The 72,089-nt window shown below is 40.4% G+C and overlaps 1 protein-coding gene and 1 long non-coding RNA gene across 3 annotated transcripts; one reads left to right on the forward strand and one right to left on the reverse strand.

Moving 5' to 3' along the window:
- Positions 1-2,344: 2,344 nt before the first annotated feature.
- On the forward strand, positions 2,345-59,084 carry LOC134350447 (solute carrier family 66 member 2). Of its 2 annotated transcripts, XM_063055650.1 has the most exons (7): positions 2,345-2,426; positions 2,782-2,972; positions 6,915-7,372; positions 18,128-18,261; positions 22,944-22,988; positions 48,243-48,459; positions 55,028-59,084. In XM_063055650.1, the coding sequence occupies exons 3-7, from the start codon at positions 7,164-7,166 to the stop codon at positions 55,233-55,235; spliced, it is 813 nt and encodes a 270-aa protein (XP_062911720.1). In that variant the 5' UTR covers positions 2,345-2,426; positions 2,782-2,972; positions 6,915-7,163; the 3' UTR covers positions 55,236-59,084. The 2 variants fall into 2 exon arrangements, with proteins under 2 accessions (XP_062911720.1, XP_062911729.1); XM_063055659.1 differs by lacking the exon at positions 22,944-22,988.
- Positions 6,081-41,570, reverse strand: LOC134350455 (uncharacterized). The gene is made up of 3 exons (XR_010018893.1): positions 41,540-41,570; positions 41,014-41,098; positions 6,081-6,201 (listed from the first exon to the last, which is right to left on the reverse strand). It is a non-coding gene; the product is annotated as an uncharacterized LOC134350455 (long non-coding RNA).
- Positions 59,085-72,089: the final 13,005 nt, after the last annotated feature.

Raw genomic sequence — 72,089 nt, forward strand, 5'->3', positions numbered from 1 at the left:
ATTACCCTTGGTTCTAGAACTCAGTCTGAGGGAAAATCAACTCCAATTTATCTTGTTAGGTTCTGTTTCAATAAGATCATCTCTCCTTCTATAATCGAAGGAATCTGTGAACCTTCGCTGCACTGCTTCCTTCAATGTTGCTTCTAGGGTGGGGAGACCTGACCTGTACATAGTATTCCGGATATAATCTCTACATAATTGTAGCAAGACACGCTTGAGCTCAAATATTGAAATAAAGAAATATGTACGGTTTGCCTTCCCAGTTGTTTTCATGTTAACTTTCTGTGTTTCATGTATGAGAATATTCAGACCCCTCTGAACACCAATACGTGTACTTTTCGATCATTCACTCTTCAAAAAATACTCCAACCTTTTGTATTTATTCTCCAAAACTGACTAATTTATATTTTCACATTATACTCCATCTGCCTGCCCTTGCCAATTCACTTAGCTTCTCTGTATCTCCCTCCAGCCTCTCTGCATCCTCCATATAGCCTACCTTACCATCTAATTTTGTTTCATAAACAAACTTAGATAAATTACACTTGATCCTTAATACAGAACTTTGATATAGATTGTGAACATCCGGCAATCAATAACTTGGCTCCGTTAGCACTGTTATTCATAGGATCTCAACCCAAACATGAATTATTTATTCCTATTGCAACACCTGTAATGACAGTAGCTCAGCAGTTGGCAATATCTACGAATGGAAATGGGTGCGTCAGGTTGAGGTCTTTCAACTGGATAATCCTTCTCTCTGTTTACTGTCCCATAAGCAACCTTTATTCATACCAGTGTATTGTCGCTAACACTATGCACTCCAGTTTTTCATTTAAAGACATATAAAACTTATAAGACATCTGTGTCATGGTGTTGTTGGGTCTTCTCCGGTTTCTGTTCTGCAGGTGGAAATGGATCAGATGCCATTGTATTTGCAAAGACTGCAGATGGCTATGAATGGTTGGGCACACTTCTGTGGTCATGAGGATAATCATCCAACTAAGAATATATTGAAAGATTGTTGGAACATCAAGAGTACTTTCCTTTACCTAGGGTAGATTTGACTCTTCGGTCGAACATGCCCAGAGGTAGTGATGACTCTATTATGCATCATCAATATCATGGAATGGTTCCAGCATTTACAGATGGTTCTAAAGACCCAGTGTCTCATAACGCCAGTGTAGCAGTCTATGACCCAGAGCTTCAGGTGTCAATTAGAAAAAGGTTATCTAATAAACTTTCAGTTTATACTATTGAAATGGTGGCAATCCTTCTTGCATTGCCATGGATAGGGGATGTACAGCCTAACCGTGTTGTCTGTTCTGATTCTTTCTCCGTATTGTGTAGTCTTAAGGTGGGTGTGTCTTGTAATCGTCCAGACATCTTGTGGAAAGATAGACAAACATTATTACAGCTGCAGTATTTAGGAGCGTATGTCTGCTTTTTGTGGATCCCAGCTCATGTAGGGGTGGAAGAAAATGAAGTAGTCAAAAGGCTGGCTCAACAATCTATGAAGGCAAGTGCTGTTGATACTGATATTCCACTAAGTAAGGGGGAGGCAAAGGTTTTAACTAAGGACCATGTTCTCTCAATCTGGCAGGGACTGTGGGATACACAATTGAAGGGGAAACGGTTAAGTGGAATACAGGAAAAGGTTACTCCACTTTGGAGGAGAGGAAGACCCAGAAGGGAAGTAATGAGAACTACTGGACCATACTGGTTTAAATGCCATAAGGTTCAGACTTGGTCAACATAGTTCAGGTGAAAGTAGACAGTGTCAACTTTCAGAGAAAGTCCCACATGTATTATTGGAATGTAGGGCATGTGAGTGGGTGAGAAAGCACACCTGGGAAGCAATATTGTTACTTTGGATAGCTTGGTGGGTTTATGGCAGGAGAGAAGTATGAGCAAGTATATAAATCTGTAAAACTTGTTGGGTAGTTTTATACAATTTAAGTCAATAGCATTGGGGTTTATATTTATAAGTCTTATCCTTATTAATGGTGTCATTTCTTCTTGGGGGTGGTGTTGGTGGTAGGTGTTACGGCCACTCTCCTGAATCCTCCTCACACTTCCGTTCAGTAGGTGGCGGTAATGCACTTTTTCAAAAACACTAGAAAATCTGCAGAAAACGCACACAAAATGCTGGAGGAACTCAACAGATGGGGTCCTGCTTGAAGAAGGGTTTCGGCCCGAAACGTCAAGCGTTTTCCCTTTTCCATAGATGCTGCCTGGCCTGCTGAGTTCCTCCAGCGTTTTGTGGATGCGCCTCGTTAGCTGGTCTGACGATAAAAAGCAACAAGAAGGTGGGGAATCCGACGGCGCTGGGACCCAGCGGAGCAGCCGCTGTAGGGTCGCATGCGCAGTAGGGAGATCTGCTGGCTGCCTGGCAGATGAACGCGGGCGGTAGGAAATGGGCCCGGGTAAGTGGGGAAGGAAGGGGAGGGGTGGTAGGAGGGTCTGGGGGCAGTTAAATCCGTGGGGCGGGGTGGCTATAGCAAAGTTGGTGGGCTGAGGAAAGAGAGTGAGGCAGGGGTCGAGGGAAATGTGAGGACTGCAGACTGGGGAGGCGAGGTTAGAGGTTTGGTAGGGTAGTGAAGAAACCGGGTGTATTTGGAGGATGTGAGGGATGGGGAGAATAAGAAAAAAGGTGCGAGTATAGTGGAAAGCAGGTTGGGTGGGAGAAGGAAAGAAGCGGGGATTTGTGCCATTAGAATACACCTCTAATTGATTTTAAGATTTCTTTGAGAAAATACACGTTCATGTGTCAACTTGCAGGTCCACACGGGACATCTGGACCCCACACCATGGTTCCATCTCATGACCCACTTGTGACAGATTATTAGAGGCTGCTGACACACGAGCAACTATTAAGAACTTCATTACAAAACGCGGCAACTCAGGAGAGACCTTCAGCGAAAATTTGAAATACTTTCATACCGACTGTAATTTTTTCGAATATGATTCAGGTAGTATGTAGGGATATGTTTTATTTGTATCTATTAAATAGAAAAACAGAAAATGGCATCACAGTGTTAAGAATGACAGCGTTTACACAGTACATTGTGGGGGGCGGGGGGAGACTTTTCATTGATCCATGGCTGAAATAATTACTTATCAAGGATGGTACAGTAGTATAGACATTTAGACCTTCGGCATCATCACTGACCTCTCCATTAAAAGGTCAGAAGTGAGGATGTGTTTTTGATTTTACCAATGTTCAATTTCACTTCACAACTGTGGGTAATTACATAGTCTATACCTGCATGCAGTAAAATCTAGATGAGATACAAGCAGTTAATAATTCCAATAATGTTCAATGGCATTACTAACGTTGAACTCTTCCCATCTGACATTCTGAAGGAGCAGAAGATTAACTGGAATAGTCACAAAGGTTATGCCTGCTAAACCAGGTTAGAGGCTGTGTGTATTGCAGTTACTCTCCAGGTGTGCTAATGTCTTTCCATTATCTGTATGTTGAGACTACTCTTGACATTCTCGAATGAATGCAGCAGCAGCAAACATAGAGCTCTACACCATTTGGGAGAAAACGGCTTGCTTGAGTGGCAGCCATTACTTCACGCTAAACACTACTTTCTCCCTCTTGGCACACTGAGGGTTTGGTGAATACCATCAACAGCAGTCTCAGTGCTTCCCAAATCCTCCCAATTTCTACCACCCAGGTGAATGAGAACTCTACCACAAGCAATTTCCTCTTTAAATTCTGGCACTGATCATTTTCTCACTCTAGTGTTCAACTGCTGGAACAGTCTATCCGTATGGGGTGCAGACTTAGCAATTTACCACCACCTTATCAAGGTTAATTAAACATGTGCAATAATTATTTGCAATGCCCACATCTGGTGAATGAATTTATTAAAAGAAAGCAACTGAAGACAAGCTGTGACTTTAATCACTGAAAATTGAAAATGTATAATCAGATTTATTTTCATGAATTTTTTGTTTTGTAGCATCAGTACAAAGCAGAGACATAAAATTAATACAAATTACAGAAGTAACTGCTGTAAAATAGAATAATGAAGCTTGTGGGTTCATGGACCACTGAAACTGCTTCTGAATTGTTGCGTGCGAGTCTTTGTTCCATTGCTCAAAACTGGAGGAGTAGACATTCTGAAGTGTTGCTGGGCTACAGAAAGTTAACACAAGATTCTGCAGATGCTGGAAATCTAGAGCAACACACACAAATACTGGAAGAGCCCTGCACCTCCTTCCTCTTCTCCACCACCTTATTCTAGCTTCTGCCCCCTTCCTTTCCAGTCCTGGTGAAGAGACTCGGCCTGAAACATCAATTGTTTATTCCCATTCAGATGCAGCCTGATTTACCAGCTTCCTCCAGAATTTTGTGTGTGTTGGTCTAGAGGAAGTTACAATTAGGGATGACTGAGATTTGGAATGATCTTAACAGTTTTACATTCCTAGTATTTTATAAGAACAGGAGGAGGAGGAGAAGACTCTACAGCTCAGCATGCCTATTCAGCCAATCAATAAAACCCAGTTTTTGCTGTTTGGATCTTTGGCCTTCAATGAGTGTGATAAATAAATGTGAGGTAGGATGCAGTCTGTAGAGAAAAATGGTGGCGCACTCATGCTATGGGTAGTGTACTGACAGAGGTATATTTCTGATCTCAACTACATGGAGTTAGCACAATGCCCTGCCACATAGAACCATAGAAACTACAGCACAGAAACAGGCCTTTTGGCCCTTCTTGGCATCCCAAAGACAAGATGGCTATTAGGCTAATTGGTCTCTGTTGATTGTCCTTTGGGTAGATCACTACTGGGAGAATCATGGGGATGTTAATAGGCATATGAAAGAGAAAATATTACAGAGAAATAAGGGGGAAATGGGATTGCTGTGGGAGCTGGCATAGATTTGATGGGCTGAATGGTTTGTGTCATAAGGAAATATGAAGATGTATTACTTTATAGAAGGCTGTTCTGAATTTTGGACTTTCTACTTGTTCTGCTACACATTTTCATTTTTCTTAAGTGAAGAACATTTGGTGTGGTTGTATGGAAAGCAAAACATGCTATAGGTACCGTGTGGTGTTAATATTGAGCGCCATTAATTTCATGGAGGGCTGTAATCGTAACTGAAGTCTTAATTGCTCTGATATATCCAATGTAAAATGGTACATATGCGATAGTTAATTACGTGGTTTGAATTATGTTTTGCCAAATGATGTACTATTGTATCTAATAGGGCAAAGATTATCTTGTGACAGGCTTTGATTACAGGGAAACTTAGTAATTAACCAGGAGCTCTGTGCCATTGGTGTAAACTATATTGTTGATTCTGTTCTGCATACTTGTAGCCAAGGTGAATGACAAACTCACTAGATAGCTTTAAAACAGAAATGGACCCTGGGGAAATGGGGCACAAGACACTGATGTGCTATTAGGTGTTAGGTACATTAGCTGCTTTACTTTAAGCCAAACACACAATTGGAAATAAATAAACTAACAATCCTGTAAATTCATTTTCTTTCAGATTTATAGCTAGAATTGCCTTATTTTTCTCTTACTCCCCCTTCCCTCCTGACTTTAATTTCCTCGAGCATATAATTGTTGCAAGTTTCAGTGTATTTTTGGGCTGTAGAGGACCTAATCACATGATAATGAAACTAATAAAGTCTACTATCATTACAGCAGGGCTTCCCAACCTCTTTAATGCTGTGGACCCCCATCATTAACTGAGGGGTTTGTGGACTCCAGGTTGGGAACTGCTGCATTACACTGAAATTGATGGCAACAATAATTTAGAAATATTCCCTTAAAATCCTTCCTGGTTTACTGCCTAATAATTCTTCAACATTCGTAGTTGATTGCATGTCAACCTTCTTGATGATGCCATAGATCCCTTAAAATGGCTGCCTGGTGACAACTCCATGACTTGCATCATTAGATCTTTGATAGCTTTCCTCATCACCAGCAAGCACCATTATTCTGGCCTTTGTAGTCCATCCTCACCAAGGTGTACCAAGCACACATTTTCAGTAGAAGTCACTGATTTTTCCTTTCCTGATCCTGGAGATATAGCATTGCCTTACACTAGGGAAATTGTATGGCCATCAGAAATCGTACCGAGTTCTACTTCCAAGTTCTGAATTGATCAGGCTGGGGTTAAACCGGTGGGTTGCTGGAAGGGCCAAGAAGGGTCTATTCCACCCTGTTTCCCTAAATAACAAAAAATACATGCTTAGACTGCAGGAATAATGAAGTGGCAAATCTCAAGGCAGGAACAATAATTGCACATGCATTCTGATTAGTTTTGCCTAGAACAATGCAAGGTCTTTATACCGTTGGTTAGTGGGAGGATAGAGAGATAACCTGTTGAAACAATCAGTTATAAATTTAAACTGTTCAAGGTCGTTTACTGGTGGTAACGTCAGCTGTAACATTACACTGCCGCTTATTAATTGGGGGAATAGGGACTTAATTCAGGAGAACAATGAGTGTGTAAGAGAGACGAGTCTTTCTTGAAAAGACGAATGTTTTCATTTTGTATCAGTGAGAGATAAGAACCTTATTGCTCAAACTTTCCTTCTAGTATCAACATTTTATTGTTTCCTATCTTGCTCATTTTAATGATCTTTTAAGGCTTATCTAGGAAAAGAGGAACGTAACTTTCACAAACCCGTAACTCAGTGTCGAAATGCAATCGAAGGTTTTAACCATAAATAAATGCTTCGTCCCAGTTTCCCGCGGGATCAATAAAGTATGACTATGTCTTAGAAATACGTACTTTCCAGTGAGACATCATGTGGATGGCTTACAATCAATAAAACGTAATCTGTTTTAACTCATCCTTTTCCTTACAGTGGGAATAAAATGATGTTTTTTATTGGGTTTTTTTTTCGAAACAAAAATCACGCTTTTTACTATTTCAGTTGTTGGCGTGGCATTGAGGAAATCCGGATGTTTAAATGACATCGCGAGAAATTTTAAGGACGTGTTGGTCTCTCCGCGGCGCTCATTTCAACACTGCAATTACCCTACACTTTCGAGACGCCCGCGGGACCTTTTGCAAGGCTACGAACGCAATGCACCAGCCGGTTGACGATTGGAGATTTGGTGCCTGAAAGGGGTCGACTATCTCTCTCGGAACGTTTGTTTGGAATCGGGGTGTGAAATAGAAAATGGAAGAGCATCTCGGCTCTCTACAGCTGTTCGCCCTACCTGTCAGCAAGCTGGCTTCTTGGATAGCAGCAGTAGCAATGATTTTTGGCGGTGTGTTGCCTTACATTCCTCAATATAGGGACATTAAACGGACCCAGAATTCAGAGGGATTCTCCATCTACGTTTGCCTGGTGTTACTTGTGGCTAATATATTAAGGATATTGTTTTGGTAAGTGTACACGAAACTTTACCAAACTTTCTTACACTCGAGTTAATCGCACGAATCCCCTATTTTAACCCTTTACTCTAACACTGCGCATGTTTAATTTGATGACTGTGGTTTTGGATACCGATGAATACGGCAATTTAACCTTAGAATCGTGAAGTGTGATGTCCTAGTGACTTTAATTGATAAAGAATTTACCTGTGCTTTCAGGAAGTTAGTGTGTACGTTTCACAATGCCGCCTAGGCCAAGGGGATTGTGATTTATTGTACACGTGTGAACATTATTTTGTCTGGATTATACATGGATCATAATTGGATTATACGTTGTAGTTTCATAGATGTGGGTGCGCAAAGTAATAACGAGTTATTCAGCACCACAGTACAGAAAAGGGCCCTTCGGCCCGTCTAGACCATGCAGAAATATTTTGCCTAGTCCCATTGACCCACACCTGGACCATAGCCCTCCTTACCCCTCCCATCTATGTACTTAGCCAAACTTCTGTTAAATGTTGCAATCAACCACTTCCACTGGCAGCTTGTTCCACATTCGCACCACCCTCTGAGTGGGGAGGTTCCCCCTCGGGTTCCCCAAGTATTCCACATTTCACCCTTAACCTATGACCTCTAGTTCAAGTTTCACCCAACCTCAATGAAAAAAGCCTCCTTTCATTAACCCTCTCTGTACTGCTCATAATTATATATACCTCTATCAAATCCTGTGCTACAGGGTCGGGGTGGGAGATTCCCTGCCTATTTGGCCTTCCCCTATAACATACAGTATATCCTCAACATCATTGTATTTTTTTCTGTCCGCTTTTAATCTTATTGATACCTTTCCTGTAGGTAGATGACCAGAATACAACACAATACTCCAGATTTGTCCTCACCAATACCTTATACAAGTTCAATATAACGTCCCATCTCCTGTACTTAATACATTGATTATGAAGGGCAATATGCCAAAAAATCTCTTTACAACCCTATCTACCTGTAACGCCGCTTTGAAGGATTTATGGATCCATATTTCCAGATCCTTTTGTTCTACCACACTCCTCAATGCTTTACCATTCATTGTGTAAGTACTATCATAGTTTGTCCTCCCAAGGTGCATCACCTCACACAAGTCTGCATTAAATTTCATCTAACCATTTATCAGCCCATTTTTCCAGCTGGTCCAGATTGCACTGATAGACTTTGTCATTGTCCACTACACCGGCTGTCTTTGATGTCATCTGCTGATCCAGTGTACCAGATTATGATCCAGATATAGATGACAAACAACAATGGACCCAGTATCAATCGCGGTGGCACACGACTAGTCACAGGCCACCAGTCAGAGAGGCTACCATTTACCATCATTCTCCTGCTCCTCCTGTGAAGCCAATGTCTAATCCAATTTACTGCCTCATCTTTGCTTTTCTTTTGCTCTCTATATGTCTGTAGAAACTTTTGGGATCCTTCTTTAACTTTGTCTGCCAGAGCAACCTCATGCCTTTTAGTCTCCTGTTTTCCTTAAGTGTTTTCTTATATTTCTTGTACTCATTTGTTCCTTGCTGCCTATATTTTATATTCACATTTTTATTTGTTTTTGCACTATTAATTTAACATGCGTATACTGTATATTTATTTTAATTTTTTTCTGTATTTATCATGTATTGCATTGTACTGCTGCTGCTAAGTTAACAAATTTCACAACATATACCCGTGATATTAAACCTGATTCTGTTAAACTGCTTCTTAACCAGGGCCTCAATATCCCTCGAATCCAAGGTTCCCTAAACCTGCTAGACTTGTCTTTTAAGCAACACACATCAAAGTTGCTGGTGAACGCAGCAGGCCAGGCAGCATCTGTAGGAAGAGGTGCAGTCGACGTTTCAGGCCGAGACCCAAACGTCGACTGCACCTCTTCCTAGAGATGCTGCCTGGCCTGCTGCGTTCACCAGCAACTTTGATGTGTGTTGCTTGAATTTCCAGCATCTGCAGAATTCCTGTTGTTTGAGACTTGTCTTTTATTCTGTCGGCAACATGCAGACAAATCAAAATCCCACTTTTGAAGGCCACTCATTTTCCAAGCTTTGCCTGACAAAAGACCTATCCCAATCCACACCTGCCTGGCCCGAAATGTCGACTGTACCTCCTCCTATAGATGCTGCCTGGCCTGCTGCGTTCACCGGCATTTTTTGTGTGTGCTGCCAAAGTTGGCCTCGGATGGTTATGCGCAAAATGTAGACAAATGGACTAGTTCGGGAAGACATACTGGTTGACATAGCTGAGTTGGGCCTAAGAGACTGCTTCTGTGCTGTAAACTCTTTGACTTTATTTTCTTAAATAGCATGTAAAATGAGTTAGATCGCAGATTACCCATGATGCGATTGAATGGTAAAACAGATTTGGGTTAAAGGCTCTTCCTGTTTCTTTAAAATGAACATGATAAAATAAGTGGCCAATATTTTACTACCATGATAATCTTGCTGATAAATACCATAAATTTAAGCTGTTCTATTCGTCAATTTTTCACTATGGGTTCTCATCAGTCTGCTAAAAATGCCCCAGAATTTTCTGAATGTTCCTTGAGGGGGTGGCACTTGGCACTGAGGGTCTAGGCCCAGTGTTGCAGAATCAGCAATTTTTGCAGTATGTATAGCCACAGACATTACGCAGAACGCATGCGTAAGATCCCTACTTACAGTTAACATTTTTTGTAGCTTGAGAAATTCAAAAGCAGTAAGTATCTGGTACATTCAAAACTAGAAAATTGAAGTATGTGTTAGTCTTGGAATCAGAATGATGATTTTTAGGTTACTTACAAGTTAAACAGAGCCACTGCATCACACCTGCAGTGACCCAGATTCTATTCTATTCTGTTCTGTCTGTGTGGAGTTTGCACATGCTCTCTGTGACCATGTGGTTTTCTCCTGGGCTCTCCAGTTTTCTCTCACAATCCAAAGGCACATTGTTTAATAGGTTAATTGAACACTATAAATTGCCCCTGGTATAGGTAGGTCTGTGGAAGGAGAATTAAGGTTGAATTGATCCACACATGAGTGGAAGTGGGTTGCAGAGAACCAAGTGGGTGAATGTGTTTAATGGGATCGCTCTGATAGCTAGTGTATACTTGATAGGCCAAATGGCTCCCTCCTATTTCATGTGAAATGTGAGGTAAATTGAAGTAACTCTGAGGTAAAATGAGGCAAATATGAAATTCTTAGTGCTGATGACCTGATATAAAAAAAATATTTCCTGGTTCTGGATGTGACTGGCCACCCCTAGTTTCCTTTTAAAGGTGGAAGTGGACTGTGCAATCCTTCTGGTTAAAGTTATTCCTATGATGCTGTTGGACCTCATCCACTGGGCTGTTTTCCCATTGATTTAAGTTTTGTAGTTCTTCGATGCTACAGCCAGACAAATGCTAACGGAAGGTTACTCACTCTTGCCTCACCTCTAGAATTCATGTTTGGATCAAAGAAGTAGTGAGGTCTGAAGTTAATGAGCAGTTTATTGGTGAGTCAGTAAGAAGTATGACCAGTATCCATGGAAGAAGGCTGGTTTCCTAGATGTGCTGAGCTGTACCTACAACTCTGCCGTCATGGGCAAAACAGTTTCCATACCAAGCCATGCTGCATCCAGACAGGATGCTTCCTATGGTACATCAATTAAAAATTGGTGAGGGTTGACAGGGATGTGGCAAATTTCTTTAGCTTCCTGAGGAAGTAGAGATATTGGTGAGGTTTTTTGGCCGTGGTATCTATGGGTGGACCAAGACAGGCTATTAGTGATGTAAATTCCCTGGAACTTGAAGCTCTCAACCTTGGCACCATTGATATGGATGAGCGTGTGCACTGCCCAACCTCTTTCTCCCCCCAAAGGTCAATGATTAACTTTTGTTTTAACACTGAGGACAAGGTGTTGTCATGACGTCATGTTACCTGGTGCTCTATCTCCTTCCAACACTCTGACTCAGTATTATTTGACATATGGCTCATTATGGTGTTACATGTTATATAACTGAGCAACTTTCCCCATTGTCAGGTAGAGCTTATCTAGAGGTATAGCTAGCTATTGAGTGCGTCTTCAATACTACCGTGCCTATAAAAAGTATTTCCTCTCCCTCCCCTCCCCCCCCAAGAAGTTTTCATGTTTTATTGTTTTACAACATTGAATAACAGTGGATTTAATTTGGCTTTTTTGACACTGGTCAACAGAAAAAGACTTGTATGTCAAAGTGAAAACAGATCATTACAAAATGTTCAGTAAATCTTGTGTTTATTCTGTGGGAGCCACGGAACTTTTTTTTTGCTTGAATGCTGACTACTTGCGAAGTGGAAAGCATTAGAAATAACTCCAGTTTTCTGACACTAAATGCCAGGCCTGTCTCTAAACAGCAATTTTAATTTGTTTTTGCAACATTACAACAGTTTCTTCACGGACATTTTCTCAAGGTAAACAGTCAATTGGCTCAAATTGTTTAGCAGTATGTTACAATACAGTTTGATACAATTTGTAGCATAGGAGTTGGTATCTTTTCCCATTATATTGATAGTAAGTGCTTTTGACTTGCCATTAATTGTCCAGAATTTACTGGCGAACTAAAATTACTGAATGCCCTATTAATGAAACATCAGATTTGAAGTGGCAAGCTAGCATTACGCACTTCAGCATACATCAATATGTCTGAACAGTCACATATGCTAATGTGCATAATAGTAGCCTGCCAGTATTATGGCGGGCTAGTAATATTGCCATGTTATTACAAAAACTCACAGTGAGTCCCCTTGGTTAGCATAGGATTTCAAAGTCAAGTTTAATTTGAGTTGTATAGAAACAATACAAATTTTAAATCGATAAAGGATCTGATTGGTAGGGGTTGCAAGCTAAATTGTATGTGACCTGTCAGAATTAGAATTGAAAATACACATCGACTAAGATGTTAACTGTCCTGTGCTATCACCAGTGGGATCATCAGTTGATCTGCCACCTGTCTTCAGGAGTTTTGGCCCACTTATGATCAAGACTCCCTCGAGGTGGTGGGCCAGCAGTGCTAAAGCACCACCTCCCACTGATGAGCTCAAAAACTTGGCATCTGCCTCTATCAGAGTTGTTGGTCGCTTCCATCCAACAGATAGTCTACTCTTCAGGTGTCTATGCACCTACTGAAGGGTTTGCAAAAGATGAATACACTGTCTGACTATCCGCCCCTCTGGATGTACTTGGTCCACACCCATGATGATCCTGTCTCTGCTGCCCTGCTGGTTGACTTGATCTTTCTTCTAGTGAAGCCAAGGTCACGCAGCCATTTCTGGAAAGTGAACGCAATAAAGCCATGGCAACCTGCTTCGATTGGATAGCATGAGACCTTCCACCCTCTGTCTCTGCACTCTGATCTTAATTCTGCATACTTGGTTAACTTGCGCTCATGGGCTGCATCGATGTTGTCTTCCCAGGGGACTGAGTTCACCAGTAACCACTTCCCTACTGGTGTCAGACCATACGATTATATCTGGACGCAATGTGGTGAAAGCTATTTGCTCCGGGAAACTGCCTTTCCCATCCAGGTCAGCCTTGACACACCAATCATTGGCTGAAGAAAGTATACATCCATGCTTGGTGTGCTAACTTAATATTTCATAATGGGAAATGTAGTACTATTCAACAGAACATGCCATGTTGTAAAGCTGTTTATTTTAATTAATTGTTTAAGATATTGTGGGTCTAGTGTCTCAGCAACCAGTGCAGTTGATGCCTTATTTAAAATTTACCAACTTGGGAATTAACTGGGAAACTTTCTGGTACCAATCCTACATGTCACTGACAAATTGCTGTCACTCACAGAGAGGTTGAGAAATCTTGCATAACCACTGAATTTTAATGAACGAGACATGCGAGAGCTCTTAAAAAATTATAAAAGGATTTAATCAGCTGAATGTAAAGAGCATACTACCGCTTGAATCCCTAACCCTAACAAATGAAGAAGAAACTCCCTCACTTAGAGAATATTTAGAGTGTGGAGTTTACTTCCATATGGAAAAAGTAAAGTTGGTGTAACTTCCATTTAGGGAAGTTGGGAAAACAAAGAAGAAAATGAATACAAATAATGTAGTGGTCAATGCTGGTGGGATAAAGTGAAGAAGACTGGCGGGTGGTTTGTGTACGGTAGAGAGAGACTGGCATACAGCAGTTAATGCTGTCATCCATAGTGAGTGGAGCCCTAGCTACGTATCAGCTATTCCTGCACGTCTTCTTTCATACCCTTGCCTCCTGGACAGAACAAGGATTCTCCTGTCGTCACTTTCCGTTCACTAGTCTTCGCAGTGAACAGGTTGCCTTTTCCAGTTTCTGCTGCTTTCAAAGAGTGGCATGTGGCACCACCACGCACATCATCCCCACCCCTCCTCTTTTGAAGGGACTATTCTGTTCATGACTCCCCAGTCTGTTCTTTATTACAGCACTTTCCTATGCATCTGCAAGAGATGCAACACAACGTCCTTTCACCTTTTCACTTCCTGCCTTCCAGGGACCCCAAAAAGTCCTTCTAGGTGAAGCAGAAATTCACTTGTTCTGATGTTCTGCATTCAGTGTTCATATTGTGGTCTTTATATTGGAGAAACCATTGGGTTATTTCTTTGTGGAGCACCAACATTACTCAAGTTCAGTGTCCACAGTGATAAATCTGAACTTCTGTTACCTCCAAGCTAATTCCTCCCTTGCACCAACAACCTCCCACCCCCCAGACCTGTCGATCTGTGGTCTGTTTCACTATTATTACAGGCCCGTTGTAAGCTTCAGCAGTAGCTCCTAAACTTTGACCCAATCTCTGATGGAAATACTAAATGAAAACAGAAAATGCTGGAAAATACAGCACTATAGAAAGAGAAACTGAGTTGGTGTATTGGGTTGAAGACCCTTTGTCAGATCTTGTGCATCAGAATGCATGAAGCTTTAATTCTGGAGCGATAAGTCATTGTTCTTCATCAATAGTTTTCTATCATAAGAGTGGATATAATCTCTGATGACTGGTCAGTGTTCAATTTCATTAGTAACACAGAAAATGAAGCACAGAGCAGACATGGACAGACATTAGCAGAACAGGCCATTTTAGACTGGGTATTGAGCAATGAGGAAGGATTAGTTAGCAATCTTGTCGTGCGAGGTCCCTTGGGTAAGAGTGACCATAATATGGTGGAATTCTTCATTAAGATGGAGAGTGATATAGTTAATTCAGTAACAAAGGTTCTGAACTTAAAGAAGGGTAACTTTGAAGGTATGAGACGTGAATTAGATAGACTGGCAAATGATACTTAAAGGGTTGACGGTGGATATGCAATGGCAAGCATTTAAAGATCGCATGGATGAACTACAACAATTGTTCATCCCAGTTTGGCAGAAGAATAAACCAGGGAAGGTAGTGCACCTGTGGCTGACAAGAGAAGTTAGGGACAGTATTAATTCCAAAGAAGAAACATACAAATTAGCCAGAAAAAGTGGCACACCTGAGAAGTGGGAGAAATTCAGAGTCCAGCAGAGGAGGACAAAGGGCTTAATTAGGAAAGGGAAAAAAAGATTATGAGAGAAAGCTGGCAGGGAACATAAAAACTGACTGTAAAAGCTTTTATAGATATGTGAAAAGAAAAAGATTGGTTAAGACAAATGTAGGTCCCTTACCGTCAGAAAGAGGTGAATTGATCATGGGGAACAAGGACATGGCAGACCAATTGAATAACTACTTTGGTTCTGTCTTCACTAAGGAGGACATAAATAATCTTCTGGAAATAGTAGGGGACAGAGGGTCCAGTGAGATGGAGGAACTGAGGGACATTCATGTTAGTAGGGAAGTGGTGTTAGGTAAATTGAAGGGATTAAAGGCAGATAAAGTCCCCAGGACCAGATGGTCTGCATCCCAGAGTGCTTAAGGAAGTAGCCCAAGAAATAGTGGATGCATTAGTGATAATTTTTCAAAACTCTTCAGATTCTGGATTAATTCCTGAGGACTGGAGGGTGGCTAATGTAACCCTGCTTTTTAAAAAAGGAGGGAGAGAGAAACCGGCGAATTGTAGACCGGTAAGCCTGACATCAGTGGTGGGGAAAATGCTAGAGTCAGTTATCAAAGATGTGATAACAGCACATTTGGAAAGCGGTGAAATCATTGGATAAAGTCAGCATGGATTTGTGAAAGGAAAATCATGTCTGACAAATCTCAGAATTTTTTGAGGATGTAGCTAGTAGAGTGGATAGGGGAGAATGAGTGGATGTGGTATATTTGGATTTTCAAAAGGCTTTTGACAAGGTCCCACATAGGAGATTAATGTGCAAACTTAAAGCACACGGTATTGGGGGTATGGTATTGATGTGGATAGAGAATTGGTTGGCAGACAGGATGCAAAGAGTGGGAATAAACGGGACCTTTTCAGAATGGCAGGCAGTGACTAGTGGGGTACCGCAAGGCTCAGTGCTGGGACCCCAGTTGTTTACAATATATATTAATAACTTAGACGAGGGAATTAAATGCAGCATTTCCAAGTTTGCGGATGACACGAAGTTGGGCGGCAGTATTAGCTGTGAGGAGGATGCTAAGAGGATGTAGGGTGACTTGGATAGGTTAGGTGAGTGGGCAAATTCATGGCCGATGCAATTTAGTGTGGATAAATGTGAGGTTATCCACTTTGGTGGCAAGAACAGGAAAATAGGTTATTATCTGAATGCTGGTCGATTAGGAAAAGGGGAGGTGCAACGAGACCTGGGTGTCATTGTATACCAGTCATTGAAAGTGGGCATGCAGGTACAGCAGGCGGTGAAAAAGGCGAATGGTATGCTGGCATTCATAGCAAGAGGATTCGAGTACAGGAGCAGGGAGGTACTGCTGCAGTTGTACAAGGCCTTGGTGAGACCACACCTGGAGTATTGTGTGCAGTTTTGGTCCCCTAATCTGAGGAAAGACATTCTTGCCATAGAGGGAGTACAAAGAAGGTTCATCAGATTGATTCCTGGGATGGCAGGACTTTCATATGAAGAAAGACTGGATCGACTAGGCTTATACTCCCTGGAATTTAGAAGATTGAGGGGGGGATCTTACTGAAACGTATAAAATTCTAAATGGATTGGACAGGCTAGATACAGGAAGATTGTTCCCGATGTTGGGGAAGTCCAGAACGAGGGGTCACAGTTTAAGGATAAAGGGGAAGCCTTTTAGGTCCGAGATGAGAAAAAACTTCTTCACTCAATGTGGTGAATCTGTGGAATTCTCTGCCACAGGAAACAGTTGAGGCCAGTTCATTGGCTATATTTAAGAGGGAGTTAGATATGGCCCTTGTGGCTAAAGGGATCAGGGGGTATAGGGAGAAGGCAGATACAGGGTTCTGAGTTGGATGATCAGCCATGAGCATACTGAATGGCAGTGCAGTCTCGAAGGGCCGAATGGCCTACTCGTGCACCTATTTTCTATGTTTCTATTGACACTATTAAACCTGCGTGAATAAGTAACAGTTAACTTGTTTTTGTCCTATTGATGCCAAGCAAGGATTGGGTCCAGCAAGACTACTTCTAACCACTTGCTTTTGATTTTCAATAATACTACCAACACGGAGTCCACCACCCTCAACTTCTTGAAGGTCACGATTCACTCAAAATCAAGCATTGTGGCAGTACTGTAACTGCAAGTGCAGATCAAAGACTGTGTGCCCCGTAACAAATGACTGTCCTTCTGACTCCTGGAAGCCTTTCCACCGTCAGCAAGCCACAAGTTAACAGTGTGGTGGAATGCTCACCAGTTATCTGGAAGAGTGCAACTCCATCACCAATTGAGAAGTGTGATACCACTCAGACGAAGTCACTTGTTTGATTGGGAATTTATCCACCACCTTGAATATTCATTCCCATCACGTCCAGCACACATTGCTAGTGTTTCCATCTTCCTGAGTTAGTTGCCTAGACTACTCCAATAAGACCTAACCAGTGATTCTACCACCTGAGAAGTCAAGTGTACTGGGTTCATGGGAATGCCTCGAAGTTCCACACCAATCTGACCAGGAACAACCGTTACAGTCACTTATATGCATGGTTTTGTAAACTCGCGAACAACCCCTCTGTGGATATAAATATTCCTAGGAACATAAGGCAACATTACAGGAGCAAATTAACAACAGACGCTGTTTACTATAGTTTGAGTAATTGGGATTGATTACTTCGGGGTCCCTTGCACTATCCAGACTAAATAAGTTGTTTAAATGGGGCAAAGAACTTTCTCACCATCCACTGCTGAAGTAACAAACTAGCACAAATAGTGCTCATAGTGGTAATATTATTAGTGAATATTAAGCTTATTAATGTTAAATTATTTATTATACTTTAAAAAACATTCTGTAGGTAGTAGTTAAAAATGGAATCCTAGTTACTGAGTTTGGAGCCATTTCTGGATTGTAAACCCTATGTGATTTGAGGCTGTAGTGTATTACCATTTCTTTATGGCTGACTCTAAATCTTGAACTGCCTGCTTAACAATTTTGTTGGGAGCATCTTTACCAGAATGATTACAGCAGTTCTTTCTTTCAGGCAACTGGGGATGGGCAATAACTAATGACTTTAATATTTGCATCCTGTTAAATAGAAAGGTGCATAATAGTTTGAAGTTGGCACCATTAACGCATTTGAGGGAAGACATTGTACATGAGGCAGAGGGGAATGGAGGCCCAAAATTACCTGTTCTTTTTTGAGATGAAAATAGTTTGTACAGTTCGAAGTGTGAATCTAATACTTTCTCTGCTTAAGGTTTGGAAGGTACTTTGAGCCACCCCTCTTGTTACAAAGTATTACCATGATCATTACCATGTTAGTGATGTTGAAGCTATGTACAGCTGTCCGAATGACCAATGAACACACGACACGACGCCGTGCCTTTTCAGGTTAGTGTTACTGTAATAAAATGGTGGTAGTCAATAATATAAGTACTTTATTGATCCCGAGTGGGAAATTACAGCATCACCATTTAAAAACACTTAGCAATAATAATTAATAATAAATATAAACTAAAAAAGTACAGATTAAAATGCACAATAATTTACTAATGTGCAATAATAATGTAGGAAATAATAAAACAGAGATCATTGTACTATGATGTGTGTTCTCCCGTTGCACAGAGATGAACTGTTGTATATGATTACTGCATTTGATAGTGTATTTGTTTTATCATGAAAAATATTTTGTGTAACAAATTTAATTGAAAGCAGCAATTTAAATAAACTTGTACTTCTATTAAGTTTTAACAATGTTTTAATTTTAGTTCCTGATTCCATAATGATTTAATCACACATTGGGTAGGGAGGAATTCATTTTGAATAAAATGCTTGCCTTATCTAGCCCATCTGTGTATTTGTAGTTAACACACTTGCTGTGAGGTCATTGGATGTGTAATTTAGGCAAATAATTTAAATCAACTACCAAGACATGAAAAGTATGAAGTTTTATTATTAACTTAAACACAAGAGGTTCTACAGATGTTGGAAATCTTGAGCAACACACACAAAATGCAGGAGGAACTCAGCAAGTCAGGCAGCATCTGTTGAGGAAAATAAACAGTTGATGTTTTGAGCTGACTCCCTTCAACAGGACTGGAAATGTGAAAGGTGCAGAAGCAAGAATAAGACAACTGGGGGAGGGGAAGGAGTACAGCTGGCAGGTGATGTATGTGAGACCAAGTGACGGGGAGGTGGAAGGGTGGGGAAGATGGGATGAAGTGAAAAGCTGGGAGGGGATAGGTGGAAGAGGTAAACGGCTGAAGGAAGAATCTAACAGTACAGTGGAGCATGGAAGAAAGGGAAGGAGGAGGGGAACTAGAGGGAGGTGATGGCGAGGTGAGGGATGAAAGGGTAACCTGAATGGAAATGGAAAAGTGGGGGTGGGGGGGAGAAATTACTGAAGCTTAGAGAAATTGATGTTCATACTATCTGGTTGGAGGTTCGCCAGACAGAATGTTAAGTGTTGCTCTTTCAATTTGAGTTTGGCCACATTATAGCAGTAGAGGAGGCCATGGACAGGCATATCAGAATGGGAATTGGGATTAAAATGGGTAGCCGCTGGGTACCCTGCCTTTTGTGGTGGAACGAGTGAAGGTGCTTGACTGAGCAGTCCCCGAATCTGCATTAGGCCTTGCCAATGTAGAGGGGACCGCACAGGGTTCACTGAATATAATAGATGACCTGACCTGACAGACTTGCTGGTGAATTGTCACTTCTCCTGTAATGACTGTTTAGGGCCTGAACGGTGGTGAAGAAGGAGGTGTATCCAGCACATTATTCTCCGTAACTTCTGACATCTCGAATGGGATCCTACCACTAACAACATCTTTCCCTATTCTGCCTACGTGACTCTGTGTGATCCCCTTGTCCACTCATCGCTCCTCACTGATCTCCCTTCTGGCACTTATCCCTGCAAGCATAGCAAGTGCAACACTTGCCCCGATACCTCCTCCCTGACTACCATTCAAGATGCTTCTCTTTTACATTGGTGAGACCAGACGTTGACTGGGGGAAACCACTTCATCAAGCACCTTTGCTCTGTCTGCAGCAAAAGGCAGATTCTCAGTGGCTAACCATTTCAATTCCTTTTCCCATTCCCATTTTGGCATGTTTTTCCATGGTTGTCTCTACTGCATTAGAAGCCCAAACGGGTAGGAGGAGCAACACTTCATATTCAATCTGGCTAGTCTGATGGCATGAACATCAATTTCTCTAATTTCTGGTTGTTTCTTTCCCCTTCCCTCCTCCTCTCTTTTTCATTTCCCATTCTGATTTCCCCTCTCACCCCTTCTTTTCTCCTTACTTGCCTGTCACCTCCCTCCGGTGCCCCCTCCTCCTTTCCTTTCTTCCATGGTCCACTGAGGTCTCCAATTAGTTTGCTCTTTCTTCAGCCCTTTTCTACCTCCACCTATCACCTTCCAGCTTCATATTTCATCCCCACTCCCTCATCCGCCCAAGTTCCATCTCACTTGTTAGCTTGTTCTCCTCCCCCTCTGGCTACCTGCTTATTCTGGATACTACCCCTTTCCAGTCCTGATGAATGGTCAGAGCCTGAAACATTGACTGTTTATCCCCTCCATAGATGTTGCCTGACCGACTGAGTTCCTCTGGTAATTTGTGTGTTTATCACTAACTTTACCTTCCAGCACATCTCTTTACTGTTTGAAGCCATTCTCTCCCTTTTATAACTTGTCCTCTATATCTAATCAGATATATTTGTAGTATTGACCATATGCATTGCATTCTGTTTTAACTAAGTCACAGGAGAAAACTCAGCCTGACATGGCTAATGAGGTAAATATGTTGCCAACTTCTCAGCTTCTAAATCTAAGCAGCCAATTTGTTGTCATTTGGGGGAAGAAGGAGGAAGTTGCTGCTGATATTTGAGCCTAAACAAAAGATGTGTTATTTTAACAAAAGGGTGTTCCATCAACTAGTAAGTTTTAAATGTTAATGAGTTGATTTTTGTTTAGTATCAATGGTAATTTGTGCAAATTAGACATTCTACAATTTTTACTTCTGTTGAATAAGGTCCCTGATTCTATTGAAATTACGCTAAATCATCAGTTATCCTGATGCTTTGCGCTTCGCTGTTACAGATATATACAGCTTTAAGTGTTGGGCGGAAATAAAATTGACTTAAAGTAATTCTGGATACAGATAAATATGTGCTTTGCACCAGTTTTTATAAAACTGCACCTAACTACTAATTGTTTCCCAGGAGATTATTATTATTGTTTTATTATTGAGATTCCATATTGAGCTACCGGCCCTTTGAGCCACACAGTGCAACAACCCCTGAGTCATCACAGAACAGTTTACAATGGCCAATTTGCCTACCAACCAGTGCATATTTGGACTGTGGAAGGAAACCGGCTCACCCAGAGGAAACCCACACAGTCAGGGGGAGAGCATACAAACTCCTTACTAGCAGTAGCGGGAATTGAACCCAGGTCACCTGTACTGTAAAATGTTGTACCGTCCCACTACACTACTGTGCCAAAATTGTTTGGTACAAAACTTTCTAAAAAGAAACATAAGACTGTCAGCATTCTGTTTAATGGCATTGAGTAATGGGATTAATTTCCTCAGATTGAATTCTATTTGTTATCACATCTGGACAATATTCCAACTTTTGTAATGAGACAGATTTTTAAAAGGGAGGACTTGGGAATACAGTCTGTGTATCAAATGAGACTGATCCTAATTCGAATGTTAATGTGTAGAATCCAAGAAGAGGAGAATGGGGATGAAATGATCTAAATTAATTTAATATTTTCCACTGGTGCTCTGTCTTCTGGGGACTCAGTGGTGTACAATGTTTTTGTATGTCTTCCATCCCATTATGTACCTCAAATATTTTATTCTACCAATGGGCAATAGTATAATTTTGCCTGTCCTTGTTCTTAATGAATGTAAGGGCTTTTGGGATGTTGAATGATAATCAAGAGTCTGTTCTGAATCTTACTGAAGAAATTCTGTCTAAGGCCATTTGTGACACTGTGGAGTTTAACTTGCTTTGGACTAACCAACTTATCCTGTACAACTGAGCATTGTACCTCAAACATTGATTTGAAGGGAAATCCAAATATTAATGCTTATAGTGCAAGGAAAATACAGGGTTGATTTTCTATATGGGTATTTCCTGAGAATGATTGGAGGATGGCCTATATTTGTTGGATTGGCTAAATGCCGTTTGGGTATTTTATATGAATCAAGAAAATGATGTCTGTTAATATTAAACAAAGATACGTCTGAATTTGTGCAAGATGGAGGTGGCTCCATTCAAGTTGCTAAAATTGTATATCCATACTTAATGGTCTCGTACAGTGCTGCTTTGTACTTTAGATCTGATTAAAGAAAGAGTGCATTGTCTTAAAAGAAAATTTTAATTTTTATCCTGACACTGTTAAAGATTGAGATTTGGCTTTACTTAAAGATTCACTTTATTTGTCACATGTACATTGAAACAGCATACAATGAAGTGTGCTGTTTGCACCAACGACCAAAACAGTCTTAATATGTGTTGGGAGCATCCTACAAGTGGTATCATGCTTACAGCAGCAACATAGCATGCCCACAACGTACTAAGCTATATATCTTCGGAACTTGGGAGAAAACTGGAGCACCTGGTGGAAACCCATGTAGTCATAGGAGAATGTACGAACTCCTTATAGACAGCAGCATGAATAGAACCCTGATCACTAGCACTGTAAAGCTGTACACTAACCACTATGCTACTACGCTGCAATGATAAACATGTTGGCTGCTTACTCTGTTTTCAGTTTGGTAAAATAACACAATACAGGAGCCATATCATGAAAACTCAACTATTAAAGCCAATTACAGATTTAAAGAGGAGATAAATAGTAACTCCTAGTCTTGAAGAGGGATGTAGGTGATGGAGAAAGCAGGGACTGAAAAGATTAACATTCAAACATTCTTTACTAATCTCTCTGCTTTGCCAACAAAGTAGCACTGTGCACTGGTCACTGTAAAATGCTGGGCTGAATCAAAATCAACTTGCTTCTTGTTCTCTTTTCTTTTGGGCTATTGATCTAACATGTCAGACTGTAAAGATGAAGAAATCAGAACTCCTAGGAAGTTCTTTCTGGGTATGTATACATGTATGTAGCATGCAATTATCTCAGATTCTTTCCATAGTGTCACTCTGCCGCTTGCCTTTCTCCAATTAATTTTTTCTTCTATTCAATGCATGTTTGTTTTGGTGTGGTGTGCAGTGCCTTTTCATTGGAATGGAGGAGTGTTTGCACATGTTGAAATAAATTGGGTGAGATTGAGTAATTAAATATCATATCCTTGTATATGCTTATCACCTTGATCAGGGAATATTGAACATGTATGTGTACAACTTTAATATATAAAAGATTTGCACATTTCAAGATAGCTATATCCATACAGTCTCAGCCAAAAATGGTAAGTGTGTTGAGAATAAAAGGCTGAATTATTTTCACTTCTGGGAATAAGTAGCAAGTAAGTCTTTTAATTAACATTAACATAGTATAAGAGTTCCTAATAGTGTGACAGTACCTCAGCTGTGCAGGGCTAATTAATATTTGAAATCTTTAAACTTTTACAATTGCAGCTCCAAAGAAGTATTCACATGGCTGTGTGTGAACCATCCTGTGTAAGCAGGCTCATGTTTAGTTAGTGAGGAAAGTAGGTTCGTTCCTTTGCTTTTGATCGTAACCATTTACAAAGGTGGAGTCTGCCAAGCGTTTAATCCTGCCTTGGTGCTTGGGCTGGTTTTACATGATTCTTACAGTTGCCAGACCTGCTGGTTATTCAGAACATATTTTGTGATCCATTCAGCCAAGATGTTAGTATTAGATTATCATTATTACTATTATAACATGTACTGAGATACAGTAAAAGGCTTTTGTTCTGCATGCAAACAGACATCATGTCATATGTTGAGGTAGTAAAGAGAAAACAATGCAGAATATAGTGTTGAAGTTAGAGTGGAAATGCAGTGCAGGTAGATAAAGTACAAGGCTCAAAATGAAGTAGGTAGGAGTTCAGTAGTTCATTTTTTTAAGTGTATGAGAGGTCGATTCAAGAGTCTGATAACAGTGGAATAGAAGCTGTGTTTGAGTCTGGTGGTTCATGCTTTCAGGCGACATCCAATCCTGATATTTTACATAAATGGAATGATTAATCGGAAGAATATAATTCCTTTATTATCTATACTATTTAAAAGCACAAGATTTAATCATGGTACAATGCTCAGCAAATGTATATTCTCACTTGTAGAAGTTTAGGAAGAATTATTAATGGACTGTCTTTCAGATGTGTAAGTTTTGTGTTCTGTGCCATGTTAGGTAAAATACTTATTAGTTTTGCCTAGTTTAAATATAACTGGGTAGTTATATAATATAGATATTTTACTCTATTTGATAAATTATAATTTAGTTTTTTGCCTGATATCATGGCTTTTTAAAAGTAAGAGGTAATGAGATTTTGGTCCTGTAGGTGTCAGTGTTTGATAGTGATTACAATAAATTGTAAGATGTATAACTTTTAAAAAGGTACAGCAAATATGAAAACTGGTAATGAGAATTCATCAGTTTATTAATATGTAACATTATTCTGAGTAATTTTTCAGAAAAGATGTACATTACTACTTGCAGCTAAAGTGGTTTTAGTTTAAAACTAAACACAATGCCTCAAATGACAAAGATCACTGACCTAGGTATGGGTATACAGCTAGTAACTTCATGCTTTTGCAGTTCTATATATTGGGCCTTGCAGCGTGGGACACATTCTTTCACAACTTTAGAGAAGAAACTAAACTGAACAGAACTTTCAAAGTAAAATACTGCTTTCACTTTTATAACTTTTCTAGTAAAAAAAATCTTTGCAGATATTTAAGTTAGGCCCAACTACTGGAGTTTTGCCATGCAAAATCTTAGACCTTAAGTGCAATCCCCACCCTTTTTGCTCTCCTCTTGAGTTCCAGTTGGACTGTAAACTGTCAAAAGCGTCATGCAGTATTTTGCTGATATATATATTTCTAAGGATTCGTGTCTTTCAGGTACTACTAAGATCTGAAAATTGGCAGGTAGGAAGCAGGCATATTTTGGGCAAAGAGAAAAACAGGAGTGCTAGAAAGTTAAACCCTATAGAATATTCTTTATTTCTGCATAATTATGACCTAAAATGTGATCAGATCTTCATGCAAGTCCTAAAACTAGATAAAGAGAACCCAATTAAATAAATAACACAAAAACATTGTACTTGTTTATTTGTTTATTGAGAAAAATTAACTAATATTGCATGTATCTGTTGGAAAAAGTATGTGACCCTTTGCTTTCAGTAACTGCTGTGACGCACTTGTACAGCAGTAACTTCAACCAAATGTTTTCGGCAACTGTTGATCAGTCCTGCACATCAGCTTGGAAGAATTTTAGGTGATTCCTCCCGACAAAACTGCTTCAACTCTGGAATGTTGGTAAGCTTCCTGACACAAACCGCTTGCTTCAGGTCCTTTCACAACATTTCTCTAGGATTACAGTCAGGACTTTGACTCGGCCATTCCAAAACACTAATTTTCTTCTTTTTAAACCATTCTATTGTTGATTTACTTTGGTCTTCCGGATCATTGGCTTGTTTCATTATCCAACTTCTGTTAAGCTTCAGGTGTTGGACTGCTTCCCTGACATTCTCTTGCAAAATGTCTTGATACAATTTTGAATTCACTATTCCCTCCTTGATTGCAAACTGTCCAGGCCCTGAGGCAGCAAGGTGGCCCCAAACCACAATGTTCCTTCCACCACGCTTCATAGTTAGGATGAGGTTTTGGTGTTGATGTGCAGTGCCCTTTTCCCTCCAAACGTAGCAATGTGCATTTCTTCCAAAAAGTTCAACTTTTGCTCATCTATCTACAAAACATTGTCTCAGAAGTGCTATAGAGCATCCAGATGGTCTTTTGCAAACTTGAGATGTATAGCAATTGTTTGTTTGTTTGTTTTTTTTTTGGAGAACTGTGGTGTCCTTCCATGAGCACCATTCTTGTTTAGTATTTTTCTTTTAGTGGATACAAGAACAGAGATTTTAGCAAGTTTTTGAGAATTCTGTAGGTCTTTTGAAATGTTTTTGTAGCCTTTTCCAGCTTTATGCAATTCTTTTTCTAAGGTCCGCTGAAGTTATTTTGATTGAGACATGGTGCACATATGGATCTTTCTTGAAAAGAGTAGGCTGTGTCAGTAACCTGACTTGTGTGTCTTTTTTATAGGGCAGGCACCTCTACAACCCACACCTCCAATCTCATCTCATTGATTGGAACACTCAACTCTAAATAGCTTTTGTAGAAGGTATTACCCCAGAGGTTCATATACCTTTTCCAACAAATATATGTAATATTGGATCATTTTTCTCAATAAATAAATGAACAAGTATAATGTTATGCATTATTTATTTAATTGGGTTTTCTTTGTCTACTTTTAGGACTTGCATGAAGATCTGATCACATTTTAGGTCATATTTATGCAGAAATTAGAGAAAATTCTACAGGGTTCACTAACTTTCTAGCATCACTGTAAGTTGCTTATACCTGCAGGGATTGGCTCCTGTTCAAATGAAAGTAAAAGGCCTTTGCTTGAGATCCTCCTTGTCGTAACGTAATAAACACTGCTTAGGAAAAAAAGAGTTTAGTAGTATGCAGTTGGATGATAGTATTGCATATATTAATCAAAAATTTAGAGTCGTTTGGTACAAAATCTGGCTCTCTGCATTGCCATCTTTAACCCTGAAGCTGCAGTCATATTTTCTACTGTCCCTGCATCCACATCAGCTCCTCACAGCTTGTACCACTAACCTATACACTTGGTAATCTACAGTGACCAGTTAACCCGTCAGTCTGCATGTTTTGGAATGTAGGAGGAAGACCATGCAGTCAAACATGGAGAGATGCAACCTCCACAAAGGAGGTTGGAGCTAGAAAGTACTGTTCCTTTATATTAAAGTTAAGAATGGGACAAAATCAGAGCATCACAACTTCTGAAAATCTGAAGCAAGACAGGAAATGCCTGCAAACACAAAAGTTTGGTGAGCACCTGTGAAGTGAGAATCAGAGTTAACATTTAATGTTGATGAACTGATGAAAAAAAACACTGAAGATTTTTGAAGATTTAGAAAGAGGAAAGGGTAAAAGGAAAGGTGTCATAGGATAGATTGAATGGACTACAGAATCTGTCCATGCTGTTGGTAATTTCCAACATCCATTTTCTATTCCCGATATTCAAAAGCCTGTAAACTACAACTAAAACATTCATTTGCATATCTAACATTCTATTAGTGACAAGGATAATTAAGCCTGACACGTAATTAACTCTGTGGCTGGAGAATGCTGGTGGTACTTTTATCTGTGGTTCACATAGGCTAATTCTATAGAGATCAGTTTCCAGTCTCTTTACAGCTATATGCCTTTCATTTACTGGAACATGGTTATTATTGGCATCTTAATCAAACTCACTTAGTGTGATAAGGAGAACATTGTTATTTCTGCTGATGTTTAATCATAATTCCCTCTAAACTGAACTGTCAAAATCCAGGCATTAAAAGGGAAGCTGTTTAAAACTTTATAGGAATAGATAGAAATTTAATTTTTAATATAGGTTCTATTTTGCCCAATATGTAATTTTAATTTGTTGCTGTGGGATGTATAAATGTGCTTTGTTTTATTCCTGGAATTATGTTTGATGAATTGGCCATGCTTTAATTTCTAATAATGAAAGTAATTATTACTTCATATAATAAAAAAAATTTCTGCAGGTGAACTTGTCTGAGTTCTGCAGTACAGGATATCATATAATCATATAACATATAACCATATAACAATGACAGCACGGAAACAGGCCATCTCGGCCCTTCTAGTCCGTGCTGAACTCTTACTCTCATCTAATCCCACCGACCTGCACTCAGCCCATAACCTTCCATTTCTTTCCTGTCCATATATCTGTCCAATTTAACTTTAAACAACAACATCGAACCTGCCTCAACCACTTCTGCTGGAAGCTCATTCCACACAGCTACCAATCTCTGAGTAAAGAAGTTCCCCCTCGTGTTACCCCTAAACTTTTGCCTTTTAACTCTCAACTCATATCCTGTTGTTTGAATCTCCCCCACTCTCAATGGAAAAAGCCTATCCATGTCAACTCTATCTATCCCCCTCATAATTTTAAATACCTCTATCAAGTCCCCTCTCAACCTTCTATGCTCCAAGGAATAAAGACCTAACTTGTTCAACCTTTCTCTGTAACTTAGGAGATGAAACCCAGGCAATCTTTTAGTAAATCTCCTCTGTACTCTCTCAATTTTATTGACATCTTTCCTATAATTCGGTGACCAGAACTGTACACAATACTCCAAATTTGGCCTCACCAATGCCTTATACAATTTCAACATTACACCCCAACTCCTATACTCAATTCTCTGATTTATAAAGGCCAGCCTACCAAAAGCTTTCTTCACCAGCCAATCCACATGAGATTCCACCTTCAGGGAACTATACAACATTATTCCTGGATCCCTCTGTTCTACTGCATTCTTTAATGCCCTACCATTTACCATGTACGTCCTATTTTGATTAGTCCTATCAAAATGTAGCACCTCACATTTTTCAGCATTAAACTCCATCTGCCATCTTTCAACCCACTCTTCTAACTGGTCTAAGTCTCTCTGCAAGCTTTGAAAACCTACTTCATTATTCACAACACCACCTTTCTTAGTATCATCTGCATACTTACTAATCCAATTTACCACCCCATCATCCAGATCATTAATATATATGACAAACAGCATTGGACCCAGTACAGATCCCTGAGGCACACCGCTAGACACCGTCCTCCAATCTGGCACACAGTTATCCACCACTACTCTCTGGCATCTCCCATCCAGCCACTGCTGAATCCATTTTACTACTTCGATATTAATGCCTAACGATTGAACCTTCCTAACTAACCTTCTGTGTGGAACCTTGCCAAAGGCCTTACTGAAGTCCATATAGACAACATCCACTGCTTTACCCTTGTCAACTTTCCTATAACCTCATCAAAAAATTCAATAAGATTTGTCAAACATGACCTTCCACGCACAAATCCATGTTGACTGTTCCTAATCAGACCCTGTCTATCCAGATAATTATATATACCATCTCTAAGAATACTTTCCATTAATTTACCCACCACTGACGTCAAACTCACAGGCTGATAATTGCTAGGTTTATTCTTAGAACCCTGTTTAAACAATGGAACCACATGAGCAATACGCTAATCCTCCGACACCATCCCAGTTTCTAATGACATTTGAAATATTCCTGTCTGAGCCCCTGCTATTTCCACACTAACTTCCCTCAAGGTCCTAGGGAATATCTTGTCTGGACCCGGAGACTTATCCACTTTTGTATTCCTTAAAGCGCCAGTACTTCCTCTTCTTTAATCATCATACTTTCCATAACTACCCTTCTTGTTTCCTTTACCTTACACAATTCAATATCCTTCTCCTTAGTGAATACCGAAGAAAAGAAATTGTTCAAAATATTCCGTCATCTCTTTTGGCTCTGCACATAGCCGTCCACTCTGATTCTCTAAGGGACCAATTTTATCCCTCACTATCCTTTTGCTATTAATATAACTGTAGAAACCCTTTGCATTTATTTTCACCTTACTTGCCAAAGCAGCCTCATATCTTCTTTTAGCTTTTCTAATTTCTTTCTTAAGATTCTTTTTACATTCTTTATATTCCTCGAGCACCTCATTAACTCCAAGCTGCCTATATTTATTGTAAATCCCTCTCTTTTTCCGAACCAAGTTTCCAATATCCATTGAAAACCCTGGCTCTCTCAAACTTTTAACCTTTCCTTTCAACCTAACAGGAACATAAAGATCCTGTACCCTCAAAATTTCACCTTTAAATGACCTCCATTTCTCTATTACATCCTTCCCATAAAATAAATTGTCCCAATCCACTCCTTCTAAATCCTTTCGCATCTCCTCAAAGTTAGCCTTTCTTCAATCAAAAATCTCAACCCTGGGTCCAGTCCTATCCTTCTCCATAATTATATTGAAACTAATGGTATTGTGATCACTGGACCCGAAGTGCTCCCCAACACATACCTCTGTCATCTGCCCTATCTCATTCCCTAACAGGAGATCCAACACTGCCCCTTCTCTAGTTGGTACCTCTATGTATTGCTGCAAAAAACTATCTTGCACACATTTGACAAACTCCAAACCATCCATCCATTTTACAGAATGGGCTTCCCAGTCTGTGTGGAAAATTAAAATCTCCCACAATCACAACCTTGTGCTTACTACAAATATCTGCTATCTCCTTATAAATTTGCTCCTCCAGTTCTCAGTCTCCATTAGGTGGTCTATAATACACCCCTATAAGCATCACTACACCTTTCCCATTCCTCAATTCCACCCAAATAGCCTCCCTAGATGAGTCCACTAATCTATCCTGCCAGAGCACTGCTGTTATATTTTCTCTGACAAGCAATGCAACACCTCCCCCTCTTGCCCCTCCTATTCTATCACACCTGAAGCAACGAAATCCTGGAATATTTAGTTGTCAATCACACCCCTCCTGCAACCATGTTTCACTAATAGCTACAACATCATATTTCCAGGTATCAATCCATGCTCTAAGCTCATCCACCTTTCTTACAGTGCTCCTAGCATTAAAATAGATGCATTTAAAAAACTCTCCAACTCTTACTCTCTGTTTATCCTTGATGGAGCAAACAACTTTGTTATCTTTTTCTTTCTTCTTTCCTACATCTTTGGTCTGAGTGCTCCTGATCTCTGTCCCCTGCCTATCCTCCCTCACACACTGTCTACTAGCTTTCTCTATTTGTGAACTAACCTTCTCTCTCCTAGTCTCTTCAATTTGATTCCCACCCCCCCCCCAACCATTCTAGTTTAAAGTCACCTCAGTAGCCTTCGCAAATTTCCCCGCCAGGATGTTGGTCCCCCTAGGATTCAAGTGCAACCCATCCTTTTTGTACAGGTCATACCTGCGCCAGGAGAGGTCCCAATGATCCAAAAACTTGAATCCCTGCCTCCTGCTCCAATCCCTCAGCCACGGTTTATCCTCCACGTCATTGCATTCCTACTCTCACTGTCGTGTGGCATAGGCAGTAATCCCGAGATTACTACCTTTGCAGTCCTTTTTCTCAACTCCCTTCCTAACTCCCTATATTCTCCTTTCAGGACCTCTCCCCTTTTCCTACCTATGTCATTGGTACCTATATGTACCACATATAGTGGTACCACAAATGGTACAGAGATATCTCTCTGTACCATTTGACAAGCAAGTGTTGTCTTAACCTGTAGATACCATAGGCCACCCTGTGATTGGGAGCCTCCAAACATGGGTGAATGACATCTGCCATGATGTTTCCACAAATTTTTGAGTGCTGTTTTGAGCACCTATATAAAAACTGAATTGAACCTCTGGTTTCAGATATGATGGTTCAGCCAGCTGACTATTTCAGAGCTGGTTCCAATGGATTATGGGTTCAGTCACAAGAAACGGGAGCAGAATATCTCACTTGGTCTCTTGAGACTGTCTCACTATTTTAATATAATGGTTCATCTGTACTTACCTCAATTCCTTGAATGTTTTTTTAACTATTTATCTATCTTAAATATTTCCTATGATATGGCCTCCAGCATCCTGGTTGGAGGCAATGGGAAGGTTGCTGAAAATTCTGGATGTTCATTACCCCTGCGAGAAGTCCTCTATATGAACCTCAGTTTTAAATGACTGGTGCCATTCTTTGTAGCTATGCCACTTTGTTTGTGGCTCACCCACTAGCGAAAACATCTACCCTTTATAGCCCCCTCCCTTACTTAAATAAAGTCGCTTTTCATTCTTCTAAGCGCAAAAGAATACGGACCAAGCTGTCTAGTTGAACTATGAAAGCAATCATCACATTCCAGGAATTAGCCTTCTGCACATCCTTTGTGTTATGTTTTGTAAAACTAATGGAAAGAAAAAACATGTGGAACCAGGAGATGTGTGTCCACTTCATTCTTTACTTTAGTGAGGCGCGCACTTATGATGTGGTAGCATAATGACATGTGCCATTCACGTACTTTTACATATAATAGTACATAATTATGTAAACAATGCCTAATCAATATTTACAATAGTACTCAAATATTATTGAAATATTAAATATGGAACACTTTGGACTGCTTCCAATACTAATATATTGCTTTTTAGGTACAAGGTTCAAAATTGTGCATAATATTCCAGGAGTGGCCTCAACAACACCCTGGTACAACTATAACAGAACCTATTTGTTCTTAAACTCGGATCTCTTGGTAAAAGCCAACACACTAACTACTAGTAGGAATTGCCTGATAACTTTTTGTGATTCATGCACTCAGGCACCTAAATCCCTCAGCTTCTCAATTGCAGTCTCTCTCTGTTCAGATAATAATCCACATTTTGATTCCTTTTGCTGAAGTGGATGACTATGTACTTTTCCACATGAAACTCTATTTATCAGGTTTTATTCCCTATTGCTCAGTCTTTCGCTCTAAAACTCTGTCTTTCTATATCCCATTGCAGAATCATAATGTGATTCACAATATCCCCTTCCACCTATTTTCATATCATGGACATTTCATTCCCTACTTGAGATCACGAATGCACTAGAAGATTTGGTGCAAGGCTGCTATCACATTGAAATTGAGTACTAAATCAAATTCTTTCAAAACTAATATTGTCTTTGTGATAAAAATGCACTTAAGAGTGGGAGAGTTACTGCATTTTAATCGTAGCTGAGAGAGATGAATGATGAGAGAAAAACATTTTGCTGGAACTCGACAGTTGTTGGAAATGAGATGTACAGGAATGCTGAAGGTACTAATTAGATTGGTAACATTGGTAAGGGAGGAAAAGCTGATGTAATGGTTACAGAAGAACAACCTTGCTTCAGAATTTACCAGTTCTGACATATCCAGCTTTTTCTCTTTATCTGAAAATGTTCAATTTAGTTTTGAGTCCCAACTGCTATGGTGTGCTGGACAAGCTGAAGTACTATTTCTTGAGTTTTCATTAGGTTTCATTGAAACATTGTAGAATGCGCAAGATGGAGAGCAGTGGGGTGGAAAATTAAAGTGATTGGAAGCTGGGATTACCCTGCTGGACAGATGGAGCTGTTCTGTGTCCTTTATTTTAGAGGTGACTACTTTGTGAGTGCAAGAGGCTAAATTGGAAGAACACCATAATAATAGTCACTTCACGGAGAAGAACTTCCTGAGTGGCCAAGTGGTGCTGGGGAAGGAGGTGAAAGGGCAGGAGTTGCATGGGAATGTGCTGTGAGAAGAGTAGTTGGAGGAATGAACCAAGGCATTGGAGTAGCTGTGGTCAGGTGAGGAGAAGGTGCGTATGTTGGAAGAATTTAATTTCAAGGCAGCAAAAATCATGGAGGATGATCCATTGCATATGGACAGTGGAAAGTGCAAACCCTATCCTTGCTGGGAGGAGAGGAGATGAGAACAGAAATACATAGTGGACAGGAGGCCATTGTGGCAGCACGCTTGAATGCAGCGGTGCCTATGGCTCTAACCAAAGGTGTAATTGTTAGTCCTTTGCATCTTTTTCACGATCGCAAGACACTGTTGGTTATTAGGAACACCAAGTACTGCAGGTCTTCCCCCACTAGTGAATCGCTGAATAGGAGTGGAGCTGGACTTGTGCACCATATCTAATGGACAGTGCAAGACCCTGCTGGACATTAGCAGTGTAGAACACTGCGAGTCCAATTCACTGTTTAATTAGGGAGACCGACAGTGTTCACCAATTGGGCCACCAGTGGCGGCTTTGGTTGCATTGTGGACCAGGCCCTTGTGCCTCAGGGTCACCTGTTGCAGCTGCTGAGGTAGGAGACAGGAGTTGACTATGTGCCGCTGAGTTCCACGCCGGGTTGCCGACTGGCTCTTACTATCGGTGCTACCTGCAGTGTTCGCTCAATGGAAGACGAGCTGGATTGCGTTCATCTGCAGCTGTACTGTGTGATATTAGGAACTGCCGTGGGCTGTTCTTGCAGAAACATGGCTCCAAGGCAATATATATGCACCATTAATCTACAGGCCATGAAGCTCAGACTTGGGCTATATTATTATTCTTTTTGTTATAACTGTTTTTCTGCTTCCATAATGATATGTGATACATGTGCTGTTGGTTCTGCATTTTGCACCTTGGCCCCATGAGGAACGCTGTTTTGTTTTGGCTCTATTCATGTGTGTGGCTAAATGACAGTTAAACCTGGGCTTGAACTTTAAATTGAAATACATTTCAGAAGCATTGGTGTGAAAAATGCTTATTTAATAGAACTGGAAAACCTTAGAGAATGGAATGAAGCAGGATAGGGGGGAGGTAGAGTCAAGGTACCCGTGGGAGTTTTTGGGCTTCTGATGCATATTCGCTCCTACCCTAACTCCTGAGATAGAAATGGAGGAGAAGAAGAAAGGGAAGAGTGAAGTCACATGTGGAGCACGTAAAAGTGAAAACAGTGGAATACGACAGCAGTCATAACAAAATGCTTGAATTGTGTATGATACCTACAATAAAAGTCAATAGTCACAATGACAGAACTATTGGACTGTCTGAAACACATGTGGTTCACATGTCCTCCCAGGAAGAGAATGTAGCATCATTAGCCAGTTGGACCTGTGTATATACAGGTCACATCTATCTGGTTGACTCTGAAGTGGCCTGGTAATCCATTTCCATTCAAGTTCAATGAGCAATGTCCTTCATTTAACAGTGATGCCCCGATCTAGGGAAATCAATTTAAAGAAAAACCCAAAACCCACAATTACTTTAAAAAAAAATTTTGAATTAGCATCACTAACATAGACAGGGAGAGAAATATATTAGAGAGAAACAGTTTGCACAAAAAATCAGTAAGGATTAAGCATATTAACATCAATGGTGTTAATTCAAACTTTATCTCAGTGAGAATTAATGAAGGTGTGTCCTATGATATTACTGCATAATTGGATTCCAGGTTCATTGTCATCAAAAGCACAAAGCAAAATTTGGTCGGTGTGTGGCAATGATTTGGAGACTGTAGAAGGATTTGTACTTCAGATGGTTACCTGCTTGAAAGGAGTGTCATCTCTATAACTCTGGGAGATCTGGTTGGGGCCAGTCAAAGCAGATGCTAATCTTGGTAATGTTGTTGCAGAGAATAGACATTAAATTAGGGAAATTTGTACAAGAAGCTTTGGGCTTGAATGTGCACCTAGCACCAAAGCAATGATGTTACTGCTGGATTCTTGGCTTCCTGCAAAAATCTAGTGTTCACTGTAGCAAAATCTTGTTTTCCAATTTGAGGTTGTGGTCAGGCACAATCAATTCAAGGGGACTGTTGGCATGCAGTGGCGGTCATGACTTCATATAGGTGGAACAGCCAATCCCATTGACAAATTCTCTCAATGTTCCAGAAAGAAATAAAGCAATTATTAATTAAATTATCTATTTCACAGAGCAATAAATAAAAGATTTTGTGTTGCTTCCTAGTGAGAGTGCAAGCTTTGCTTTTGATTTCCAAAAAAAACTAAGTTTGCTTTATAGACTCAATACTAGTTTAATGTACAGAATCAGTGAACAGATGGAAAATAAGTATGATTAAGATAGAAGCTAAAATATTTCAAAGACAAAAAACTAAATCAAATCCAATTTGTGGAAATATTGACATTAGAATCTATAAAAATATTAATAAAATTACACAGCTGACTGTGCCCAACTGAAGTCGACATGCTGCAGTTCTGCAGATTGCAATAGCAGTGTTCTATGTGGGTGTAATGGGGTAAGCTCCAAAGCTGCTTTTCAAATAGACTTGATTGTTCTGTATTGTGGAGTATACCTCCTCTGGGATAATGATCCAAAAGTGCAAGTGTATCTGCACCCTATAGGCTGCAGCAATGACTGGCTTCATGGCTGGGGAATCACTTTTGTGAACTTCAATTCTGAATGTTATTTGTTTATTTTTATTATTTGCACAATTGTGTTTTTTCCCCCCCCTGCAGATTGGGTATTTGATGGTTTTTTAAAAATAGGTTCTATTGGGTTTGTGGCTGCCTATAAGGAGACTAATCTCGAGGTTGTATACATTGTACTTTGAACTTTGAGTCATTGAATATATTCAAGGGTATAATAATAATAGGCATGTTAGTTTCATGAGACGATGGATTTGCGCCTTGAAAGGTTTCCAGGACGCAGGCCTGGGCAAGGTTGTATGAAGGACCGGCAGATTCCCATGCTGTAAGTCTCCCCTCTCCATGCCACCGATGTTGTCCAAGGGAAGGGCACTAGGGCTGATACAGCTTGGCACCGGTGTCGTCACAGAGCAGTGTGTGGTTAAGTGCCTTGCTCAAGGACACAACACGCTGCCTCAGCTGAGGCTCGAACTAGCGACCTTCAGATCACTAGACCGACGCCTTAACCACTTGGCCACGTGCCAACACTATTCAAGGGTATGATAAATGGTTTTTGTTTAACTAAGGAGTCTAGGGCTGTAGGAATTGGACAGGAAAATAAGGATAGGTTTATTTTAATTTCCTGGCTTAGATATCTTGTTATATCTTAAGTCACCGGCAATTTAACGTGCTTGATTAATTGTATGTCGACTTGATTTGGCACCTTCAAATATTTATGAACAAATATCACCAAGTGACTGGTTTTGCACTCTTTCATTTATTATATAGATCTAATTTGTCCAACCATATGTATCCTACAAAATGTTCAAACAAATTGGGAAAGTTGTTGGGCCCAGTGGCATATTTTAGTGCAGTACATGCTAACTTTTTAACAGACTCTTGTATTTTTATTGTTCTATCTCTAATTTGCAGCTTTAGTACATTCGTCAAATTTTGCATCTTAGGAAAATGGGATATTGTTTTTTCACTTCATTCAGAAGTTTAGTTTCAAGGGCCACTTAGCAGTTTTTGTTCTCTCTCTCTCCCTCCTTCCTTTTTGTGTCCGTCACCCATTGAACATTGTCTTGTACAATATTACTTCCTGTAAGGTCGGCTGGCGAAGTGGCAGTGACCCTTCACTTCTGGATGAGCTCAGTGCCTTTTATGCACACTTTGACAGGGAGAAATATGATATACCCATACAAGCCTCCACATCACTGGATGGTCCTGTAACCTTACTTTCTGAAGCTCACATCCAGGCATTCTTTAAAAGAGTGAATTCATAAAAGGCATCTGGTCCAGATGGCACACCTGGCTGAGCACTAAAGATCAGTACAAATGTATTCAACCTCACCTACTGAGGTCCTCACCTGCTTCAAAAAAGGAATCTATGTTTCAGTCTGAAGAAGAGCATGGTGACTTGCCTCAATTACTACCATCCAATAACACATCAACCACAATGATTGGTTATGGTGCATATCAACTCCTGCCTCAGATGACCTGGATCCACTCCAATTTGTCAACCACGCATGCATTTTCTCTGGGTCTTCACTCTGCTTTGGCCCACCTGGACAATATGAACTTGTAAGTCAGACTGCTGTTCATTGACTGCAGCTCAGCGTTCAAAACAGTTGTCCCATCCAAACTCAGTGTCAAGCTTCAGGACCTGGGCCTCTGTACCTCCCTCTACAAATGGATACATAATTTCCTAATCAGCAGGTCTCAGTTAGTGAGGATTAGTAACATCTCACTGACCATCAGCATAGGTGCACCTCGAGACTGTGTGTTTAGTCACCTCTCAAATCTCTATACCCATATAATTGTGTGACTAAGCACAGCGCTTATGCCATCTTCAAATTTCCTTAGGATCACAGGTGGTGGTGAGTCAGCACACTGGATTGAGGTAGGTCACCTGGATGAGGAGTGCCACAAAAACCACCTCTCACTCAATGTTAGCAAAACTAAAGAACGGATTGAAAAAGAATCTAATTTTTTCCTGGCATATATGACAAATAAACTCTTCTCAGACTTCCTACTGGGTACAGGTATCGATTATGACCAACTTTTCGATGACAAACTCTGCCATCTTCTTCAGACATCATCCCTGAAGAAGCTGACAGAGTTTGTCTTTGAAACACCGGTTATAATCAATACCTGTACCCAGCTGGGAGCCTGAGACTGTTCACTTCAGGAAGGGGAAGGAAGTCAAACATGCACCAGTCTACATTTGGTGAATCAGTGGTGGAGAGAGTCAGCAGCATTCAAATTCTGGGTGTCAAAATATCAGTTGACCTGTCCTTGTACCAGTACATAGATGCAATCAGAAGGAAAGCAGGCCACTAAACACTTGAACAAACTTCTGCAGATGTACTGATCGAAGTATCCTGACTGGTTGCATCATGGTCCAGAATGGCAATTTAAATGTGCAAGAACTGTACCTGATGTACATATGTGTATACAAAACAATTATGTATACAACTTGGTGTTCGGGCAATATCCTCCCACATTTACCCCCTTTTATTGTTTGTGCATTGTGACAGAGACACAATATAAAGATTTCTACTCCCTTGGATGCAAGAAATAAAATAAATACAAATACAAATTAATAAGCTGCAGAGAGTAACTCTGCCTAATGTATCAGCGACACATTCCTCGCAACCATTTGTAGACTCTACAGGAACCACTGCCTTGTGAAGGCAACGTTCGTCATCGTGCCTTCTTCTCACAGCCACCATCATGCATGAAGTACAGAAGCTGAAAGTCCCACAGTACCGGGTTCAAGAACAGCTATATGCTTTCAACCATTCAATTTTTGAACCAACATGCAAAACCTTAATCATTCTGTTTAGCAATGCTATGAACACTTTGTCCATTTAGCACTAAAATTGATATTTTAATTTTTTTTTTGTAAAAATAACATGTAATTTGTTTTTATTTTGTAAGTGCTGTTTAGTCCATCTGCTGTTCACTCTTCACTCTCCAAGCAAAGAAAATAATGCTCAGTGGCCAGTTTAGTAGGTACATGCATATATACCTGCTCATCAATGCAAACATCTAATCAAGCAATCATGTGGCAGCAACTCCATGCTTAAGAGCATACAGACAAGGTCAAGAGGTTCAGTTATTGTTCAGACCAAACATCAAAATGGGAAGAAATGTGATCTAAGTGACTTTGATCGTGGAATGATGTTGGTGCCAGATGAGGTGGTTTGAGTATTTCAGAAACCATGGACCTCTTGGGATTTCCACTCATGAGTCTCAAGAGCAGGGGTTCCCAATCTTTTTTGTGCCATTAAGCAAGGTGTCTGGGAACCCCTGCTCTAGAGTCTACAGAAAATGGTGCAAAAACAGAAGAAACATCCAGTGAGTGGCAATTTTGTGGACAAAAATGCCTTGTTAATGAGAGAGGTCAGAGGATATTGTCCAAACCTGTTCCAGCTGACAGGAAGGCAACAGTAACTCGCATTGTACCAGTGGTGTGCAGACGAGCATCTCTGAACACAAACACGTCAAACCTTGAAATTGATGGGCTATATCAGCAGAAGGCCATGAACTTGCAGCATGTAGGTTGTTGGATAGGTACCATACTTTGTTACTTTGCACAAGGCGTATAAATGTAAACTTTCACAGCTTTATTGGAATAAATGTTTTTTATTTGTTTATAGAATTATTACAGAGTGGAACCAAAGATTTCGTTACACTCAGACATCATTTGGCTCATCAAATTTTGTATTGCAATGTGGACCCAATCAAGGAGAATACTTTTCTCTATAGATATAAAGATTTTTTTAAAAAATTATTATTTAAAACACGTGAAAATGTGTATCTCTGTCAAGGGAAGAATAGGCTTTAAATATAGTTTAGGTGCTGGCCTGTAGCACAAACTACCAAGAATAATTGGTACACATGAGACCGAGAAACTAAGAGTTCTCTAGTTCTGCTTATGAGAACTTCTGACAGGATATTGCTCAGTAACTTTTAACTTGCCTATATAAGACCCAGATAGTCATGTAAAACCCAAAATTATGTAATGAGGGGAAAAGAATCAGAAGCATTGTCAGCAAATCTATTTAGAGTCAGTTTGTTGTTTAAGCTAGAAAAAAATAAACCCAGACATAAACTACCATTGTAACATCAAGGGTTTAATGTTGAAGAATTTTCTTTTAAGAGCTGTCTTCTTTTCCCTGTGGTTAAGTGTTTGACTCTACTTTAGTTTCTTCCTGATGAGGTTGCTGTTTAACACTGAGGTTATGGGCAAGAGTGTATATCTTTTAAATATATATATATTTATCAATATCCTTAAACATTAGGACAGCAGGTCACTTGTAAACAATATACCTTTTGCAGTTTGAAAATGAAATCAACATTGTACTTGGTTGGGGAGATATTTCTAATAATACTTATTATATTTCTTTAAATTGGTTCTAATAAGTTGCGTAGGTAAGGTGGAAGGTTAAAAATTGGGAATGGCAAAGGCATTCATAGTTCACTAGACTCTGGATCAGAGAAGAATAGTTTGGGATATTGTCTTAATGACAGTAACCTAGGGCACAGAATTTTTTCTGAGCCACAAAAAAATACACTGAACTGGTGAGACATCAGGGTTTGTGCATTATATGTGCAACCCCCCCTCCTCACCTCCCAGCATTATTCTATTGCACATAAAACCCAGGGATCATGTGAAATTAAAATGAGTAACAAGAGACAACTGGATAATGACAGGTCGGGTTGTGGTGTGACTGAGGGAAGCCAAGGGAAGTTCACATCTTGTTGGCATTAGATTAAGATAATGATGGCTGCATTTGAGCATTTGTGAAGGAATGTGGAATCAGTGACATGACCATGTAGGTTGTACACAGGGTGTTGGGTACATGGAATGAGCTTCCAGTGAAAACTGTAGAGCCAGGTACAATTTCCTTTAAAAGACATTTTCACGAGTACATGGGTCAAATGCAGGCAAATGGGATATGGGATTAGATCAGATGGGTACCTTTATTGGCATGGACGAGTTGGTCCAATGGGCCTTTTTCCATGATGCCTAACTCTGATGTCAGGGCTTTGAAGATGTCAAGCATCCTTGAGTCCAGTATTGAGTTTGAAAGGTATTCACATGGGGTGTGCTTTGAGTTAGGTGTGCGCCTGTGAGGGACAAGTTCAAAATCTAAAAAGATCATACCTGTGTGAGGGTCCATATGTTGGCCTTGGCAACAATGAAGCAAGTCAGTCTGGTTCCCTTTGTGTAGCAATGCACAGCAGAATTTCTAGATAGATAGATAGATATACTTCATTAATCCCAAGGGAAATTTGGTTTTGTTACAGCCACACCAACCAAGAATAGAGCGTAAATATAGCAATACAAAAAACCCCAACAATCAAACAACAAAATGCAAAACTATGCCAGATGGAAAATAAGTCCAGGACCAGTCTATTGGCTCAGGGTGCCTGACCCTCCACGGGAGGAGCTGCACGTTCGATGGCCACAGGCAGGAACGACCTCCTGTGCCGCCAAGTGTTGTATCACGATGGAATGTGGCCGAAGTCCAACAGTAAGAAGTTCAATATCCAGTCTGCAAACACGTTCCTCGATTATAATATACCCCGGATTGCACCATCCGTTGTTAGCCAGATCAGTAAGCACCCCACTCCTTCACGCCGCTACCGCTCTCGGTGCACTTCCTGTCAGGCAGAACGGTATTACCCACCCAACTCCTCTTCTCCAAAAGTCTCTGTTGTCTTGACCCGGTCCTTTTTCCTCGGCTTTGTGATTCCCCCTCTGTGTGTTTTCCTCCAGATTTCAGCAGGGGTGTCTGCCGCTCTGTTCGCTAAGCCGACCGGAATTTGCTGGTCCGTGGAATACACAATGCGACCTTGCTTCTGTCCCGCGTGTCAGGAAGTAACCATTTCCAGTGCTAAAGAAAACCCAAATAAAACTCTCTCTAACAGCATATTAGAGAGGGTGCAGCTTCGACGTGTTACCGTGAGAAAAAAAATACCAAAAAATAATGTAAATTAAAAAGTAGGAAGAAGAAAGTAAAAGAATAGATCGGAACGGCTGTACCAGGCTGCATGCACGACCGGCGCATGCGCACATTTCTGGGCCAAGAGCAATGTTTTTGTGCACAGTGCCGACTGCAAACTTGGGCATGAATACAAAAACTGCTCTGAAAGGTGAAACGTAACCTTTTAACTGGGAAGGTTGAAGTACAATAATAAAAGATAAAGGTATATTTGTCAGTCTTGGTCAGATCCTATCAATGTTCAGTTCCACTTGACAAGATTCAAGAGAACTGTTGTGGATATTTTTAAATTCATTTTAAAGGATGTGGGCTTTGCATACAAGGCCATTATTTATTTCCTACTCAACAGTTCTTGAAGCTGATGGTAAGCTCACATCTTGAGTCACCATTATAATCCTTATGAAGGTGGTTTATTTATTTTTCTCCCCCAGTGCTTTTGGGTTATGACTTTCAGGACATGGTTCCATTGATGAAGAGCAACAATGTGTTTCCAAGTTTAAGATATCTTATGACATAGATGACCTGCAAGTGTGTTTGCTGCTCTTGTCATTGATGGTAGAGGGCAGGTTCATTTTGTTGATAGTACCAAAGGGCTGGAATGTTTAGGGTAGTGGATGGGATGCCAATGAGGCAGACTGTTTTGTTTCTGTATGTTGATCAGTTTTATTGATTGTTACCGTTGGGCTTGTTGAGGAATGTGGAGAATATACAAACACTCCTGACTTGTGCCTTGCAAAAAAATTGTGGGGTTTTATAAAGTGGGTTAGTAACTGCACAACCTTGTCCTTTGATCTGCTGTTGTAGTCAATATATTTATGCAGCCGGGCCAGTAGAGGTTCTCGTTAGTGATGAGCAGTTTTCCATATTGAATTCCTGTCATCACCAAACAATATATAATTACCTTGTGGTTATTTTAGTAACCTACAGTAGTTTTTATGTCTTGCATTGTACTAGTGCCACAAAACAACACATTTCATGAAATATGTATGTGAGTGATAGTAATCCTGATTCTGGATAGTTAGGATGAAGAGCACATTTTTAATGTGTTTGAGTATTATAAAGGATACAGACATGGGATTAACTATAAAAGGTTTTATACACTTGGTGTGCACTTCCCTGAAATTTGAAAGTGCGGGGTATTATTTAAGATGTAAAGGATATTTTGGGGATAGATATAGATATATCCTGACATGTATTCTTGCATCAGGAGCATAAACAAAAGATCATTATTCTGAAGCAAATGTACAGATTTATTAGAATGAAGAGCAGACATAGAAAGCGGAACCAGCTACTTTTTGTTTCTGATTTCACTTTGTGCAAAAAGTCTAAAGCTTATCTCCTGTTTGCACCATTTCACCCCACTCCTCGTCACCACTATATTTGCTGATCTAAACTTCTCAAAACGGCTTAAGAACTTAAAATAGCAGATTCGCTCCATGTCTATAATCTTTTCAATGCTAAAAGCAGTTTTTTTAATATAACTTGCTATCTTCCTGAAATAGCTCCCTATGCATCTCCACTTTCCACCTGTCATTCACTGTTTTACATTCGGCTGTGTAGATTCTAACCTTTGAGTTTCGCTCTAAACCTCTATCCTTCAACCCTGCTTAAAGCTTGCCTCGGTTGATTAAGGTGGCTATTAACTTCTCAACATCTCCTTGGGTTCAAATCAGTGAACATTTAGACAATAGACAATAGGTGCAGGAGTAGGCCATTCGACCCTTCGAGCCAGCACCGCCATTCACTGTGATCATGGCTGATCATCCACTGTCAGTATCCAGTTCCTGCCTTATCCCCATAACCTTTGATTCCACTATCTTTAAGAGCTCTATCCATCTCTTTTTGAAAGCATCCAGAGACTTGGCCTCCACAGCCTTCTGGGGCAGAGCATTCCATATATCCACCACTCTCTGGGTGAAAAAGTTTTTCCTCAACTCCGTTCTAAATGGCCTAACCCTAATTCTTAAACTGTGGCCCCTGGTTCTGGACTCACCCATCAGCGGGAACATGCTTCCTGCCTGCAGCGTGTCCAATCCCTTAATAATCTTATATGTTTCAATAAGATCCCCTCTCAGCCTTCTAAGTTCCAGTGTATGCAAGCCCAGTTGCTCCAATCTTTCGACATATGACAGTCCCGCCATCCCAGGAATTAACCTTGTGAACCTACGTTGCACTCCCTCAATAGCAAGAATGTCCTTCCTCAAATTTGGAGACCAAAACTGCACACAGTACTCCAGGTGTGGTCTCACCAGGGCCCTGTACAGCTGCAGAAGGACCTCTTTTGCTCTTATACTCAATTCCCCTTGTTATGAAGGCCAGCATGCTATTAGCTTTTTTCACTGCCTGCTGTACTTGCATACTTGCTTTCAGTGACAGATGTACAAGAACACCTAGATCTCATTGTGCTTCCCCTTTCCCTAACTTGACTCCATTTAGATAATGTTCTTACCACCAAAGTGGATAACCTCACACTTATCCACATTAAACTGCATCTGCCATGCATCTGCCCACTCACCCAGCCTGTCCAAGTCACCCTGCATTCTCATAATATCATCCTCACATTTGACACTGCCTCCCAGCTTTGTGTCATCAGTAAATTTGCTAATGTTACTTTCAATTCCCTCATCTAAATCGTTAATATATATTGTAAACAGCTGCAGTCCCAGCACTGAACCCTGCGGTACCCCACTGGTCACCGCCTGCCATTCCGAAAGGGACCTGTTAATCGCTACTCTTTGTTTTCTGTCAGCCAGCCAATTTTCAATCCATGTCAGTACTCTGTCCCCAATACCATGTGCCCTAATTTTGCCCACTAATCTCCTATGTGGGACTTTATCAAAGGCTTTCTGAAAGTTCAGGTACACTGCATCCACTGGCTGTCCCTTGTCCATTTTCATAGTTACATCCTCAAAAAATTCCAGAAGATTAGTCAAGCACGATTTCCCCTTCGTAAATCCATGCTGACTCAGACCAATCCTGTTACTGCTATCCAGATATGTTGTAACTTCATCTTTTATAATTGACTCCAGCATCTTTCCCACCACGGACGTCAGGCTAACCGGTCTATAATTCCCTGTTTTCTCTCTTCCTCCCTTCTTGAAGAGAGGGACAACATTAGCCACCCTCCAATCCACAAGAACTGATCCTGAATCTATAGAACATTGGAAAATGATTACCAATGCGTCCACGATTTCTAAAGCCAGCTCCTTAAGTACCCTGGGATGCAGACCATCAGGTTCCGGGGACTTATCAACCTTCAGACCCATCAGCCTATTCAAGACCATTTCCTGCCTAATATAAATTTCCTTCAGTTCATCCATTACCCTAGGTCTTTTAGCCACTATAACATCTGGGAGATTGTTTGTGTCTTCCCTAGTGAAGACAGATCCAAAGTACCTGTTCAACTCGTCTGCCATTTCCTTGTTCCCCATTATAAATTCACCCGCTTCTGTCTTCAAGGGCCCAATTTTGGTCTTAACTATTTTTTTCCTTTTCACATACCTAAAGAAGCTTTTACTATCTTCCTTTATATTCTTGGCTAGTTTACCTTCGTACCTCATTTTTTCGCCGCATATTGCCCTTTTAGTTACCTTCTGTTGCTCTTTAAAAGTTACGCAATCCTCCAGCTTCCCACTTGTCTTTGCTATGTTATACTTCTTCTCTTTTATTTTTATGCTGTCCATTACTTCCCTTGTCAGCCACGGCCTCCCCTTACTCCCCTTAGGATCTTTCTTCCTCTTTGGAACAAACTGATGCTGCACCTTCCGCATTATTCCCAGAAACACTTGCCACTGCTGTTCCACTGTCATCCCTGCTAGGGTATTGTTCCATTGAACTTTGGCCAGCTCCTCCCTCATAGCACCATAGTTCCCTTTGTTCAACTGTAATACTGACACTTCCGAGTTTCCCTTCTCCCTCTCAAATTGTAGATTAAAACTTAACATATTATGGTCACTACCTCCTAATGGCTCCTTTACCTCAAGGACCCTGATCAAATCCGGTTCATTGCACAACACTAAATCTAGAATTGTGTTCTCTCTGGTAGGCTCCAGTACAAGCTGTTCTAAGAATCCATCTCAGAGGGACTCCACAATCTCCCTTTCTTGGGGTCCAGCACCAACCTGATTCCTCCAGTCTACCTGCATGTTGAAATCCCCCATAACAACTGTAGCATTACCTTTGCGACATGCCAATTTTAACTCTTGATTCAACTTACACCCTACATCCAGACTACTGTTTGGGGGCCTGTAGATAACTCCCATTAGGGTCTTTCTACCCTTAGAATTTCTCAGTTCTATCCATACTGACTCTATGTCCCCCCTCGCAAGGGACTAAATATCATTCCTCACCAACAGAGCCACCCCACCCCTTCTGCCCCTCAGTCTGTCCTTTCGATAGGACGTATACCCTTAAATATTCATTTCCCAGGCCCTGTCCACTTGAAGCCATGTCTCTGTTATTCCCACAACACCATACTTACCAATTTCCAGCTGTGCCTCAAGCTCATCTCCTTTATTTCTTATACTCCGTGCATTCATATACAATACTTTCAATTCATTACTCCCCTCACCTCCCCTGACCAGTTTCTACATTACTGGTACTGTACATTAGTAATCTCTGGCTGAGCATGCAAATGTAGTGTCAGATTAAGAGCTCTTGTAGAGGTCTGGTGGCATTGGGATTTGTAACTGAAATTTTAAAAATAAATCTAGTTTAATTTAATTTTAAAAATTTTATATACATGGGTTCCGGTTAATTGGGCCATTGGTTATTCAAGGCAGTCACTTATTTGGAATAATTCTTAAAGAACCAAAACAAATCAAGAAAATAGCTGGAATTCCCTCTGTTTATTTGAGACTCTTGCTAATTAGCATGGGAGACCATCAGTCACATGAATCTGTGCGGCCATTAGAAACTCTAGTCCACTCTAAGCACTGTTTAGAGTGAACAGTTGCATACGCTTGTGTTATGTATCCATTTGAGCCGTTGGTCGCCAATTCAACAAGCAGTGATTTTTTTTTATATATATATGATTTTAAATAGAATTTTTGAGACCGTTGCCATGAAAATATTTGACACTATCCAAAAATATTATTCTACTGGACCAAATTAAAACCCATTTGCCTAACACCACCCATCAACAGCTGGTAGAGATAGCTGGAGTGCCAAAATCGACAATTGTGCGCTTGATATGTCAACAAGGTAAACTGTGGGAAGAATGGGCGTAATGTGAGGAACAACAGGGAACATCCCAAAAATGAAAGCATGAAGGTACGGATGCAGATGTTGAAGAGGTCCCCAATCAATGGTTTTTTTTATTGTAACTGGGCAAGATGTGAGTGCCATTGGACCAATATTTATTTTAAAAAAAACGAAGTCAGAGGTACTAGCTAAGAAGCTGGGTCATGAAGATTTTAAAGCAACAGCTGGTTGGGTGTCTCGATGGAATTGTAGGCACCACATTAAATTCAAGAAAGCACACAGCAAGAATTTAGGACAGATGACATTTGCAATGCTGATGAAACAGGCTTTTTTTAAAATCATGCCACGCCAAACAGCGCCCTTGGCTACAAACACATAACGCTACCCAGTGCAAAGAAAGCAACGGATCACAGAACTGTGTGTTCAAATATGTCAGGAACTGATTGGAAAAAAAAGCGTTAAACCTCTGCTTTAAGGGGTTAAGAATGGATAGTTTACCAATTGAGTACTATGCCAGTGTACACTCTATGAATTCCTCCGTCGGTAACCCATTATGAACGAATACAGTTTTATAGTGCTGTAGTAATATTGATAGTATTCTAATTTGTGTATTTCATTTAAGTACATAATTTGTTACTCAATTAAATGGAAGTTTGCCTTTTTTTAAATATACCTTTTTATCCATTTCCATGAAACTTTGTATAATTTGGGCAGCTGCTTAACTGAGCCAAAATGTACTGGTCCTGATGGTTCCTAATTAACTGGAATCGTGTGTGTGTGTGTGTGTGTATGTATGTATATGTATATATTTTATAAGCTATTGTATTTTTTCTTCTTGTTGAAAATAACAAATTTCACAACATGTGCCAGTGATATTTAAGCTGATTCTGATTCTTTCAAAAAAAAACTATCAATTCCGATAGAAATCTAAGTGTCCTATGTACTGTGATTAAAGGAAGAAATATGAAAGTGGAAACAGGAGCACATTTATCATTGCATAGATAATGCTATTCCAGTAAACAGGAAAATGAATATAGTAGGATGTACAGTTTAAATCTATTGTCTTCTCATATAGCAAATGAATGTGACATGTTATAATGTTTAATTCATTGTGATATAATCTAGGACTAATAAAAGCCTAGAAATTTGTCAGGAACTTCTCTTAATATTTTTGTTTCTGCTTTAGACTTTGATCTACAGTACTTCTGGATGTGGAGCAGATTTATTGATTATATCCAATGCGTATTGGTTTTCACTGTTGTAGCTGCATATATAACCTACCTCCTTATTGATTCTTCGCTCTTTGTGGAAACGCTTGGTTTCTTTGCTGTCTTCACTGAAGCCATGCTGGGTACTCCGCAGCTGTATCGTAACTATGAGAACAAATCCACAGAAGGAATGAGGTAAGAAGGCCTGTGTAATACTGATAATACGTTTGTGGGAAGAACAAGGTATTTAATTGTATGTTTAAACTGTTGATTACCATTTTGAGAGGACTAGAAAGCATAATCATATTCAAGCTTTAGCAAGTTGGTATTGAAGGACAGTTGAAGCCAATGGTAGTGGATAGCCAAATGTTGGTCAAGCCACAAGAAGACTTCTCTGTTCTTTTGCATCTTCCTGAACTATGAAGCCTTGATTTAACACCACAGCTGATAGATTTCATCTCTAAAGCTGTAGCACTTAGTGCTACACTAAAATGGCAGCTTACATTGTAGGTTTCAATAGGTAAATTTAATGTCAGGAAAATGTATACAATATACATTCTGAAATTCTTTTTCTCTGCAAACATCCACAAAAACAGAGAAGTGCCCCAAAGAATGAATGACAGTTAAATGTTAGAACCCCAAAGCCCCCCCACCTCCCCCTTCCCACACATAAGCTACAGCAAAGTGATGACCCCCCCTGTCCCCACCAGCAAAAAAGCATCTGCACCCTCCACTGAGCACTCAAGCATGCAGCAAAGCATCAATAAAGAGACAGACTTGCAGTACCCCAAAGACCACTCATTCACCTAGTAATTCGACATACCACAGGCTCTCTCTCTCTCTCTCTCTCCCTAATAATGGAGAAAGAGATGTCCCTGTCTCACAGTGGGAGGTGAGATATAGCAAATCAACTCGCTGATATTATGGTATTAAAAGTCTGTTGCGTTGCTTCTTCCGAGCTCTGTGGCCAAAGAACTCAGGTCTCTGGGCATGCAGCCAGCAGCCAGCTCGCTGCTTTCAATCTTCTGTGTACTCCCACGACACATCAGGCGGCAGCACTGACCTCAAATCCGCCCGGCTCCAGAGCCACGAAAATCCAGCATCCTGAAGGCACGTTAGTCTTCCAGGTGGCGTCTTTGACATTTCAAAAAGCGGCCAGTCGTGAGGCCTTGAGAACGGGTCCTATTTCTGAAGTCAGCGTGTAACTTTAGGTCAGGGTCTTCAAAAGAACCCTGAAAAGGAAAAAAAGAGATATTAAAGATGGAAATAGAGCTGTTTCCGAAGATGCAAGCAAAGGAGTTGCTGTTAGTCACCATCCTAATCTCCGCCCTCCCTCACATTTGCTTTGTATGGCTTTGGTCCTGGACTAGAGGTTGAGTATTTCAGGTGGCAAATGTGAGATCTCAATATACAGAAGCAAATTTAAAGATGTAATAAATAATGCAGCATCCTAAAACCAAGGCTGCTAATAGATCAAGTGACTGCATCCCTCAAAATATCTTTCTTTTACTTGAAATATCTCTCATTAACTTAAACCAAACTTTTCTTTTTAGGTACACGAAGTTGGGAACATGAAAGAATCATTTGATTTCTTGACTCATTAAGAGCTGACCATAAGAGCAGAATTATGACATTCGGCTCATCAAGTCTGCTCCACCATTTGATCTTGGCTGATTTATCTTCCCTTTCATCCCCATACTTCTGTCTTCTTCCCGTAACCTATGATACCCTTACAAATCAAGAATGTGTCAACCTCCGCTTTAAATATAGCCAATGAATTGGCCTCCACAGAGTTCTGTGGCAATGAATTATAACCATATAACCATGTAACAATTACAGCACAGAAACAGGCCATCTTGGCCCTTCTAGTCCGTGCCGAACTCTTACTCTCACTTAGTCCCACCGACCTGTACTCAACCCATAACCCTCCATTCCTTTCCTGTCCATATATCTATCCAATTTAACTTTAAACGACAACATCAAATTTGCCTCAACCACTTCTACTGGAAGCTCATTCCACGCAGCCACCAGTCTCTGAGTAAAGAAGTTCCCCCTCATGTTACCCCTAAACTTTTGCCCTTTAACTCTCTACTCATGTCCTCTTGTTTGAATCTCCCCCACTCTCAATGGAAAAAGCCTATCCATGTCAACTCTATCTATCCTCTTATAATCTTAAATACCTTTATCAAGTCCCCCCTCAACCTTCTACGTTCCAAAGAATAAAGACCCAACTTGTTCAACCTTTCTCTGTAACTTAAGTGATGAAACCCAGGTAACATTCTAGTAAACCTTCTCTGTACTCTCTCTGTTTTGTTGACATCTTTCCTACAATTTGGTGACCAAAACTGTACACAATACTCCAGATTTGGCCTCACCAATGCCTTGTACAATTTCAACATTGCATCCCAACTCCTGTACTCAATGCTCTGATTTATAAAGGCCAGCCTACCAAAAGCTTTCTTCACCACCCTATCCACATGAGATTCCATCTTCAGGGAACAATGCACCATTATTCCTAGATTCCTTTGTTCTACTGCATTCTTCAATGCCCTACCATTTACCATGTATGTCCTATTTTGATTAGTCCTACCAAAGTGTAGCACCTCACATTTATCAGCATTAATTCTAATTCACCACCTCTTGGCTAAAGAGATTCCTCCTCATCTCTGTTCTAAAGGAACATTCATCTGTTCTGAGGCTGTACTGTCTGGTCCTAAGTTCCCCCAGTACTCGAAATATACTCCACGTCCACTCTTATCTACTCCTTTCAATATTCAATAGGTTTCATTGAGGAGCACCTGCCCCGCACCCCCCCACTCATTCTTCCAGAATCTAAGATCATTCTCAGAAACCTCCCCTGGACCCTCTCCAATGCCAGCACATACTTCCTTAGATTTGTGGCCCAAAACTGCTCATCAAAATATCAAAGATGGCCTGACCAATGCCTTATAAATCCTCATTATTACTTTTGACCTGCAAGTTAACCTTTAGGAATCCTGCACGAGGTCTCCCCAGTCCCTTTGCACCTCCCATTTCTGAAATAGCTCCTCTATTTAGAAAATAGTTCATGCCTTTGTTGCTTTTATGAAATTGCATGACCATACACTTCCCTACAACCTATTTCATCTGGCATTTCTTTGCCCATTCTCCTAATCTGTTTAAGTTCTTCTGCAGTCTCCCTGTTTCCTTAATACTACCTACTCCTCCACCGATCTTGGTACCATATACAAACCTGTCACAAATCCATCAGTTCAGTCATCCAGGTTATTAACATATAACCTGAAAAGTAGCAAACCCAACTCTGATCCCTGTGCAACACCGCTAGTTAGCAGCAGCCAACCAGAAAAAATCCTCTTTATTCCCACTCTGCCTTCTGGCAGTTGGCCAATCTACTCATTTTCTCACTTTTGTTTAGAGATACAGCAACAGTCCCTTGGGGCCTAACAAGTCAGTGCTTCCCAATTATATCTGCTTGACCAATTAGCCTACGAACCCGTATATGTTTGGTATGTGGGAGGAAACCAAAGCACCCATAGGAAACCAATGCAGTTAAGAGAAAAATGTACAAACTCCTTGTAGGCAGCTGTGAGAATTGAACCTGGGTTGCATCCACTGCTAAAACTATACTACTGTATCACCTATCTTCGGTTCATGCTAGTATCTTTCCTGTAATACCATGGAGTCCTAAGTTGTTTATTAGCCTCATGTGCAGCACCTTATCAAAGGCCTTTTGAAAATCCAAGTTAAAAAAATCCGCTGATTTTTCTTTGTCTACCTTTTCTATCATTTTCTCAAATAATTCCAATTTCCACAGTGAAGCCTGATGCAAAATACTTACTCTGTTCGTCTACCATTTCCTTGTCCCCCCCATTACTACCTTTCCAGCATAATTTTCCAGTGATCCAATATCCACTCTCGCCTCTTTTCCTCTTTATATATCTGATAAAAAAAACTTTTGGTAATGGCAGCAAAATCGAGGCCCGATGTGAATTGCCATGGTGAGGCCAGGTCCTAGTGTGCGGTTCAGACAATTTAAGCACCGGCCCGGATAGTCTGAGGGCTCCTTTCTCCGTGACACTAGGGCTGCGAGAGTGCCCCCAGCTGCCGTGCTTCACGTCTGCGAACTTTGTGGTGATTTGTCCCGCTAATACGTATGAATGTAGGCCTACTCTGTGGTGCTAGCGGGATTTGGATCGAAGGACTCAGTTTGGCTCGGAATGCTGTGGTTGTTGCTCGCTTCAATTGTTTGCATGAGTTGTTTTGTGTTTTTTTTCCCCCTCTTTTTCTGGGGGTTGGTCTTATGTTTTTTTAAGTGGGTTCTTCTGGGTTCCTTGCTTTGCAACTGCCTGTAAGTAAACAATACTCAAGGCTGTATCATTTATACATTGATAATAAATGCACTTTGAACCTTTGAATCCTTTTTGATGCTTTTGGCTAGCTTGCCTTTGTATTTCATCTTTTCTTTCCTTATGTTTTTTCTTTGCCTTCTGTTGCTTTTTAGAAGTTTCCCAATCCTCTAACTTCCCACTGATTTTTACTATATTATATGCTCTCTCTTGTGCTTTTATGCTGACTCTGACTTCTGAGGTCATGCACAGTTACCTCATCCTCCTTCCAGAATACTACTTCATGTGTGGCATGTATCTATCCTGCGCCTTCCAATTTGCCACCAGAAACTCCAGCCATTGCTGTTCCTCTGTCATCCCTGCTAGTGTTCCCTTCCAATCAAATTTGGCCAGCTTCTCTCTCATGCCTCTGTAATTCCCTTTACTCTGCAATACTGATACATCTTTTCTCTCTCTCAAACTGCAGAGTGAATTCTATCATATTATGATCATTTCCTCGGAAGGGTTCTTTACCTTAAGCTCCCTAATCATATCTGGTTCATTACACAACACCCAATCCAGAATTGCCTTTCCCTTAGTGGGCTCAATCACAAGCTGCTGTAACAAGCCACATCATAGGCATTCTACAACTTCCCTGTCTTGGGATCCAGCACCAACTTGATTTTCCCAATATGCCTGCATATTGAAATTCCCCGTGACTATGGTAACATAGCCCTCATTGTATGCCTTTTCTATTTTTGTTGATATTTATATCCCACATCTGGGCTACTGTTCAGGGCCCATCAGAGTCTTTTTATCCTTGCAGTTCCTTAACACTAACCAGAAGGATTCTGCATCTTCCGATCCTATGTTATCTGTTTACATTTTTTTTTAACCATCAATGCTACCCTAACCCCTCTGCCTACTCTTTCATCTGTACCATCATCATATTCCTGCCCTGACTAGCACATGGCACTGTGAGTAATCCAGAGATTTCCACTTTGGAGGTCCTGTTCTTCAGCCTTTTCCCTAACTCCCTGTACTCACTGCATAGGACCTCTTGCCCCTTTATTCTGATGCCATTGCTACCAATGTGCACCATAACCTCTGGCTATTAACCCTCCTTCTTGAGAATCATCTTCTGCTGCTGCTCTGAGACATCCTGGCCCTAGCATCCGTGAGACAACACACCATTCTGGGTTCTCTTTTGTGGCCACAGAATCTCCTGTCTATCCCCCTAACTAGCAAGTCTCCTATCACTGCTACTCAGCTTCACTTTACTCTTCCCTGCTTTGCCTCAGAGCCAGCCACAGTGGTACTGGCCTGGCTGCTGTTGCTGTGCCCTGATAGATCATTTCTACCCCCCCCCCCCACCAAAGCTGTATTGAAAGGGGAATACTTGTTGCTGAGAGGAATGTCCGCAGGGGAACCCTGCACCGACTGCCTACTCCCCTTCGCCTGATATTCAACTACCTACTATCTGAAGCCTTCAGTCTGAGTGTGACCACCTCAGTAAAAGACTCATCTGTGAAATTTTCCGCCTCTCAGACCATCCTGAGTGCATCCAGCTCCAGCTCCAGTTCCTTGACCTTGTCAGTCAGGAGCTGAAGTTGAGTGCACTTCCTGCAGATGTAGTCATCCGGGAGACCAGTTCTGCTACTGTTTTTGGTGCCTTCAGCCAAAAATTCAAAGAAGTGCTGTGGACAATGCTGAGATGAGGTTTGGGCTGAGACAGGATGATGCAAATGTAAAATGGTTCCTGTCCTAGTTTGTTGTGTTTAAGGGAAGGGGAAAGATGTACATTTATTTAGTGACTTTCATTTTCCTAAACATTTTCCCACCAACAAATTGCTTATTATAATGTAGAAAATTTTTCCACAGCAAGCTCCCACAGTCGTTAAGATAAGGTCCCACCTGTCTGCTTTTCATAATCTTAGTTGAACGATGACAAATACCTCCCCTGCTTCTCTTCAGTATATTGCCCTAGGCTCTTTTCTATTCACCTGAGAACATAAGCAGTATTTTACATTAATATTTTATCCAAAAGATAGCACTTTTAACTATACAAGGTTCCCTTTACAGGAAGGTGAACATTTTGTGTGATCTCTGTGCAGGAGGGGATTTAATCCAATGGCAAGATTGCCACAGCAGATTATGTGTTCTTCCCAACTTTTAACTTTTATTCTTCTTAAGTATTAAGCAGAACTCAATTAGTCAATGTAAGTGAAGTAAAAGGTCTGGTAAATGCAAACACTTATTTCTTTTGCGGAGCTTTGTAGTGGTAAAACCAGCAGGTAGCAACTAATCAGTCTTCCAGGTAGTGAAGCAGGCAGTGTATATATTTTACAGCAATACAGTTTATCCTTTAAAAATTTGAGTTTACCCAAGTCTTGTAAATGAATGATTAGTAATTTTCAATGTTTTTACTCCCCATGAAGTATCACAATGGTGTTGATGTGGACAAGTGGCGACACTTTCAAGACTGCTTACTTCATTCTGAACCAGGCACCTTTCCAGTTCTGGATATGTGGATTGCTCCAAGTTTGTGTCGATATTACTATCCTCTTTCAAGCTTACTACTATGACCGTTACCCTCAGAAACCATCTTCTCACACCGTCCCTTCCACGAGCACCAAGGCACTTTAACTGCAACGTTATTCAACAGGAGCACCAAATGATCATGTCCTGCAAGGGACAGCAAAGCCCTCAAAATTGAACCAGTGCCAATAATATAATGTTGGCTCTCAGGATTCTGGAAGGATCTCAAAGTTTCTTTCAAGAAAAAAAAGTTACACAGTTAAACTATTGTCAGTATGTCTTTGATTATTTATATATTCTATTATGTTTAATTCACCATTGTCTTTCACTTGGTTTATCTAAATGCCTTATCATATGTAAACACGAGGAAATATGCAGATGCTGGAATTTCAGACAACACACATAAAATTTGCTGGTGAATGCAGCAGACCAGGCAGCATCTTTAGGAAGAGGTACAGTTGACGTTTCGAGCCGAGATCCTTCGTCAGGACTAACTGAAAGAAGAGCTAGTAAGAGATTTGAAAGTGGGAGGGGGAGGTCTTGGCCCAAAACGTCGACTGTACCTCTTCCTAAAGATGCTGCCTGGCCTGCTGCATTCACCAGCAACTTTTATGTGTGTTGCCTTACCATATGTACCATTTTGGAACATTTTTGTTTTCTGAGATTTCCCCCCCCCCCCACTGGTGTTTCGTACATCTTGCAATGTGATTGTGTTTTGATCATCTAACAAAAACAGTTTTTGTTAAATCCTTTACACATATCCAAAGAATCTTGCACTAAGCACCCACTTTTAAACATGAATCTTGATTCATTGTCATATGTTATTATGACCACCATTTCCACTTTCTTCTCAAAAAGCCACAAGGAGACAAATTTAAAAGAAATCTGTTTTATATTTGGAAGACACAGAATCCATTTCCACACTACTTTGTTCAAGTGATCCGAGTAATTTTATCAGTAACTAGTTAAAATTGGATCCGCAACAGCTTTCAGAGGTATCATGGGGAACTGGGAGCCAACTTAATTTGTTGATGATTGGATGCCTCAGTGATGTTGCCGTTGGTACTGGGCACACTGGAGTGGAAGAGAAAGTTTGGACATTAATTTAGTGCTTCGGATCCCCACCACACTTCACACCAGGTGCTTATCCAGGGTGAATTCTGAGCGCCTCTCAGAGTGAAAAGTGTTGGTACAGTGTTTGCTAAAGACAAGAGAGACTAAGATATTTGCTCTATCATGAATGATAGACGATCACAGGAGAAGAGCAAAAAGTAAAAGAAAATATTTTGTCAGATATACTCCATACTCAGCAATGAAGTAAGTTAATTGTAGTCACTTTCCATCTTTGGTAAAAATAGTAATGGAAGTGAGAGTTCTTTTTAACAAAATTGATGACATTTACTCTTTCAATGATCTCCAAATGCTGACTCTATTTTTACCCTTTCCTCTAGATTTATTGGCATGTTATCTTCACACATCAATTTTGCATGGTGGTGTAGCAATCATTCCTAAACACAGATCTAGTTTGCCTTTCATCTGCCCCACTTCTCGATGCTCTCATTGGTGCTTAAATCTGCCTACATTTTTTTGCAGTGGATTTGCTTAAATAAATAAGCATTTATATGTAGGAATTTCAACTATAATCCATTTTGGATGCTTCCTGTGCTGTTCTTCATATCAAAAGACTAACTCAATATTTTCTGTCTTCCTATTTGGGGAATGTCCTGGTACTATCATCCGCTTTCCCCACGCCATGGTGATTCCTTCATACTCAGCACTCTGAGACAGCCATTGGAGCCAGAGGCCAGGTTTTACCACTTTTAATATAGTTGACTAATCCAATCCATTTCCTACAAAGAAAAGTTCGTATGATTACATTAACAGCTGAATAAAATTAAATCTTCTTTGCAGAATACTTCATTAAAGAACTTGGTACCAATGAATTCCAACCCCTTAATGGAAGTATGATATTACAGTCCTTACAGTCATATTCTTAAACTGTTGAACTGAGATCTGATCATTTTTTTGTGTGAGCAATAGTGTTACAATTAGTTATTTGACATTCACAGGATTCTAGCAGTCTGTGAAATTGTATTCTCTCAGACTGAAGTTAAACTGTTACCAGCTAACTTACAATGGCTGGAAGCAATTTCACCTAGTTTTGTAAATAGGTGAGTAAAGCTGTTACAGAACTGTTCCACTGGGTGACCTACCTTTGGCTGTGTAGAGCAACAAATGAGAGTTGTATCTTGAAAGGTTCTTAACAATTTCAGAATCAGGTTATCACTGACTTAGATGACATAAAATTTGTTTTTTTGTGGCTGCAGTATAGTGCAAAATCAAAATTGCTATAAAATTACAAAAATAATTAGTGTATTAAAAAAAAGGGATAAAGAGGTAGTGTTAATGAGTTTATGGACTGTTTAGAAAGCTGTTGGAGAAAGAGAAGGTGTTCCTGAATTGTTGAGTATGAGTCTTTAGGCTCCTTTACCACTTCCCCCAGTGGTGGTAATAAGATTTACAATCCACTTTCTTAATTTTGCTTGGGAGCTATTTACTGAATTTCTGCTATAACTTTGTCACTGGATAACATTTGCTCTACAACAGGTTGCTGGTTGTCATTGTTTGCTTTGGGCCTAAGTGACCTTACAAATTTAAAGAGGAACATTTTAAGCCAAGTTGTCTGTGCTTGTGTGTTCATACTGCAGCATGTGTATTCAAAACCTAGGGGCCTGCTAAATGCTGGCCTTTCTAATCTAGTTATAAAATATTTAAATTTTCTAAAATATTTTCTTAAAATACTTTTCAAAATCAAGAACAGTTCCATATTTGTGCCATATTTGTTCTTCTATTAGCTGCTCTAAAGATTTAGTAACAAAACATTTATTCTGCTGAAACCAGTTTGCGCAGTTTTTCATACTGGTGTTCTGAGTAAACCTTGCCTACCTTTATAACCCAGACTCTACAGTCACCATGTAAACACTTACACCGGCCTAATCCAGTCATTTGTGCAGTTTGTAGCCAGCATATGGCCACAGTACAAGATATAGCCTTCTGTTCTCAATTAGCAAGCAAAAAAAAGAGGCTGATCTTGTCTGGCATCATCCATTGTAACTGCTAGCTTTTAGACAAGTTCCTATACCTGTTTATAATTTTAGTGTGAATTTCTGCAAACTCAAAGGAAAGTCACACCATCTTATCATTAGCTTGCTTAATATTTTGATATTTATTAAATACATACAATGGGATTTATACTTTGCTTTCGGGAATCTTAAAATCTCTATCTGTATTCCTAGAGTATGAAATACCATTACTAGTGCACGTTGAAAAATAGAGGTATTCCTAAACTTGATTCCTGATATTAGGTGCAATAATCTCAATTATGTTTACATAATGTTTTCTTGTCTATTTGGTTTTCTGCTAAACGGTAGGAAAGTATTTACAATGGGGGATAAGTCAAATGGGTACATTTGGATCTCGCACTTCTTGACTGGTCATGAAATGTTTAAACTTTTTCATTTTTTGTTCTTACCGGTTACGTTGAGTAGGTTTACATCATGTTAGCGTTTAATGTGTGTTTATAAGTATTTGAATAATTGACATCTTGTATTATGTCAAATCTACCAAAAAAGTAAAAGATTTGTTCATTGTCTAAAGGAACCAGGTGAAAGGACTGGACTGAACTGGCACAAGAATGTGGCACAACACAGCCAGCCTTAGCCTGTGCTGCCGATCAGCATTGTATGTAGGTGCTTTGATGTATTACATATAAGATTACTGAATGAAACGAGAAAACATGACAAAACTTGAAGTGCATTCATTAGAGACTCTGTATTCATGCATTAAACTAAAACTTAAATAAAAGTATTTGGAACTGAGAATAGATTCTTGTGAATGCAATTATTTCCTTCCAATTAAAAGCTTAGATTAGAGCACACATTTCTAATGTTATATTTATCATGTAAGTAACCACAAATATAAATTACAAATATATACTATATTACTATTAATTTCCATATTGTCAAGAGTGATTCTGTTCATGGGATATGTTGCATTAAAATACATGTTAATTTTGATTTTCCTCTTGCATAGGGGTATGCCTTACAGATGATGCTCTTGTCTGTTACCGTTAACAAGTCTAGGACAGTCCAGACTGATTACTCAAGCAATGAATCATAGATTTTGATGATTAATGGTGGCACAGTTTTATGGATATGTTCTCTGATGTAAATGTGCTATACTTTTTGAAGATGTCATTAGAAGTCTTCAGCCACATAAGGAGGAGAATGTGGTAATTTGTGCATTAACGTTTCATTCTCTGTGAAAGCCCAGACTTGACTCACTTTTTCCTAAAATATCCAGTCAGAACTCTGTCTCAAACCAAAATGTGACAATTTGAATAAAGAAAGATACTGTACAATGACAAACTGGAAACAATCATCAATACTTTGAAAATGCCCCAATCAACATGCATACCTTCTGCTAATGAGCAACTTCTGTTTATCCAAACTTTGACATGCAATTGTTTGTTGTGCTAAATATAGGCTTGAAAACTTAGGAACTGCTGTTTTTTTTTTATTTTTCAAAGAAATTTTTAAGTGAAAAATGTGATTTCATATTTGGTTTTCTCAGAGCATTCTGAAGTTAATTCATTAAATTGCCCACCCTTTGTAACACTGGCTGCATTCAAATCTTAAATTGCATCCTGATTACAAATCTGCAAGTTTAAGCTTTTTTTTGTGGGGGTGAGGGCATTTTAAATACTGTATCCCCAAAGCAAACCCTTTGTAATTGATTGAAGTCACTTGAATGCAAGTACTTAAAAATTGGATTAGATACCAATTGAGTTATTTTTGGTTTGTTCAGTTAACACAATAATGCAAGTTATTGATTTTTGTTTGAACAAAAGCACCTCCGTGAAATTTCATTTAAAAGCATATTAGAGCCTGCAAATAGCAATGGCTAAAGGCACAGGACTGCAGATGCTGCAATCTGGAGTGACACACAAGATGCTGAAGGAACCCAGTGAATCAAGCAGCAGCTGTTGAGGGAAATGGACAGTTATTGTTTTGGTCAAGACCCTTCATCTGAATGGGATGAAGAGTCTTGACCTAAAATGTTGACTGTCCATTTCCCTCCACAGATGCTGCATGACCTGCTGAGTTCTTCCAGCATCCTGTGTATTGTTGAAATAAAGGTTTCATGAGCATTTTAAATTTCCAATTAAGGTTGCACTGGTCTTGATAAAGGTGGTAGGGGAAAAATTACACAATTTAAAGCCTGACTGAGAATAAGTGCTTTAAAAAGATAGAGTAACTTGAGGTTACATTCTTTTTTAAAAAAAAAATGACTCAGTCATCAGATTAAAGGCAGGTAAACTGTGAGGAGAGTTTCAAGTAGGGGTTTCTTCAGAACAAGAGGAAGCTGAAGGGATATTTATTGGACAGTGTGGATAGAGACAATGGAAAGATCCCAGTTGGTGTCAGAAACCAGGGGACATAAGTTGAAGGTAGTTGATAGAAGGAGTAGTGGTGATAATAAGTGGAGGTGTTATCCCCCCCACCCCCACACAGAGTTGTACAGATCTGGAACCTGCTGCCACGTAGGGTGGTGGAAGTAGAATCCACCTTCACATTTAAATGGTAATTATGCATTCTGAAGACCATTGGCCTGTTAGCAGCTCTGTTGATCTTTTACAGCTAGGCCTCCCAGTGAAATAAATATTGTCTTAAAAATCACTTTGATTCTTCCAGAAAACAACCATAACCATGAAGTATTTTTTAGAACTCTAGTTGAATCAGTGGCTGAAAGCCAATTTAAAAAATAGAGTCGTAGGCAATTTCTGCCAAGATTAGGTAGTTATATTTTGGGAAATGTGACGTAATTTGCCCTCAATCTGCAAAACTCCAAAGGGGTTTGCGCAATTTGCCTCTGCCTCCAACAACTAGAGTTAATTGCATGCAAATATCTGTGTCATTTGATGTCCAGATTCCTACAGAGCAATTTGCCACACTCCCTTAAAGGTTGTGCTTGTTATTTGATATTTTCCACTGCTCTGGGAGCTTTTGATTATATTTGAGTATAAAGGTTTTAGAATCTGTGTCTTAATAAATATGGAGACTAAGTACAAATAAAATTGAAGATTCTGAATAGTTAAAATGCTAAATACCAGCTATTTTACTGTTTTTAAACTAAGTGACTCATTTGTTAACCCATTAAAGCAACTAAAAAGTGAGCATCCCCCACCAGGCATATTAATCTTGGATGCCTGTGACCTATGTGGTAGGACTTGCGGCTAGTGGAGTGCCTACTTTGGAAGGCTGAAGGTCTGGTCATGCCTTGCAGATGCAAAAGGCTGAATCTGAAAGAACCACTCATATCCTGGAGAACAATTATAAGCCATCTTAAGGTAAGCAAGATTAACACCCGATTTGGGCTTGTCGCTCTTGGTATTATTTCAAAGTAAGTTAAATACTTCAATTAAGTTCATCTGATCCTAACCTCCACCTCACAGGTCCACCTTTCTGTAAAGTCAACTTAACAATTAGAATTTAAGCCTTGTAGTTCCAAGGTGTAATTGCAAAGGAATTTATTAGAAATAAAAGTCAAGGTTCAAAGTATATCTATTATTGAAGTGAATATAGGTCACCAGATACTACCCTGAGATACATTTTCTTGTGGGCATTTATAGTAAATAGAAACAATAGAATCACAACAAATTGATGAACAACAAACACACAAAAGGTAACAAATACAACAAGAAAAGATAAATAAGCAATAAACATCAAGAATACAAGTTTGCAGAGTACTAGAAAGTGAGTCCATGGGTTGTGGAATCAGATCAGTGATGAGGTGAGTGAAGTTATCCCCTCTAGTTCAAGAGTCTGATGGTTGAAGGGTAATAACTGTTCCTGAACCCAGTGGTGTGGGACTTGAGGTTCTGGTGCCACCTTCCTGTTGACAGCAATGAGCAGAGAGCACAGTCTGGATGGTGGGGATCTTTGATGATGGATGCTGCTTTCCTGCAGTAGCATTCCTTAGAAATGTGCTCAGTGGTGAGACGGCTTTACCTGTGATGGTCTGTGCTGTACCCACTACTTTTTGTAGTTTTTTACCTATTAAGAGGCATTAGTGATCCCATACCAAGCCTGTCAGTATACAGCATCAGAGAAGTTTGTCAAAGTTTTAGATGAGGTACTGAATCTGTGCAAAGCTATAAGAAAGTAGAAGTGCTTTCATACCTTCTTTGTAATAGCAGATACACCTTGGACCCAGGGTGAAAGGGTAATGCCAAAGAATTTAAAGTTGCGAAGTCTGTCTACTTCTGATATGCTGATGAGAATTGGCTCTTGGACCTCTGGTTTCCTCCTCCTGTAGTCAATAATCAGCTCTTTGGTTTTGCTGACACTGAATGAGATGTGGCACAGTCACCCAGATTTTCAATCTTTCTTCTATATTCTGATACAGTCCACAACAGTGGTCTCATCTGCAAACTTCAACATGACATCGGAACTGTGCATAACCTCACAGTCGTAAGTACTCTTCAAGTCTTCGTCTGATGATACTCATTGCTCTTGCTCACAATCTATTATCGAAAACCTCATTGCACAAAGGAGGACCAGGTCCTCCTTAATGCTTTCCTGGTTGAGTAAGCTATCTTTATCTCTCATAAATTCCAATTGACATGAGACAGTTGTGTTGCAAATCTTTCACTGAAAATCTAACACTTCCCCGCCCCCACCCAAATTAACTTCCTCAATGTAGATTCGCATCTAAAATACAAATATGCTATCCACATTTTGTAATCTTTCCTAGTCTATTTAAGAAATATGCAGTTGTAGTTTTCACTCACACTTCGACATTGACATCTGCTTGTCACTTTCCAAATGTTATATTGTCAGAATCTATTTTCCCAGATTTTTAATCACCAAGTAAGGCAATCATGAGTTGGGTTAAATGTTCAAATTGTCTGTTTTTCTGCTTCAAGTCAAGTCAAGTCACTTTTTATTGTCATTTTGACCATAACTGCTGGTACAGTACACAGTAAAAACGAGACAATGTTTTTCAGGACCATGGTGCTACATGAACAATACAAAAACTACACTGAACTACGTAAAAAAACAACAAAACTACACTAGACTACAGACCTACCCAAGACTGCATAAAGTGCACAGAACAGTGCTGGCATTACAATAAATAATAAACAAGACAATCAGCACAGTAGAGGGCTGTAGGTTGGTGTCAGTCCAGGCTCTGGGTATTGAGGAGTCTGATGACTTGGGGGAAGAAACTGTTACATAGTCTGGTCGTGAGAGCCCGAATACTTCGGTGCCTTTCGCCAGATGGCAGAAGGAAGAAGAGTTTGTATGAGGAGTGCGTGGGGTCCTTCATAATGCTGTTTGCTTTATGGATGCAGCGTGTGGTGTGAATGTCTGTAATGGCGGGAAGAGAGACCTCAATGATCTTCTCAGCTGTCCTCACTATCCGCTGCAGGGTCTTGCGATCTGAGATGGTGCAATTTCCAAACCAGGCAGTGATGCAGCTGCTCAGGATGCTCTCAATACAAGCTCTGTAGAACGTGGTGACGATTGGGAGGGGTAGGAGATGGACTTTCCTCAGACTTCACAGAAAGTAGAGACCCTGCTGGGTTTTCTTTGCTATGGAGCTGGTGTTGAGGGACCAGGTGAGATTCTCCGCCAAGTGAAATTTGGTGCTCTTAATGATCTCTATGGAGGAGTCGCCAATGTTCAGTGGAGAGTGGTCGTTCCGTGTCCTCCTGAAGTCAGCAACCATCTCTTTTGTTTTGTTCACATTCAGAGACAGGTTCTTGGCTCTGCACCAGTCTGTTAGCCGCTGCACCTCCTCTCTATATGCTGACTCATCGCTCTTGCTGATGAGACCCACCTCGGTCGTGTCAGCAGTGAACTTGATGTGGTTTGAGCTGTGTATTGCTGCACAGTTGTGGGTCAGCAGAGTGAACGGCAGTGGACTGAGCACACAGCCCTGGGGGGCCCCCCGTGCTCAGTGTGATGGTGTTGGAGATGCTGCTTCCAATCCGGACTGACTGAGGTATCCCAGTCAGGAGACATCAATGCATCTATTTCTGAAAAGTATTTGCAGCTAGAACAGCAGACACGAGGAAATCTGCTGGAAATTCAAACAACACACACAAAAAATGCTGGTGAACACAGCAGGCCAGGCAGCATCTATAGGAAGAGGTACAGTCGATGTTTCAGTCCGGGACCCTTCGTCAGGACTAACTGAGAGAAGAGATGGTAAGAGATTTGAAAGTGGGAGGGGGAGGGGGAGGGGGAGATCCGAAATGATAGGAGAAGACAAGAGGAGAGGGGTGGATTTAAGAGCCACACATTTTAATTCCACATCCCATTCCCATTCTGATGTCTATCCACGGCCTCCTCTACTGTCAAGATGAAGCCACACTCAGGTTGGAGGAACAATACCTTATATTCCGTCTGGGTAGCCTCCAACCTGATGGCATGAATATTGACTTCTCTAACTTCCATTAATGCCCCTCCTCCCCTTCACACCCCATCCCTTATTTACTTATTTAATATATTTTTAATATTTTTTTATTTCCCCCCTTTTTTTTCTCTCTCTCTCTTTTTCTCCCTCTCTCCCTCTCACTATAACTTCTTGCCTGCTCTCCACCCTCCAAGCTCCCCTCCCCCCTTCTCTTTCTCCCCAGGCTTCCCGTCCCATGATCCTCCTCCTTCTCCAGCTCTTAGATCCACCCCTCCCCTCCTGTCTTCTCCTATCATTTCGGATCTCCCCCTCCCCCCCCACTTTCAAATCTCTCACTCGCTCTTCTTTCAGTTAGTCCTGACAAAGGGTCCCAGCCCAAAACGCCGACTGTACCTCTTCCTATAGATGCTGCCTGGCCTGCTGCATTCACCAGCATTTTTTGTGTGTGTTGCAGCTGGAACCAATACATTTGTTGGCAATGGAAGTGCCTCAGTAAAGCAGCCAGCATAATCAAAGTGCTCTCCCACTCTAGACATTTTCTCTTCTCTCCTCTCCCATCAAGCAGAGGATACAAAAGGCTAAAAACATGTACCAGTAGCTTCAATGACAGCTTCTACCCTGCTGGTAGAAGACTACTGAATGTTTGCTAATATAATAAACTGGTCTGTTGACTTTACAATCTCATCACTCATGGCTTGGCTTCGCGAGCAGAGATTTAGGAAGGGGGCTGCCCACATCTGCTGCAGGCTCGCTGGTGGCTGACGAGGCCAATACGGGACAGGCAGGCCTGGCCACAAGCGGCTGCAAGGGAAATTCTGTTCTGGGTTTGGTGCTGCTGTGTCACGGTTCTTCCTCCTCCTCCTTTTGTCCTCAATGCCAGCCCTGCGTGCGTTCTCAAAGGAGGAGACAGACTGGTGAATGGTGTGTCGCCAGGCCTTGCGATCGGAGGCTAGATTAGACCACTGGCGATGGTCAATGTGACAGGTACCAAGGGATTTCTTCAGCGAGTCCTTGTACCTCTTCGGTGCCCCTCTGTCACCCTGGCCAGTGGAGAGTTCGCCATGCAGCACAACCTTGGGCAGGCGATGATCCTCCATCCTGGAGACATGCCCTGCCCAGCGCAGCTGCGTCTTCAACAGCATGGCCTCGATGCTGGTGACCTCCGCCTGTTCGAGGACTTTGATGTTGGTGACAAAAACCACTCCAGTGGATGTTGAGGATGGTGCGGAGGCAGCGCTAATGGAAACGCTCAAGGAGTCGTAGGTGGTGACAGTAGGTGACCCACGACTCGGAGCTGTACAGGAGGGTGGTCAGTACAATGGCTCTGTACATGCTGATCTTTGTGCCTTTCTTCAAATGCTTGTTGTTCCAGACTCTCTTGTACAGCCTGTTGAATATGCTGTTTGCCTTTGCCTGTCTGTTGTCAATCTCTTTGTTGATCTTGGCATCCGACAAGATGGTGCACCCCAGGTAGCTGAACTGGTGGACTGTCTTCAGCTCTACCTCACCGATGGTGATGCGGGGATGGTGGTAATCTTCCTGAGGTGCGGGCTGATGGAGAACTTCTGTCTTCTTCAAGTTGACTTCCAGTCCGAAGAGCTCGGCAGCCTCTGTGAAGCAGGGTGTTATACGCTGCAGGGCTGTCTCCGTGTGGGCAACAAGGGCAGCATTGTCGGCGAAGAGTAGCTCTTGGATGAGTTGCTCCAATGTCTTGTTGCGGGACTGTAGTCACCTCAGGTTGAACAGGCTAATCGACCTCATTGTGAACTTGCACTTTATTGTCCATAGAATCATAGAAAAGTACAGCACAGAAACAGGCCCTTTGGCCCATCCAATCCATGCTGAACCATTTAAATTGCCTAGTCCCATTGACCCGCACATGGATGATAGCCCTCCATATCCCTGCCATCCATTTACCTATCCAAATGCTGAAATAGAGCTCACATGTATCACTTACACTGGCTGCTTGTACCACACCCACAAAATCCTCTGAGTGAAGAAGTTTCTCCTCAAGTTCTCCTTAAACTTTTCACTTTAACCATGACCTCTAGTTGTAGTCCCACCCAACCTCAAATGGAAAAAAGCCTGCTTGCATTTACCCCATCTATATCACTCATAATTTTATATATCTCTATCAAGCCTCCCCTCAATCTTCTACATTCCTCGGAATAAACTTATCCAATCTTTTCTGATAATTCAGGTCCTCCATTCCCAGTAACATCCTTGTAAATTTTCTCTGTATTCTTTCAACCTTGTTCACCTGTAAGTAGGTGACACAGTACTTCAAATTAGATCTCACCAATGTCTAATACTTCAACATCCCATCTACTGTAATTAATACTTTGATTTAAGAAGGCCAATGTGCCAAAAGCTTTCTTTACGGCCCTATCTACCTGTGATGCCACTTTCAATGCATTATGGACTGTATTCACAGGTCCCTTTGTTGCACTTCACTCTTCAGTGCCCTACTGTTCACTGTGTAAGATGCACTGTGGTTGGTCCTCCCAAAGTGCAACACCTCTCACTGGTCTGCATTAAATTCCATTTATCATTTTTCAGCCCATTTCCCAGCCAGTCCAGATCCAGCTGCAAGCTCTGATAGATTTCCTCGCTATCCACTACACCCCCAATCTTGGTATCATCTGCAAATTTCTAATCCAGTTAACCACACATTCATCCAGATCATTGATATAGATGACAAACAACAATGGACCCAGCGCCGATCCCTGTGGTACTCCACTAGTCACAGGCCTCCAGTCAGAGAGTCAACCATCTACTACCACTCTCTGGCTTCTCCCACGAAGCCAATGTCTAATCCAATTTACTACCTCATCTTGAATGCCAAACAACTGGACGTGCTTGACCAACCTCTCATGCAGGACCTTGTCAAATGTCTTCCTAAAGTCAATGTGTACAACATCCACTCTCTTGCCTTCATCAACTTTCCTGGTAACTTCCTTGAAAAACTCTAAAACTAGTTAGACGCGACCAACCACACACAAATTAATGCAGACTATCCCAAATCAGTCCATATGCACTGTACTATCTCTGTAGCTGTACCATTCTGCATTCTTTTAATCTTTTGTCTTGCACTACCTCAGCTCACTGTGTGATGAAGTTTTACACTTTATATCAGTACTTATGATAATAATAAACCAATTCCAGTTCCAAGTGATTGTTTATGTGTACATGAGATTCAAAACCCAAGCTTGCATCAAAATCGGATATAGCACAAAAGATACTTGGTTAAGTATTTTGTAATTGCCAGATCTAAACATCAAATAGTAAGCACTACATACCAATTCATTTAAATACAGTACCAGCTAAGGTATGTAGCTGGACAACCCAAAACTAATTACTACATTCTCCAGATATGGTTTCAATTTTTCCAGTTTTTCCATCAAATTAATTCAATATATTTAAATCCTGTAATATAACAATGTTCCAATTAAATAAAACTAACAGACAATAAACCAAAAAAAATGCTTATTTATTCTTTTAAAACTTGTCGTTACTCCTTAACTGGTAAATATTTGATTTGATCTACTATTCAAAAATTGTTTTCCTCTAATATGTATTTGTTGTGACTTGTTTCTTTGCTTAGTTCCTAATGAATCTGTTACCCCCATCCACATGCCTACATTGGTGTTGTCCATTCCAGTTAGCTACATCAGAATAGATAGTATAATTTCTCCACTGTGAATACAGCTTAGAGTTAGCTCTTTGAAAAAGCGATCAATTAGTCCCACTCTCTTGTTAAATCTCCTCGCAGCAAGCATTTATCCAATCTCCCGTTGAAGATTTATATTGCCTCTATTATCGTTTTTCTTTATGACTTTGATATATTTTTCCAGTTTTGCCAGTTATCCTGAGATGCTCCATTATTTTGCAACCCTCTATTAAATATCTTGACTTCTACCTAAGCAAAACACTCTATATAACAAAACTTAAGGATGACTAAAGTTCTTCCAGGCACCATTCTAGTTCTTTCCTATACTCTGTCCAAGACCTTTGCACCTTCAACAATATGTTCAAAATTGGACATCTGAAGCCCAGTGCACGATGTATTTCTTTGTACAGTGCTTTGTGTCTGAAGAATGGATCACAAGTATTCTGGGAATACATGATTCGCAGCCTTTCTTGCCATATGCACAAGAACCTCCAAGCTGTCTATCTATTCTTACCCCTCCCTGCCTGCCAAAAATGTTCCATTTAGTTTTATATTTCCTCATCTCATTTCTTCTCAAAATGTTTTCCACTCATTTTAAGTGGGAGAAAGAACTTTGCTTCTCTAATGTTGTCTGCAGGTAGATGCTGTATGTTCCTAACTACAGCAAACCCTGAAGGTAATTTTTATACTCTGCTAATCTGCATCATTTTGCAGAAACAAGTTTTATCTACAGTAAAACTCCCATTATCCAATTATTTTCAAATCCCGATGGTATAGCATCCAGCTATGATGTTTCCAATGCTCAGTAGGTTGACTCTGTGGGTTAAGAAAGCATACAGTGCATTAGCCTTCATCATTCGTGGGAATGAGTTTAGGAGCTGAGAGGTAATGTTGCAGCTATATCGGACTCTGGTCAGACCCCACTTGGAGTACTGTGTTCAGTTCTGGTCGCCTCACTATAGGAAGGATGTGGAAACCATAGACAGGGTGCAGAGGAGATTTACAAGGATGTTGCCTGGATTGGGGAGCATGCCTTATGAGAATAGGTTGAGTGAACTCAGCCTTTTCTCCTTGGAGCGACAGAGGATGAGAGTGACCTGATAGGGGTGTATAAGATGATGAGAGGCATTGATCGTGTGGATAGTCAGAAGCTTTTTCCCCAGGGCTGGCTAGCGTGAGAGGGCACAGTTTTAAGGAGCTTGGAAGTAGGTACAGAGGAGATGTCAGGGGTAAGTTTTTTTATGGAGAGAATGGTGAGTGCATGGAATGGGCTGCTGGCAATGGTGGTGGAGGTGGATACAATAGGGTCTTTTAAGAGACTCCTGGACAAGTACACGGAGTTTAGAAAAATAGAGGGCTATGGGTAACCCTAGATAATTTCTCAGGTAAAGGACATGTTCGGCACAGCTTTGTGAGCCGAAGGGCCTGTATTGTGCTGAAGGTTTTCTTTTTCTGTTTCTGCTCCCATTCATCTCATCAGCACTCCATTTCCTCAGCTCACTTTCAACTTATTAGGTTGAAATAGAAAAACATGTTTCACTAATGAGCGATGTCTGAGAAAAATGAATTAAACCTACGTTAGAGTTCTAATGAGAATAGTCTTTCAGTCCAGCACCACTGAAGTCCTGAGCATACCATATTGGCAGAGTGTGTAATCATTAGCCCAATGAGGGTGACAATGTGGTCATTAGATATGCAATTTATTTTTTTTATTTTAGGTAAAATAAAAAAAGCCACACTGCCCAGCAATCCACTCATCTAGCCATCCCGTTATAGTGTCTTGGAAAGGGTGAAGGAGAGGACAATTTACAATGACCAATTAACCTGCCAACCAGTACATCTTTAGACTATAGGAGGAAACTCGTATGTTCATGGGGAGAATATACAAACTCCTTACAGATGGTGCCAGAGTTACTTACTAAGTATCAATAATTTGCAAATACCTTCCTTGACCATTCGTCTCCACCACACCTTTATAGAAGTTTGTCAAATTTTAGATGTCATGCTGAATCTTTGCAAGCTTCTAAGAAAGTAGAGGTGCTGCTGTGCTTTCTTTGTAATGGCAGTTACGTGCTGGACCCAGGACTGATCCTCTGAAATGATGTCACCAAGGAATTTAAAGTTGCTGACCCTCTCCACCTCTGATCTCCTGATAAGGACAAGCTCATGGACCTCTGGTTTCCTCCTCCTGAAGTTCTGGTAGTGTTCTAATTTGTTCTGTAATTCATTTAAATACATAACTTGTTACTTAGTTAAATGGTAGTTTTTTTCTTTTATACCCTTTTAACTATTTGCATCAGACTTTGGCTAATTGGAGCAGCCACTTAAATGGGGCAAAATGCACTGGTTCTGATGTGTCCAAATTAACTCTATGCTTTTAACAAAGAAAGCCTGTGGGAGAAAGGTAAACAGACTGGGAGGGAAATAGAGTGACAAAGAGGGAGGAAATTGACAATGAAAGAGGGAGGGCGAGGGGAGAGAAGGAAAGAAAGTGATACACTCTTTGTTTAATGTTACTCTATTAACTAAAGTACCAATTGCATTTTAATTGCAATTGATCTTCCCCACCTGTTAGAAACAATGCCAGTCATCTACACTTGTGAGAACTAGAGAGCAAGATACACAGAGAACTAGCTAAGCAAAGTTTCTCACTGAAATTTGATTAGTGCCAGGAGAAATGGATTGAATACTTGGTGAGGCAAGGAAGTGGAGGAGAAGGGACAAATATGAAGGAGGATGAAACGGATGGGAATGAAAGGATGGTTTTATGGCCTTTTTCCACATAGATGAGAGATGCAAGTGGAAGTCAGGAGTGTGGATGAAGAAATGAGCAGCTGTAAAGCTCTGGTGGTAGATGAATATAAGTTAAATTGATAAGAGACAGGGATAGTGGTTGGAGTAGTGATGGAACAATGCAAAGTTAAAACAGGAACTAAGGAATCCTAAATGATTTGATGGAGGAGGACACTGAAGTTTGTATTTTCTCAGAGAAAGCCTGTTGCTAATGGCAACCCATGTGTCTTGGTGGCTCCTTTTCTGTCTCACCATTGACACCATCCAATATTTCCAATCTGGAAGAAAAAGTTTGACGTGTGGGAGAAAAAAAACCAGATTGATGAACAAGAGGGAAAAGAAGGGCAAAGAGTGAAAAAGGAAAGATGATTAACTGATATACATCAGAAGCTGATAAGAACACACTTTCTGATTTACTGTTTGTGCTTCATAATTAGTTCTTTGGATTTCCTTTGTTTGCTATTGCTGTGTATATATTTATGTAATGGCTTCTTTGAGATGACCATATTTGCTAGGTGTAGATTAAATATAATTGCGCTTTTTATTAAAATGAAATGACTTCTTTTAGGTAAGGTCTCTTGCACATAAATTCAGCTTCTGTTTTTTGCTTAATCTCAGCAGGAATTACTGACACGTGCTATGATTGGTGCTTCATCCACTGTAATTTCATAACCAAGATCTCTTGCATAATAATGTAGAGAAGAAGTTACTTCATATGTCAAAAAAAACTTTAATTGCAATTTTTAAAAAAGATTTTTAGTGTAGAGCCATTTGAAATTTGTTCATTGTTGTATTCAAAGCAAGGTCAGTGAATTTGTGGCACAAATCAGTTTAAAAGGGAATGATTTAGTGGCCATTACAGAAACATGGTTGTAGAGTGGAGAGGATTGGAAATTAAATATCCAAGGATATCAGTAATATGGAAAGATAAGCAGAAAGGTAAGGTGGGGTCATCATCATCAGGTGCCGTGCCCAGTTTGAGCTTTGACTGCCATGGCCCGCACACTCCTGTTTCA

This window comes from Mobula hypostoma, chromosome 1 (assembly GCF_963921235.1).
Source record: "Mobula hypostoma chromosome 1, sMobHyp1.1, whole genome shotgun sequence".
Classification (NCBI taxonomy): Eukaryota; Metazoa; Chordata; class Chondrichthyes; order Myliobatiformes; family Myliobatidae; genus Mobula; species Mobula hypostoma.

Bases quoted from the DNA above. Each gene is read 5' to 3' on its own strand.
- LOC134350447 (XM_063055650.1), top strand. From the start codon at position 7,164: ATGGAAGAGCATCTCGGCTCTCTACAGCTGTTCGCCCTACCTGTCAGC. The intron at 18,262-22,943 runs GTTAGTGTTACT...CTAACATGTCAG, and splicing joins ACGACGCCGTGCCTTTTCAG to ACTGTAAAGATGAAGAAATC. The intron at 48,460-55,027 runs GTAAGAAGGCCT...CTCCCCATGAAG, and splicing joins AAATCCACAGAAGGAATGAG to TATCACAATGGTGTTGATGT.